Source organism: Engystomops pustulosus, chromosome 11 (assembly GCF_040894005.1).
Source record: "Engystomops pustulosus chromosome 11, aEngPut4.maternal, whole genome shotgun sequence".
NCBI lineage: Eukaryota > Metazoa > Chordata > Amphibia > Anura > Leptodactylidae > Engystomops > Engystomops pustulosus.
In genome coordinates this window covers 81,616,468-81,688,556 of record NC_092421.1, presented here as the reverse complement: position 1 = coordinate 81,688,556, position 72,089 = coordinate 81,616,468, and the positions used below count along the sequence as shown (strand labels likewise).

At 47.4% G+C, this 72,089-nt stretch overlaps 1 protein-coding gene across 2 annotated transcripts; it reads left to right on the top strand.

The window, feature by feature from the left end:
* The first annotated feature begins 19,253 nt into the window (after positions 1 to 19,253).
* Positions 19,254 to 47,475, top strand: GLRX3 (glutaredoxin 3). 2 transcript variants are annotated; one of them, XM_072129988.1, is made up of 12 exons: positions 19,254 to 19,438; positions 21,875 to 21,983; positions 24,473 to 24,547; positions 27,517 to 27,718; positions 31,054 to 31,226; positions 31,300 to 31,361; positions 32,544 to 32,601; positions 32,689 to 32,741; positions 33,197 to 33,236; positions 46,492 to 46,584; positions 47,319 to 47,399; positions 47,466 to 47,475. In XM_072129988.1, exons 1-11 carry the CDS (start codon positions 19,374 to 19,376, stop codon positions 47,367 to 47,369), a joined length of 981 nt encoding a protein of 326 aa, XP_071986089.1. In that variant the 5' UTR covers positions 19,254 to 19,373; the 3' UTR covers positions 47,370 to 47,399; positions 47,466 to 47,475. The 2 variants fall into 2 exon arrangements, with proteins under 2 accessions (XP_071986089.1, XP_071986088.1); XM_072129987.1 differs by lacking the exon at positions 47,466 to 47,475 and having other exon boundaries at positions 19,255 to 19,438; positions 47,319 to 47,459.
* The last annotated feature ends 24,614 nt before the right edge of the window (positions 47,476 to 72,089 follow it).

The window sequence follows — 72,089 nt, the reverse complement described above, 5'->3', positions numbered from 1 at the left end:
ATTTGAGGGGAATTATGAGGATTTTGTGGGGGCTAAAAAAAAAATAAATATATATTATTATGTACTAAAAATACAGACAGAAGATCTTCAAAACGTTACAAATAGCTACTTTACCATAGAGAGCGGCTGGAGTCCTCCATTCACCGGCTGTATTACCCTGGACGCCAGCGCCGCCTGCCAGTACACCACGTCATAGTCATTGCCACTCGCAAAACTATCCAAACCTTGACATGAACGTTTCTGGGAAAACGAGCAAAAAATTTTTTTTTTTTTTTTTTTTTTTTACAATTTTAAGTTCTAGTACACACATTTTGCCCACTAGCTTCAGCATTTAGACCTGGGAGACAGTTTACAAATTTTATATAAAATGTAGAAATTTTATTCTTTGGAAATTTGTTAAGGAGAACATTCAGCCCTCCATAGTCAGACCTGATCTACAAAGTGGGTCCAGTCCAGGAGCCGATGATCCCTGTAACCTCACTGCCGGAGGTGGACCTGGAGAACCTGTACTCGTAGAATCGGGTCTTCATCTTTACAAAAACGTAAACATTTTGTAACACGCGTAGAAGATGGAAAATCTATGGATTAAGGCAAACACCCACAGTCCCTGGAGCGAGGGGGGATAATCAAATCCACAATATATTGTATAATGCAGAGATGATCCGGATGGGTCCTGGAGAAGGGTAGACCCATGATGATCCGGATGGATCCTGGAGAAGGGCCGACCCATAACCCAAGGAAGACCGACCCCCCAAAAAAATTGTGTTCTGCCTCAGAAGGTGGATGAGAGGAAATGACAACTGGATCACTCTCCAAAAGGAGAAGGTCTGTATAGAAATATATTATACACACATTTATAAGAAACTTTCTGAAATGGATTGTGTGACAGGTTTCTGTTATGGCGGACGCTCAGCTTAAGGTTTGTTTTAGTTAATAGAAGTTTAATTTTTTTTTAATGCTAAACAAATCAAAACAAAACAAACGTTTACATTCTGGTTATTCTCTTGTTGAAGATTCTTCTCACTCCGGTGTTTGGAGGGAAAGTCCTTTCCCCTGGTTAATAACGGAAGAGAACAGAGGATACATTGAATCCTATGGGAAGCGGAATCTCATCCCTTCACCTTCCATTTTTAGTTTCTATTAGACTCTTTTTTTTTTTACTTTTCTTATATAATGCAAATGTTTGTTCCCTTGTAGGGGGTGTCCAGCTTTCTTCTAGAAACACACAGGCCGGTTCTGGTAATCCACTTACTGGAGCAGAGTTGTAATGGCACATATGACCCATCTTCAGCCACGCAGAAGGCTTGAAGTTATAAGGGCTACAGAACCAGGTATATGGGGGAAGCTAAGGACATAAATGAGAACTGGATCTTTATCTATAGCTCACATTCCAACTATGTCTACCTGTCTATCTCCAGTTCTGTAGCTCACAGCCCACAATCCTGCCAAGTGATCTGACAGAGGAGATTCTTATCTTTAATATTACACCAGCATGTTTCTAGGTGCTACAGAACCAAAGATAGGGCCATCAGAAGTGTCTCCCCCCCTTCCCCCTGCAGCCTCTAAACTTGACTCATCTTAGGCAAAATCTGACACACCTCTACTCATTTCCACATGACATTGGAGATCAGTAATGGGTGAGATTTCACTTAAATGAGGGAATTGTAGAAAGGATACTTCATAACCTACCTGGGGGGCTGGTAGTTTAATGGGGTATAATTTGTTATAAGCCAGTAAAGGTGTAATTTTAGAGGCTGAGGGCCCAAACTGTGGCCAAGAACTCACTTATATATGGAAATAGTGATGACACTTTAATCAGAAACGTATTGTTCCCTGCTCTGCCAATTGTATCAGCGGCTCGTGGCCATCAATACTATACGGTTGAAAGGAGGATGGGAAATTTAGATCATTGGGGCGTCCTCCAGAGTCTCCTGAACAGGAGGTATCACAGGGCAGAAGCTCCAATGATAATCCACCAGTCCGCACCTCAGCCAGGAAGTGTTGCCATAAAATAGCGCTTAGCGCAGCACATCCGGGGCTACACACCGACCTGAACACTGTGCTGGGGTGATGGCCGGTGCCCACACAGATGTGCCACGTGTCCCCCGGCGTCTGTATCCATAGGACCATATTGTAGGGGCCTCAATAATGAGGGGCAGTTTTTAGAATATTTCAGATTGCTCTGACAGGACAATATTGTAGCAGGTCTTCTTCACAGCTTGTCGCTTTGTGGCGGGCGGCCTCCTATGGATGATGATGGAGCGGCTCTCACGCATCAGTCAAGGTGAACGGGAGGCGACTCCTCCATATATTTATCACATGCGGCCGACCAGACAGAACTAATGTGAGACACATGAATTATACGGGATGCGCTCAGAGGATTAGCCTTCTCTTTTTGGACAGGTGACCCTTCTGCGTGGGATTAGATGTGAATCATTTAATCCACCGGTGGTTTCCAGCTCCCGCGGCTCCCACTAATGGACTTTACATTTGCACTTAGCAATGGAAAAGGGTTTGAGATACCAACGACATTATTTCTGGTCTAGTAAACTGCTGCCACCATCCGAGAGACGTTTCCCGGCTTCCACCACCGGAAAAACATTAAATCCGAGGATTAGGAGACAAAGTCCTGGATCCTCTACACAAGGAAGTTTGAGTGGATTAAAGGGGGATGTACATTGTTTACTTACAAACATCCGACCATCTTCTCTACACTTGTCCCTGGATTATAAGGGATGGTCTCTCCGGGGATGTCTGATTGGGGGGTGTCTGATACCTCCCCTCCATAATGATTAACTGTTTGGGCTGTGATAAACACGGGGCACAGAATAGGAACCCAATGCCTCAGTGTCTCAAGGAGCGTCTACAACCTTAGATCCCACTCACTTCTCTGGTAATCGAGGATGTACTTACAGCCTCCGGCCACTACAGGGACATGGAGCCAGGGGCACTTTCCGCTTATAAAACGCCTGAACATCCGATTCATGTGGCGGCCAAGTGTTCAATGTAGATAAACGAGATTATCGGGTAAAGTAACAAAAAAAATCACGTGAGAGTCTCTACAGGAACCACTAAAATAATGACCGATTATTTACAGCTGCTGCTTTACCATTGCCACCGGGTCCCATTATTACCTCCTAAGCGTCACCCGATATAACACTGGGAGAGGCCGTTCAGCCAATCATTGGTTGGATCAGCCACCTGCCCTAGCGATGCTGAGAGGTCTCTCCTAGTGTTTCCCCTAGGGTAGTGGTGGCAACCCCATCACAAGGATTCCAGAGGTAACGCTCCCCCCCCCCCCAGACTCCCAAGCTTTCATCACTACAAGCTCAGCAGGACGTAAGGCCTCGTCCTGCAGTGCCAGGACATGCCACACTAAGCCGCACATCATAAAAGCGCAAGGTCTAAACTTTTGAGTTCGGCCTCGTTCTGAGCTGGACACCATAGATATTAACTGCTCTAGAAAGCTTCAGCCGGTGGAAATACGGTTTTAGGAGAAGGGAAGGACTTGGCGATGGAAGGTTTGTTTTACATAAAAGCGCAAGGTCTAAACTTTTGTGCCCCCCCCCTTTTGTGCCCCCCCCCATGTCAAAGCAAACTTTCCCTCCCTCAATGATATATTTTAGTAGAAATACCAGTTTTACACAATGTAAAGGACTTGCCACTTTACATTTCAGGCAGTTGTTATATGTGAGAAGACGCATTGTTATGCAGATCAGATCCGCAGCCAAGTAAACCGCAGCTCAGCAGGTCTGTATGTGCGTCACAAAGGCTTCACACCAGCAGCTGTAGATCTATCTCCATCTAACATCAGATCATGAGGATCAAGGTCCCGCACATCATCGGGCACCGAGCAGGAAGCAAGCGGCTCCATAACATTTGTAGTGGCCAAACACGGTTACTGCAGGGTCTTGAAGCGATGGTGAGCGTCGGCCCTCACTGATGAGACACACGGCTCACCCTGACCTCCCCCATGTGTTGCTGTGATAACAGGGCAATGTATAGAGCTGCCATGATAAGCAAATGTCTAACTTTTGTGTCTGTTGCAGTAAAGGAAATCCATCCTGATAAACTAGGGACATTACTCATAGATCCAGGCACCGGGACTGTGGGATCTGCTTATATTTGTTATCCATGACCTCCTGCCTTCTCAAATCAACTTATTATCAAATTATGCTAATGAGCCAGAACCGCTCTGGGGACCAGTGCCCCTTTGTACTGTAGCTTCACAGGCTGTTACACTGTACAGGGGCATTTCTCCCTCCCCACTGTGTGGGATCACAGCAGACAGGGAGGGGGAGACAGTGTAACAGCCTGTGATGCTACATAATAGGACAGCTCTGGTAACAGCCCACAGTAGCCTTCTGGCTCATTAGCATAATTTTAAAAGAAAGGAGGCCATGGATAACAAATATAAGAAGATGCCACAGTCCCGGTGCCTGAATAGATGTCTCTGGTTTATCATGATGGATTATTTCCTTTAAACTGCTGGAAAGTGACAATTAAAGGAATTGGCCCAAATTGTAAAGTTAGCACCTATCCACAGGACAGAGGGGGTTCAGCCTACACTCCCCAAACTATACAGGGCGTCCAGTTCCTCCATCTGAATAGAGCGTCGGTTCCAGTATCTGCGAGTAGTCTATCTCCTGCAGGTGCTTCACTACTGCTCCATTCATCTAGGGAAGAGGGACCCCCATTCTAGCAATTGGTAGAGGTCTCGATGGTCACCCCCAAACCCCCTATTCCGTGGTCAAGAAATAACTTTACTACTTGGGCCAACTTTCTCCTCCCTGGACTCCTGGGATAATGGTCTAAAGTGATGCACAGACCAAGACCAGATTTCCGTATCCTCGGTTATATGGTTTTTTATTAAGGTAAGAAACATGTAAACGGTAAGTGATACAGAAGAAAAGCAGAATGTGAACAAGCAGTAAAGTCCACAAGCAAGACCTTTCCCAGGTCACTCAGAACTTAGTGTCCAAACCGAGATCTATCCAGTCCCCATTCTCCAAAAACAAAAAAAAATTTGCTCCATTTCTTCTCATAACTACATAGCAAGTTCTCACCTTAAATGCTTTGCGTTACTTTAACATTTTCACACCGAGCTGCAGCGTGTGTGAATGTGCTAAGGCATCTCAAGTAAGATGAACTCTGAGCCCGACAACTAAGCAACAGGAATTTCTTATCGGCCGCTATAAAAGTGAAAAAAAAAAATCTCAGGAGTTTAGAAAACGAACACTTCACAGCTTGTTGCTAGGGAGGGGGACACTGACGGGTCTGACGGAAAACTAAAAGATGGGAGAAAGTGTTTGGTAATAAACACATGTCCGGAGCCTCGGAAGTGCAGGCACCTCTCATCAACACGTCCTGCTTTATGTTAGGGAATTGTAAAGGCAACACGTTCCCAATACAACGACCCCTAGATGTTTTATCTTAAAAAATTAAGATAAAAACAAACTACTATTTCCAGTGAGATCCTATCAGAAGCAGCAGCATGGAGGACATTATACAGCAGGAATAAGTTTTTTTTTCCAGTTTTGGGATTATGGAGGTGAACACTTGTACTTTCTTCTGTCCTCTCATTTCTGGTGAAATATAGAATGGATTTTAACTAGACAGAATTGTGTAGTCTTAGCACAGACGCACTCATTTTCACATGAAAGCTGTAGAGAAAAACAGCAACATAAAAAAAACGCTACTTCATTTTGTCCCCTGCTCATTTCATTGTCCTACAATTACCCAAAATGTTACCAAACGTGAAAGATTCGAAACTTAATTTTGATAACCACACAAGGCAATCCATCTATAGCTGCAGTGTTAGTTACACAGCCCTCCAGGGTCAATACCTATATAATTGTTTGTTAGTAGCAGCAGGACTGTGAAAATACGTTTATATTCCTGGATTGCAGCTAGACTTGGTGCACAGCGTGAGTCTTGATACTACTGTGCTCTTTGACCTCTACGTTCAAACTGCTCCCCAGACCTCTTCTCTGCTGTAATATCTAACCAGAAGCCTGCTACAGCAGATCGGAAGGGGTTGTGCGATTGTACACGAGTGCTCAGTAGTCCAGCTACAATTATGGAACAGAAATCTATTTTACACGGTCCTGATGCTTCTGACAACACACACAATAATATGATTTCTCAGAACTCCAGGGCTCCCATTGTAGACTACATGCACCTGACTGTGTGCAATACGTGGGTTGCAAAAATGGGCTGTGCGCCGTTGTATGTGGCCCATGTGACACGGGAAGGGAGAACTCAGCTCAACGGCCAAAGTGCATTCAAAGTGCCGGTGAGACAATGTACTCAGCACAACCAAGCAGAATAGAAGTAAGTTGGGGCAATTTGTGCGGTTAATGCACAGCCCAAAATGGTCTGCAGATTTATATGGCCAATACTGCCGGTGGATGCCCTTTAATCATACTGTCGTGTATGTTGCTAGTAGCAGCAGAACTGTGAAAAATGGATTTATATTTCAAGGACTGTAGCATTACTCTGGGGAGTGGGTTCTCACACTGCTGTGCTCTTAGCTCTCTGAACTGCTCCAAAGACCCTCCCCTCTTCTACAAATAAAAGCTGTAGCAGTCCCTACAATACTTACACAGCATAGAAGCCGTGTAGCTCAGGACACCAGTGCGAGGCCTGAACCCTGGAAGATAAATCATATTTCACAGTCCTGCTGCTACTAACATGACACAGAAATGTATCATTTATCAGGTCTTCAGGGCTGATATGTTCACTGTATACAGGAGCAAAATGGCAGACAGACTTCCCCTTTATAAGAGAAAAGGACATAAAAACCATCAGAAAACATACATTAAGCGGATGGTCCACCGCACCCTCCATACACGGCCGCTTCCTCATCACATTCATATCGACAACCATGTCCTCACACAGCTCCATATTTATGGCCCTAGGAGGAAAACACAGCACAGAAATAATCATCAGAATTATTATAATGTACAATAATCTATTATAATGAGCGATAACAGCGTCCCATTACATAGAGGCGCCACAGCTCAGCACCAACACGAGTTCAGCTCCAGAGCAGCTGTGCAAAGGCTTCAGCAACCTGCGGAGGTCATATAATCCGACTGTCAGAGGAACATGAGTTATAGGGGGTCATCTGCCGTCCCAAAATGGAACTGAGGTGTAAAACCGTCATAGAGACCCGGAGTAATCAGCTCTTACACATCACACCCTCGCCCTGGTGATCGGTGCACTTTGTATCACAACTTACCTTTATCTCACTTTTACGGATAAGCTTTTCATGTACTTCTGAGATTAGAGACACTTTCTTATTTTTCCTGGAAAACTTTCCTACAAGATTTTTTTGCTGACTTGAAAAGATCCCTTGGAGCAGGGGCAGAGTCTGCACTAAGTGTCTGGAAAGTGCCCATGATTGCTGTATATGAATGGAGCACATGCATCACCACAGCTCTATTCTCTTGTATAGGAGATATGATGTCCTGGATATCTTAAAGGGGTTTGCCCATTAAAGAAAGTTCTCTCTGATCTGGTCTTGTAATGCAGGGGGGGGGGCACTACAGTGTGCAGACAGGAGAAGCTATTCATGAGAAGAATCAGACCATAGACAGAAGATTTAGGGTCAGATCCAGGGGCAACCAAATCCAGGATTGATAGAGACAGGTTGGAATTATATGTGTGATGCTGGATTGTTGTTAATAACAGTGAATTAGAGAATGTGTTATTTTGTTATCCTGCATATATTTAAGAATCTCGTCTTCATGGGAAAACCCCTTTAAAGAAAATCTACCATAAATATCAAGCATGATAAACCAGGGGCACATATATACAGAGTAAGGCTATATTCACACTGCCGTATGGGGGACATATATATATGTCCGACGTATATACCGCCTATATATGTCCCCCGTAGATGGCAATGTGCGCAGGGCGCACTATGGGAGCGGCACCCAGTGAAAAGATACATGTCCTATCTTTTCTCGGCATACATCGCCGTGCGCCATATTCCTCCCCGGAGCCGCCCTGCTATGGTACAGCGTACAAAGGAAGTGTGAATGCACCCTAAGAAGGACCTCTGAGATACAGTGAAACATGTAAGCAGGGGTGCAGCAGCCATGAGGCGAGTTGAGCCTCTTGCCCCAGGCAATCACCTGCAACAAAACAAAACTTCACAATAATCTCTCAACACCCAATGTCAGCATGTGAGCTAGACACTGACTGGATGGGGTGTAGGAAGCATTCTATAGCTCGCAGCAAGCAGCAAAAAGTTGAGGGGATCCCTGCATGTAAGGAGGGGGGGGGGTGGGGGGGTGAACAGTCTAATAAACACTAGGTCCATCACCCTCATCCCAATCCATAAATCTCTAATAATGAGGTTCTCAGCTCTGCTTCTCCTGCCCTGCAGGGGGCATCCTGTGCTGAGCACTGCCTAGGGGGCAGCTGTGGCTTTTGGACAAGAGTGAAACTAAACTTTAGTCACAGTAAATCTAGTCCAGGACTGTGAGGGGCGCTATACACATTGCACTGCGGACCCCGCATCCCCCCCGACCTCTCCGCAGGAGCCCGCATCCCCCCGACCTCTCCGCAGGAGCCCGCATCCCCACGACCTCTCCGCAGGAGCCCGCATCCCCCCGACCTCTCCGCAGGAGCCCGCATCCCCCCGACCTCTCCGCAGGAGCCCGCATCCCCCCGACCTCTCCGCAGGAGCCCGCATCCCCCCGACCTCTCCGCAGGAGCCCGCATCCCCCCGACCTCTCCGCAGGAGCCCGCATCCCCCCGACCTCTCCGCAGGACCCTGCATCACCCCGACCTCTCTAGAGGACCCTGCATCACCCCGACCTCTCTAGAGGACCCTGCATCACCCTGACCTCTCTAGAGGACCCTGCATCACCCTGACCTCTCTAGAGGACCCTGCATCACCCTGACCTCTCTAGAGGACCCTGCATCACCCTGACCTCTCTAGAGGACCCTACATCATCCTCTACAGGACCCTGCATCCCACTGACCTCTCTACAGGACCCTACATCATCCTCTACAGGACCCTGCATTCCCCTGACCTCTCTACAGGACCCTGCATCACCCTGACCTCTCTACAGGACCCGATATCATCCTCTGCAGGACCCTACATCATCCAGACCTCTCTATATCATTTGCCGTATCCCTTTAAGCCGCAGGTATGTACCTTTTAGGGATCTAGCAGGAATGGGCAGTACATGAGGGCCACTTACCTCCGCGCTGCTTCCTTCCCTCTCACACGATGTGCCCGCAGTGAGGAGACTCCGGGGCAGCCCCGCCCATCCACCACACACACAGAACGCGGATAGTGTTACAATGTATCCTACGGCCTTCCGTCCAGCCAATCAGTGCGCGGGGGCATTCGAATGCGGTGACGTCACGAACTTCTGCCTGATCCAAACAGGGAAGCCCGGAGATTAACCCCTGGTCTCCCGCACAGAGAAGAAAAGGGGCCGCACACCCCAAATGTCCGCACCTGCGCCTCACCTGTACCGTGTGCCCCCGACTTACAACATCATCTACAATAGGCAACTTTACCAAGAGTTTTGATTAAATAAGTATAAAGTTACGTCTTTCCATTATAGAAGGACATCACAGAGCGCTGAGTTATAGCCCTGCAGAGGGCGCTGTGTCCAGTCCTAGTCCACTCTATCAGGGCCAGTTCCCATCTGTGTTTTGGTTTCTGTTTGGTACTTCCAGTTTCTCCCATGGCCTTGCAGTGTTGTTACTTAGTATCGTTCGTTACATCTTCTGTTAGACCTTCCGTTATTTGAGCGAAGGTAGGAATAAAAAAAACGGATGTCAATAAAATAATGAAAACCAGAAACTATCTGACTCTAACACAGAACAATGTATATATTTTTTAAAACCGATGTTGAACGGTTTAGTTTTTAAATTTTTTTTAGATGAATAAATAGACATATAGAGATACAGACAGACAGAAATAGTTAATATATAGATAGAAAAGTAGATGATGGATAGATTATAGATAAATAGAGGCGTAACTACAGCAGTAGCAGCCATAGCAGCCGGTATGGGGCCCCCTGACATCATCTGATAAGCTCAGTGGGGAATCCTAAGGGGCCAGTAAACTACACCCCGTTGTAGTTTATTGGCCCCTTAGGGTGAAGACACACGTGGCGGTTTTTGGGCCGTTTTTAGTTACTGCGTTTTCACATCGTTAAAAACGCATGCGTTTTTTGAAAACAAATGCGTTTTTGACCAGTTTGAATTAAGATAATTGGTCAAACCTGTCAAAAACGCATGCGTTTTTTACGATCCAAAAACGCACTAACTAAAAACGGCCTAAAAACGCCACGTGTGTCTTCACCCTAAGGGTGAAGACACACGTGGCGTTTTTGGGCCGTTTTTACTAATTGCGTTTTCAGATCGTTAAAAACGCATGCGTTAAAAAACGCATCCGTTTTTTGAAAACGCATGCGTTTTTGTCCGGTTTTCCGAAATTGTGCAATGAAAAACGGACAAAAACGCATACGTTTTCAAAAACGCATGCGTTTTTTAACGATCTGAAAACGCACTTAGTAAAAACGGCCCAAAAACGGCCCAAAAACGCCATGTGTGTCTTCACCCTGAGGGCGCGTTCACACGTTGCGTTTTGACCTGCGTTTTCATTGCGTTTGAAACGCATATACAACAGCTGAGGAGAGGTGATTTGCCTAATTTCATCACTGTTAACGCATGCGTTAACAAAACACATCGTAAACGCGATGTTAACGCATGCGTTAACAAAGCGTTAACGCATGCGTTTTGTAAACGCATGCGTTAACATTGCGTTTACAAACGTAAACGGTAATGTAATTAGGCAAATTACCTCACATCAGCTGTTGTATATGCGTTCCAAACGCAATGAAAACGCAACCAAAACGCAACGTGTGAACGCGCCCTTAGGATTCCCCACTGAGCCTATCATCATGCTGGGATTCACTAAGGTCTTGCGCCCGATGTCCACTAGGTGTCGCTGCTGGCTGAAGTCCGCCGGAGTTCGTTGGAATTCACCTCCTTCGTTCCGGTGTATGTGAGTGCTATTTTTGCGCCACAATTTTTTTTTTAAATTCTGCGATTTTTCCAAATCCATCGATTTCTGTTGCATGAAAGCCGTTGCCGATGTGTCACAATCCGATCGCGTGCGCCAAAATCCTGGGGCAATTCGGCGCAAAACGGAAATATTCATATATATATATACACTCACTGGCCACTTTATTAGGTACACCTGTCCAACTGCTCGTTAACACTTAATTTCTAATCAGCCAATCACATGGCGGCAACTCAGTGCATTTAGGCATGTAGACATGGTCAAGACAATCTCCTGCAGTTCTCCCGAGCATCAGTATGGGGAAGAAAGGTGATTTGTGGCCTGTGAACGTGGCATGGTTGTTGGTGCCAGAAGGGCTGGTCTGAGTATTTCAGAAACTGCTGATCTACTGGGATTTTCACACACAACCATCTCTAGGGTTTACAGAGAATGGTCCGAAAAAGAAAAAACATCCAGTGAGCGGCAGTTCTGTGGGCGGAAATGCCTTGTTGATGCCAGAGGTCAGAGGAGAATGGGCAGACTGGTTCGAGCTGATAGAAAGGCAACAGTGACTCAAATCGCCACCCGTTACAACCAAGGTAGGCAGAAGAGCATCTCTGAACGCACAGTACGTCCAACTCTGAGGCAGATGGGCTACAGCAGCAGAAGACCACACCGGGTGCCACTCCTTTCAGCTAAGAACAGGAAACTGAGGCTACAATTTGCACAAGCTCATCGAAATTGGACAGTAGAAGATTGGAAAAACGTTGCCTGGTCTGATGAGTCTCGATTTCTGCTGTGACATTCGGATGGTAGGGTCAGAATTTGGTACAACAACATGAAAGCATGGATCCATCCTGCCTTGTATCACCGGGTCAGGCTGGTGGTGGTGGTGTCATGGTGTCTTTGGGCCCCTTGGTACAACGCCACAGCCTACCTGAGTATTGTTGCTGAGCATGTCCATCCCTTTATGAGCACAATGTACCCTGTAACATCTGATGGCTACTTTCAGCAGGATAATGCGCCATGTCATAAAGCTGGAATCATCTCAGACTGGTTTCTTGAACATGACAATGAGGTCACTGGACACAAATGGCCTCCACAGTCACCAGATCTCAATCCAATAGAGCATCTTTGGGATGTGGTGGAACGGGAGATTCGCATCATGGATGTGCAGCCGACAAATCTGCGGCAACTGTGTGATGCCATCATGTCAATATGGAGCAAAATCTCTGAGGAGCTTCCAGCACCTTGTTGTATCTATGCCACGAAGAATTGAGGCAGTTCTGAAGGCAAAAGGGGTCCAACCCGTTACTAGCATGGTGTACCTAATAAAGTGGCCGGTGAGTGTATATATATATATGTTTATATACTGTATATACGTGTGTATCTGTGATGTGTATATACTGTATGTGTGTATATGCTGTATGTCTGTATAGGACACTGCATGTGTGTGTATGTGATGTGTGCATGCTCTATATGTGTGTGATTATATAAATGTGTGTATGAGTGGATGTTTATGTATGTAGTTATATAATTGTGTGTATATATGAGTGTAGTTTGTATATTTTAAGTGGGAAGGAGGCCCCATTCAGGAGTTTGTTTTGGGGCCCAGCCTCTCATAGTTACGTTCCTGTAGATAAATGTGATGTACGGAGAGAAAGATAGGCAGATAGAAATGAGAGATCGATAAATTCAAGAAAACGGGCAGCAATCCAATTCAGGTGAAAAAATAGTAGAAATTACTTTATTCCATGGTGAGTAACAATAACAGCGACGTTTCGGCTCTGTAAGAGTCTATTTTCTACTATTTTTTCACCTGAACGGAGTTCCGCACGGAGTTCGGGCGGGGGGGCGTTGCACGGAGTTGGGGAGGGGGGCGCACGGAGTTGGGGAGAGGGGCGCATGGAGTTTGAGTGGGCTCGGGAGGGGGGCTGCATACGGAGTGCGGGCGGGCTGGCGGCCGGAGTTTAGGCGAGTGGGCCGGCCGGAGTTGGGGTGGATGGGAGTTGTTCGGCGGGCAAATCAGAATTTAAGTGGTTGGGTGGGCTGGAGTCTGGCTGGGGGGGGGGGGGGGGGGCGGCCGGGGTGAGTGGTGGTGGGGGAGAGGCAGGCGGAGGGCAGATCAACGAGGCTCCGATACAGAATTGCCGTGGCATCATTTAATAGTACTACGGCAGCCAATGCACTGCCTAGGGTGTTTGAAACCAAGCAGGTCTGCTCATGCGACATACAGCAAATCTATAGTATTGCTGTTTATTTTCATTTTGCTGCCTCCCTATTTTTACACCATGTCTCTGATATGCTCCCAACTGCTAAAGCAACTGATCGTGCCCCCCCACCCAACAAGGTCCAATGGGAGGGATCAGGGCCAAGATGTGGTGTATATATAGGTTTGACCATGGCAATTAACAGGTTACCAGCAGTGATTGATGCCAGTAATTAATGAAGATTGAGAGACATTTCTGACTGTAAATATCTTACTAAAGAGAAGATAGTAATTTTTCACAAATTATGGTAAAAATTGTTTTGGATAAGAAAAACAGACTTGTTTACCACCAAAGCAGGAAGCATGACAGGAGCTGTCTGGAAAGTTGTTTACCACTTTAAAAACTTTCTGCCACAAAATATTATGTGGACTCAATGTAAGTCTATAGGACAAGGCTTTGTTATTTTTTGTGCTGAAATAGAAGGTATAAAGGAGAACAGTCCCAGTCCTCAGTGTCCTGCAGTTAGGGGACAGAGCTAGGAGGAGAAAACTTCCATTCTACCTGAGCAACCAGAAGAAGCTGAGATGGGGATCCTCTGCCATGGACCCTGTGACTAGGTACCAGCCTAAGGAGAGAGGGAGAGCTAGCCCAGGCCTTTCCTCAGCATTAACCCTTCTTCTGCCAGGGAAGAGATTGGAGCCTTATGATTTGCTTGTTTTGCTTTAGAAGAAGGAAACTATTTCCTGCAGATCTGACCCTCTGGAATTTCCCATTGGGGTGCTCCGCGCCTCACCATCCCTTCCGAAGAACAACAACACATGGTGACACCTCAATGGTATCTGGTAGACCCCGCATAGCGCTGGGGCTAGCCCTAACCCAGGCAACACACACAACCCTCAGGTATCATACGGATCTTCACTGCCGCTCTGTATGGTCAAATCTGCTATCCAGGAGTCTCTGACTATTAGGCTGGATTAGACATGAGGTTATGGGCTTCCAAGTTAAAGATAAGTCTAGATGACTTGTACAAATGTTAATAACTGTCAGTGTATCAGCGCATCAATGTCCAATCTCTATGTAACCAAACACCACTATCCCAAATAGCAATATTCCAGGCGTCTAAACTCGGAGACATTTCCATCTTGTGTCAGAAATGAAGTGAGATGAGGATTAATATTATTTATCCCCAGATATTTTATAGACAATGTTAATTTGTTTGCACTTTCCCTTGTGGGGCGAGAGATTTCTATAGGTATATTAGACTTGTCATAATTGACTTTAATCCCTCAGAGGCTTCTGAACCCTTCAATTTCCTGTAATAAATTAGGTAATGAGATGAGGGATTGTGAAAATATCAAAATGACACAGTCTGCATAAAAAATGACCCTGCTGACTGGATGCTGCGCCCGCGTTGGAGGGATGACCAGATGTGCTTCCCCCTGCTGCATCGTATATCGTATCAATCTGCGCTGCAAATCTTCATGGGGAGACAGGGAGAGGCCCCGCATCGGGTTATAAAGTAAGAAGTGACTTGGAGAATGTCACTCAGTGAGACATGCCCGGAACCAGAACCCCTCATAATTGTTCATTATAATTGGAGATCTTCATTATACATAGGAATCTACAAGGAGACAGTACTATCTGTGCCTAGAAAGGAGAGACCAGGAAGTAGTCACACGTGTCTTCCCAGTGCATCTTCTTAAAGGGCATGTACCTGCACATTACTGGTGCTAGACTGTCCACACAGTGATATGCTCCTTACCTTAGGGGGTTGCTGTCAGTCTTTTTTCCTCCTTTCAGGGGTTTGAAATATGCTGAAAAATAACTTTATTAAAATATGTAAATGAGCCTGAGGCGATCAGGCTGACGGCACCTGAGGCTTGTTATTCACCCCGCTCTGTGCAGAAAGCCGGTGACGTCAGCCGGCTGCCTGTAAGTCTTGCGCATGCACGGGCACCATTCCTTGTGCAACTGCAGTCAAGTGCGTTGTGCAAGGAATGGTGTTCTCCGCCATGCAGACATGACTTGCAGACAGCCGGATGATGTCACCGATTAGCGGCTGTCTCATTTACATAATTTTATAAATAAATTTTTTTTTGCCGTATTCCGGACCCCTGAAAATAGACTGCCATCAACTCCCTAAGGTAACAAGCATGATTGTGTGGATGGTCTAGCTGGTCTATCTGGTGGTAGATGTCCTCTAAGTGCAGCTATTTAAGTGCACAGAATTATACCAGAATGTAGCATTATAGAATATGCCCATCATCATCATCTTCAATGTCATCACTTTCACCCGGTCTCACCATCACTCATTTCTCTCATCCACAGGTACGTCCGCTTAATTTGGCAGTATTGTTTTGTCCTTTGCACCTTTTATGTTTATGTGTGGATGCAAATCTAATACCTGCTGCTTTCTGGAGGCTGAGCACAGGATCTCCCGGTGTGACGTGCACAGGAGCGCCAAAGGGCTAAATTACATAATTTAAAAAATTATTTTTGGCCGAAGTCATAAGGTTTTATGGCTAATCGTGACAGGTTTTCTTGGTTTAAATAATGGTTTTCAAAGTGGTAGATTTTCTTCAAAGGACATCTACCACCAGGATGAAAGATTGTAAACCCAGCACACTGAAATACTGGTGTGCGCCTCCTCTGACAGGATCCGCTCTTCTTTTAACTTTATGTGTCCAGCTTTTTAAGAAAAAAGGCCTTACAAATTATGCAAATTAGGACTTCATTAAAAACTATGATTACAAAGCATCGCCCTTATCCCTAAATGGTTCCTTTCTATGGCTGCAATGTTACAAAAATCAGTTTACACAACTCACCTGATGAGAATCCAATGATATTAACGGAGTCCTGGATTTTACTTGCATTGCTCCGCCTCCTTGTTCCTCATGGATAGGTCTAAGTGCTATGATATTCTTCTTTGTGAAACATTGAGAGACAGCTCTGTTACATCACTAGGAAATTAAACTCATGTGACCAGTATGACATCATCTAAGGTCTTGTTACATTTGTAACGTCTACCCCATTTATGTATCTGATCACATGAAATCACACCAGCCTCCAGACTATGACTTATAGTCATATTCATGTGATCACATACCTACATGGGGTAGACGATGCAAATGTAAGAGGACCATGGATGACATCACCTTGGTCACATGATATGAAGTGTCCAATAATGCAACAGAGCTCTCTCAATGTTCCATACAACAGAATATTATATAACTTGGAACTGTCAATCACAAATAAGGAGGCGGGGCAATGCAAGTAACATTTAATATGCAGGACTCCATTGATATCATTGGACTCACATCAGGTGAGTTGTATATAAGTTTACTAACTGTTTATTTGTAACTTTGCAGCAATGGAAAGGAGACATTTAGGGATAAGGGCGGTGCTTTGTGATCATAGTTTTTCATGATATAATTATTTTGGGTGGGTTTATATGCATGATGGGTTTTCTTTAAAGGGCACCTACCACCACAAATCTACCTATAAAGGTAGATCGGGTGGTAGGTGGATCAATGGGACGTGAGGATAGCCCTTTAAGAGCTAATCCTCACGTCCCCGCAATTTTTTGGTAACTTTTATGAAACGTTTATGCTAATTTTATTATGCGGCTACTGGGGCGTGGAGTAGCCGCATCTGAGGTTACACGAGGCGGCTACTCCACGCCCCGGTAGCCACTTTACCCCTCCTACTCACCATCTTCGGCATGCAGCTGCGCGTAGCTGCGCGCCCTTGTCCGACGATCCGGCAGTCTGCGCATGCGCAGAACAGTAGGCGGTCACTGCTCCGAAGCCGGGGCTGCACAGGCGCGGGCCTGCTGTTCTGCGCATGCGCAGACTGCAGGATCGTCGGACGAGGGCGCGCAGCTACGAGCAGCTGCGCGCCGAAGATGGTAAGTAGGAGGAGAAAAGAGGCTACCGGGGCGTGGAGTAGCCGCCTCGTGTAACCTCAGATGCAGCTACTCCACGCCCCAGTAGCCGCATAATAAAATTAGCATAAACGTTTCATAAAAGTTAGCAAAAAATTGCGGGGACGTGAGGATTAGCCCTTAAAAGGACTATCCTCACGTCCCATTGATCCACCTACCACCCGATCTACCTTTATAGGTAGATTTGTGGTGGTAGGTTCCCTTTAAGCCTAAAACACAAATACTTGGAAAGACAAGACTACAATGCTACCTGTGCCAACATAAGCCAAGCAGGTAGGTAGTGCTATATGCATGTGTATAGTGCAGTACCACCCTAGGGTCACTTTCCCACTGGCATGAGTGGAGGTCCAATACTGAAGATGGTGGTGCGCTGGGGCCTCTAAGTTCTATATCTGAAAGGAGAAGTATATGGAGAGGGTCAGAGCTGTTGGTGCCTACAATCTCAGGGGTGGAGGCCATTCGTTTCACAGGTAGAGCCTGGGAGGTAGTACTATCTGTTATTACTGCATTAGCAGGACAGTCTTGAATGCATTATTGGCAGAGCCTACATCATGGGGAATAAGGAAGTTAGTAATATCTGAGCCTACACCATTAATAATGGAGGCGAGGTCGTCTGTGCCTATCGTGCTGGTCAACTGAAGGTCAACACAAGCCGCTGTGGAGATTCACTTGGTGGCCATGTCACTCACCTGGAGACTCCTAAGCCGGTTCCACATTTGCGAGTGTGATGCGATGAACTAACATCACACTCGCAACGCATGCTGCTCGGATCGCACGGCCTGAACTGACATGCTGAGTTCACTCCCGGTGTGCAGCGTTCAGGCCGTGCAATCCAAGCAGCATGCGTTGCGAGTGTGATGTGAGTTCATCGCATCACACTCGCAAATGTGGAACCGGCCTTATATTTGTCATCATCGGCCTCCTACCTTCTAACATCAACTTTTAAACATATGCTAATGAGTCAGAAGGCCTCTGGGGGGTGTTACCAGGGCCCCTCCGTGCTGTAGCTTCACAGGTTGTTACAATACAACTTGAAACAAGAATGACAGCTCACCCAAAACCTTGTGTAATCTCAGTTGCACGGATCCATCTAAAGCTTGGCACAAACAGTACATGTAAAACAATCCCTCTGGCACTCGTGGGCTGCGGTAAAAAACTTTTTATTTCAATAAATTAAAACACCATCCACAGTAATACGTAAGAACGCAGGCACAGATCAGACCTATGCCTTTCCACAATGGTCTTAAACTCAGTCAGAGGCTGTTACACTGTCTCCCCCAGCACTTCCCCCTCCACCTGCCTGATGTAATCTCACAGCAGCAGAGTAAATTTCATCTTCACAGTGTGACAGGCTTTAAAGCCACAGCACGTGGGAGCTCTGGTAACTCCTCCCAGAGCACTTCTGGCTAATTAGCATAATGATAAAGTTGATTTTAGAAGGAAGAAGTCCATGGATAACACATATAAGAAGATCCCACAGTCCCGGAGCCTGGATCTGTGAGTAATGTCTCTGGTTTATCAGGATGGATTGTGATGGTAAATTTCCTTAAAGTCCACTTTCAGATAACTGTAAATAACCAATCGTGCATTGTCCCATTTCACAGACTGAGACTCCTCTCCTGACACGTCCCTTTAAAAGTGTTTTACAGGTTTGAAAAATAAAAACCCCAGTGAATTATTGATGACACGTTTTCCACAACCAAAAGCCAAATTGTGGAAATGGGATAATTACAATAATTTCCATTAAAAATAGGAAAAACCCTTGACAATGACAATTCTGACCCCAAGAGAACTGACTCCTGTCCTTCCCTACACCCTGACAGATACAATGGTGACAGGAGGAATAACAGAGGGACAAGGCAGAGATCCTATTTTCTAGGACATATAATAACTATTCGAGTGTATAATATTGGGGTTTCATGTTTCCCTTCGTTATTCACATCCCTGAGGCGGCAGCTCCCTCCCCCCTCCATCCTATCAGCAGCCGCTCCCTCCCCCCTCCATCCTATCAGCAGCCGCTCCCTCCCCCCTCCATGTTATCAGCAGCCGCTCCCTCCCTCCCATCAGCAGATCTGCGCTCGGCTGATCACGTCTGCCTGTCATACAGGCGGCAGCTGCAGCACAGACGCGTCTAGCGGCAGATCGATAGCTCGGCGCTCCTCAGCCCGCACTTCCCGGCATCATGGCGGCGGTGCTGGACGCCGGTTCTGCGGGTCACTTCCAGGAGCTGCTACAGAAGAGTGAGAAGTACGTGTGCGGCTACAGGGGGCGCTAGTGAGGAGGGGGCGAAGTCCTGTCCGCTCTGTGCAATGCAGCGGTCACTGACACCGGGGCTGCAGCCTACAGAGGCCTGGGGGTGATATGGGGGCACCCACCTTTATATGACCCGAGATGTGTTCTGTGACCCCATATATGACCCTAGTAGTGCACGGCCATCCCGTATATATGACCCTAGGTGTGCGCCGCCAACCCGTATATATGACCCGAGGTGTGCGCCGCCAACCCGTATATATGACCCGAGGTGTGCGCCGCCAACCCGTATATATGACCCGAGGTGTGCGCCGCCACCCTGTATATACGACCCTAGGTGTGCTTCGCGACCCCGTATATATGACCCGAGGTGTGCCCCGCCACCCCGTATATACGACCCTAGGTGTGCTCCGCGACCCCGTATATACGACCCTAGGTGTGCTCCGCGACCCCGTATATACGACCCTCGGTGTGCTCCGCGGCCCCGTATATACGACCCTAGGTGTGCGCCGCAACCCCGTATATATGACCCTAGGTGTGCGGCGACCCCGTATATATGACCCTAGGTGTGCGCCGCGACCCCGTATATATGACCCTAGGTGTGCGCCGCCACCCCGTATATATGACCCGAGGTGTGCGCCGCGACCCCGTATATATGACCCTAGGTGTGCGCCGTGCCCCCTTATATATGACCCTAGTAGTGCACGGCCACCCCGTATATATGACCCTAGGTGTGCACGGCCACCCCCTATATATGACCCTAGGTGTGCGCCGCGACCCCCTATATATGACCCTAGGTGTGCGCCGCCACCCCGTATATATGACCCTAGGTGTGCGCCGCCACCCCGTATATATGACCCTAGGTGTGCTCCGCGACCCCGTATATACGACCCTAGGTGTGCTCCGCGACCCCGTATATACGACCCTCGGTGTGCTCCGCGGCCCCGTATATACGACCCTAGGTGTGCGCCGCAACCCCGTATATATGACCCTAGGTGTGCGGCGACCCCGTATATATGACCCTAGGTGTGCGCCGCGACCCCGTATATATGACCCTAGGTGTGCGCCGCCACCCCGTATATATGACCCGAGGTGTGCGCCGCGACCCCGTATATATGACCCTAGGTGTGCGCCGTGCCCCCTTATATATGACCCTAGTAGTGCACGGCCACCCCGTATATATGACCCTAGGTGTGCACGGCCACCCCCTATATATGACCCTAGGTGTGCGCCGCGACCCCCTATATATGACCCTAGGTGTGCGCCGCCACCCCGTATATATGACCCTAGGTGTGCGCCGCCACCCCGTATATATGACCCTAGGTGTGCGCCGCCACCCCGTATATATGACCCTAGGTGTGCGCCGCCACCCCGTATATATGACCCTAGGTGTGCGCCGCGACCCCGTATATATGACCCTAGGTGTGCGCCGTGCCCCCTTATATATGACCCTAGGTGTGCACGGCCACCCCGTATATATGACCCTAGGTGTGCACGGCCACCCCGTATATATGACCCTAGGTGTGCACGGCCACCCCGTATATATGACCCTAGGTGTGCGCCGTGCCCCCGTATATATGACCCTAGGTGTGCGCCGCGACCCCGTATATATGACCCTAGGTGTGCGCCGTGCCCCCTTATATATGACCCTAGTAGTGCACGGCCACCCCGTATATATGACCCTAGGTGTGCACGGCCACCCCGTATATATGACCCTAGGTGTGCGCGGCCACCACGTATATATGACCCTAGGTGTGCGCCGCAACCCCGTATATATGACCCTAGGTGTGCGCCGCAACCCCGTATATATGACCCTAGGTGTGCACGGCCACCCCGTTTATGCGCCCCGAGGTGTGCGCCGTGACCCCGTATATGCGCCCCGAGGTGTGCGCCGCCACCCCGTATATATGACCCTAGGTGTGCGCCGCGACCCCGTATATACGACCCGAGGTGTGCGCCGTGACCCCGTATATATGACCCCAGGTGTGCACTGTGTAGCTTCACTTTCAGGCAGTGATGAGCTGGAATTGTGGCGGTTCTGTAAGATGTATATGACATACACAGCTCTGCTACACTGCACATCCTGCTGCCCGCTGTGTCATGTGCCCTTGGAGCTTGCTGTATACGGCTTGTGACTTGGTCAGGTGACCACGTTGTTGTCTCATCACGTGTCGGTGCTGGTCAGGGCTCGGGTAAGGGTGCATGTGCAATAAGCAGATGTCAAAGGGTGACCCCTAATCTCTGCTGCCACCAATGAAGAATATAGGATTATCCCTTTAAAGTTTATTAAAACATAACAAAACCTACAAAAATCCCTTACCCCAAAATAAAGGAAATGTGAATTTGAAGCCTAGTGAAGGAATTTCGATGCATTTTTATTCCCTTGTAAGTTGTAGGAGGATTTGTATTTCTCACCACCATCTCTGTCTTCAGGTCTTTACTCGTGGTTCATTTTTGGGCACCATGGGCCCCGCAGTGCGCTCAGATGAACGAGGTTATGGCCGAACTTGCCAAGGTCCAGCCTGAAGTCACATTCGTAAAGGTAGGTTTATTCTGGTGTGTGGACACTGGGGTCTGCTCGGTAATATAGAAGTGTAGTATATAGATCACACCTATGAGATGGACCTCTCCTCCCCACCCTCCATGGAGGCTGCTGTTATTTCATGTGATCAGATACATACATGGGGTAGATATTGCAGATGTAAGAGGAGCTTAGATGACATCACCTGGTCACATGACGTGAAAGGCACTACACTATGGAAGCCAGGAGCAGCTTACAACAAAGAGACTATAGAAGCCAGGAAGGAAGGGCCTACATGGGAAGGAGCAGATGGGAGGGGCTGACTGAGGCCACGCCCCCTCTGATGCCTGGTAATGTAACATAAAGTTGATTTAAGAGGGAAACAATTTTCAGTTAAAAGAAGACTGTCTAATCAGGGCTCTATGGGAACCTGTCACTAGCTGTATTTTTGCAAATGTGGTGACAGGTTCCCTTTAAAGTTGCCCCATCCCCAGGAACTCGCCACGTGCTGCTGGCAGGGAGCCAGATGATGTGAAATAAGGTTTTATAAAGTACTGAAATGATTCAGAATGGCAGACATTTTTAAAATGAGCAGAGCAGAGGCTATTGCAACCTGTCAACAGCTAAAAATGATATTCCTTGTGACAGGTTCCCTTTAAGCATGGTTCTAGTTGCTATAAGGCATAAGATTTAAAAACATATGAGTGACAGAAGTAATGCTGAAATAATATTTAATAACCCCCCCCTGCTGCCTCAGCACTTCCTGCACAGTGTAACAGCCTGGGAGCCTACAACATGGATTGGCTCTGGTAACACCCATCAGGTCATCTCTTAGAATAATTATAAAAGTTGATTTTAGAAATGACACGTCTCGGCAGACTGGACAATCCCCGTTTTGGACACCACAAAAGGTGTAAGGACCCACAAGTAAATGCTTATTCCGTCTGTATTCAAACTAGAAAAAGGGGCCGCCAAAAAACTACGATTCATGTTCCCCATTCAGTGGCTTCCACGGAAGTCACTTCCTCCACAGTCCATGATCCGGGGAGGCCACTCATTGGCCGGTGTGTCCCACCAGAACTTCCTATCGGGCGCAGGTGCCAAAGCATGGATAAGGGGATCAGAAGCCAAAGCAGTTATTCGTTTGACCCTGTGCAGATTTCTTCAATTCCTGAAGAACCCCTTTAAATGTGCGCTGATAGATTTACCCCTTTAACCCCTTCCCAACGCGCGCCGTAATAGTATGTCACACGTCAGCTGCGGGTGCTTGGAGAGGGCTCATGGGCTGAGCCCTCTCCGTAGCCGGTAATTATTTGCTGCATATTGCAGCAAACACTTACCGATAACTCTAGCGATCGGTGCTAGCATCTCTCGGGTTTTCTGAAGACTGTCTGGATTTAACCTAATGAGGAGGAAAATACTGTAGTATGGCAGTATATGGTAGGATCAATCAGACAACCTAGGGTAAAAGTACCCTAGGGGGTCTGAAAAATAGTACAAAAAAAAATTTATAAAATTATATAAAAAAAACCCCTAAAATTCAAATCACCCCCCTTTTCCCTAGAAGTCATATAAATATAGATAAACTGTAAAAATCCTAAACGCATTCAGTATCGCCGCGTCCAAAAATCTATCAAAATATAATAATGGTTTTTCACGGCGTTTAACTCCGTAACGGAAAATAGCGCCCAAAGTCGAAAATGGCACTTTTTTTTTTTGCCATTTTTAAAAATATATAAAAGATTCAATAAAAAGTGATCAAACGGTCGCGCAGTCCTAAAAACGGAAGCATTGAAAACGTCGGTGAGTGAAAAATGGAAATGCAAAAACAAAAAAGGGCTAGGTCGTTAAGGGGTTAATAAACCATTAAAAAATAAACCCCGCCCCCCCTTATGTCTCTTCCTGGCTGCTCCCGCCACATGTCTTTAAGTCGCTCGACCTGTGGCGCGAAGGGTTAATCATAAAATTTACTCCACATCGATACGTAAGCGCAGAAATTCTCCTGTCCCCGCTCTCTTCCTTTCCCTTCATAATCTGCGGAGCTGCAGATGTCAGCCGTGATGTACGGCCGCGCCAAATTAGTCAATAGAGCAAACGGCACGAATTGCTTTGGGCAGAAAATAAGCGTCGTAATCAGGACGTAACCGGGGTCAGTGATTTATGGATTTCAATATAGTCGTCGCTGCATGTGATTGAGAATTTACTAGGTCACCAGTGCACCAAAAAATGTTATGTGCCGCCTCGGGGCATCTCCAGAAAATGTGCAACAAAATCCGACCCCTGAACCCGTTCTGTCACCGCGAAGCTGAGAGGGCGACGGGGGCGGCCGCCGAGGCTCATCTATATGCAAATGACTCGCAAAGTTTTACATTTCGTCTAAACATCCCAAGTGTCCCTGCGAGGGCTCTCTAAGCCTGCCGGAGAAGGGGGGCAGGAAAAAAACCAAATAACATTGAGTGTTTTATTTGTTTTTTAATAATTTCATTTGCTTCTTTTTTTGGATTTCATAGCTCGAAGCCGAAGCCGTTCCTGAAGTGTCGGAGAAGTACGAGATCTCCTCCGTGCCGACCTTCCTGTTTTTTAAGGTAAGAAACGAGATGGAAATGTCACTTGTGTTGTGTATATATGTGTATCTTTCTGTGTGAGTATTTATTTTTGTGTGTATCTATCTATCTGTATTTTTGTGCAGCTTCACTTTTATATATTTAACACTTTCATGCCTGAATGTCCAGGTCGTCTTTTTGCAGTCCAGTTCTGCTCCTCTAAAAATGACAATAACTTTGGAACAGCTTAACATATCCTACGGATGAAGATATATCTACTGGCCGCCCTTTGTTACTAGACATGGCAGTGATTTCCCGCGGTAGTAGTAAGGGGCATCCGTTTGCCAACATAGCGACACAATCGGGTCACACGGCCAAACTAAAGTGACACATCCGCTGATCTCTACATCATTTTTTTTTTTTTTTTTTGAGAACCTAATGTCAATACTTTATCAAATTATTTTTTTTTTAGTTGCATGTATTTTTTTCTTTATAGAATTGACAGACACATGACTAAAAATCTCTACAAAAAAATTCATTAACTGGTTCATGACCGCCCGCCGTGTATTCACGGGCTGAGCGCTCTCCATAGCCGGTAAGTCTTTGCTGCATATTGCCAGCACCGATCGCGGGTGTTATTACAGCAAAGCTGTCGGCAGCCTCAAAAAGATGGCGGTGCATGGGCGCCGCCATCTTGCCTAGGATCGTCGCTGCCCGTGACGTCATCGGGGAGCGGCGATCCGTCTCCATGGTAGGCTATTTCGTTTTAACCGCTTCATTACAATGTACTGATAGCACATTGTAATGAATGAGCAGGAAAATCCCCATATACTGTAGTATGGCAGTACAGGCGGTCCCCTACTTAAGGACACCCGACTTACAGACAACCCATAGTTACAGACGGACCCCTCTGCCCCCTGTGACCCCTGGTGACCTCTCTGGATGTTACTATGGTCCCAGACTGCAGTGATCAGCTGTAATATGTCTGTAATGAAGCTTTATGGATAATCCTTGGTCCAATTACATAGGCTCGATCAGACAACCTAGGGTCAAAGTACCCTAGGGCAGTGATGGCAAACCTATTAGATGCCGAGTGCCCAAACTACGACCGAAACCCAAATATCTTTTGCAAAGTGCCGATTCGACAATTTAAACAGTAACTTATTACTCCCTGCTCTGTTACATGTTTAAATTGTATAGGCACCTGGGGACACCAATACAGTAGAAATAAGGAGAAGAAGTTTGGTTATCATTGTAGCTTCCTTCTAGGGTTCTGGGCTGCCTGGGACTGCAGAAGGCCTTGAGTCCTGTCTGGCGAACTCTGCGCTGGGGTGATGGCGCGGGTGCCCATAGAGAGGGCTCTGAGTGCCACCTCTGGCACCTGTGCCATAGGTTCGCCATCACTGCCCTAGGGAGTCTGAAAAAGAGTAAAAAAAAAAAAATAAATAAAAAAACCCTAAAAATTCAAATCACCCCCCTTTCCCTAGAACTGACATAAATATAAATAAACAGTAAAAATCATAAACACATTAGGTATCGACACGTCCGAAAATGCCCGATCTATCAAAATATATTAACGTTTTTTCAATGCGCTTAACCCCGTAACGGAAAATAGCGCCCAAAGTCGATGATATCATTGTAAATATTATCAAATGTTGCAAAAAATGACACCACCCACAGCTCCGTACAACAAAGTATAAAAAAAGTTCTTTGCGCCAGAAGATGGCAAAATAAAAAAAAAAAAATTTTGTACAGGAGGTTTTAATTTTTGTAAATGTATGAAAACATTATAAAACCGATACAAATTTGGTATCCACGTGATCGCTCCGACCCAAAGAATAAAGTAGACATGTCATTTGGGGCGCTCAGTGAAAGCCGTAATATCCAAGCCCACAAGAAAATGGCGCAGATGCGTTTTTTTCACCATTTTCACTGCATTTGGAATTTTTTTTCCCGCTTCCCAGTACATGGCATGGGATATTAAATACCGCCACTACGAAGTGCAATTTGTTACGCAGAACAAAGTATCAAAGTATATGCAAAGTGTCAAACCCTTCCCCAGGTTCAGAGGATGCGTGTACTTCTCCAGATTGCCCCCCCCCCCCTCTGCCTTCAGATGTGACTTCTCACACACTGTTCTGGTGTCATATTAAAAGGAAAATCTCCCCATTTAATATGACATCAGGATTGTGTTTCTAGGTGCCACAGAACTGGAGATCTCCGTTGTTTGTTATAGCCTGGACTGGAAAGCTGTAGAGGAATCACTTTCTTTATGGCAACTTTGGATTTCTTGGGTTTTGTGGCACAGAGAAACACAGAAAGATGGTGATGCTGCGATTCAGTGCTAACCCCAAGATTGGGAAACTGCCCCCGGACTCATTCGGTCTGTCATTTCTGGACTGGTGGTATTTTCTGGTGCTGCGTGACACCAGACCTGGGTCCATACACACAGTCCAGTCCTAGGGTCTGTTCTCCCACCTTCCTGTTTGCTGGATGTAGATCGCCCTCTGTTGGCCGTGACTGTCTCTGACTTCTTCCTGTGTGTCTGGGAATCGTCTATGGGAAGCGCTGGACACTGTGGGAGGCCATTATAGGATATAGGGAGCTAATCCCTACTCCCTGCTCACATGTAGCCCAAGTCCAAATCACCAAGTTTACCTCTAGGGTGAAAGGGTTAAGATATTGACGAGTTTATTATTTAGAAAGTGACTTGAGTTATACTAGAGGGAACCTGTCGGCTCCTTGTGCTAGTATCGCCCTGTGTTAGGTCTGATCGGGCCTGATACCAGAGCTCTACTTCCCCAGTACCGCCGATCACTGGGAATGGTTCTGTGTACATTGATAATTCTGCCTCTGATCCGGAGTGTTTCCATTGGGTCGATAGACGCAGATTTGGTTTGTGCTCATGTTCTCTGGATTATAGGACGATGCTCATGTGTTTGGGTCAGTACTCGGGGAGTAAATTTGCCGGTTCTGTGTAAGTGACCAGGTATCTCCTCTCTCTGTCTCAGAGCTCTCAGAAGATTGACAGATTAGATGGGGCCCACGCACCGGAGCTTACCAAGCGGGTCCAACGCCACGCGTCCAGCGCCTCCTTCCCGGCTCCCTCCAGCAGCGCTCCCAAGGAAGACCTCAACGTGCGGCTGAAGAGGCTAATCAACGCGGCCCCCTGCATGCTCTTCATGAAGGGCTCCCCCCAGGAGCCCCGATGTGGTAGGTACATGCTGCACATTGATGGCGCAGGGATTGGATCTTATTCAATGACATGGGGGCTGTTGTGGTTCTGCTGCAGTCGCCTCCATCCGGTGCCATGTAGAGTGCAGGGGTTTTTGTCCCATCGGACCCCAATAATCACAGGGATACTGTCTCATAAATCCTTCTGTACTGAGTGGTGGTGCGTGCTGGGCCGTTACACTGAGCACTTCTGTGGGACTGATTCTCCTATCTGTGTCTATAACCACCTGGATGCCTTGACCACAACATCTAAGGGGTCAAACGGCTGCAGCTTTGTATTAGACCCGATGTCCTCCACCGATGATGAGGGCACAGCTTCCCTCCCCATACACTGGATGTCCCCGTGTGGCGCTGACTCTGCAGATGAAACCTATAGTTACACCCATCTACAGAGGAGAACGCCTTTAAGGATACTTAACGACAGCTGTTAAACTACTAAGCCCCATCAGGTGGGGGATGAACTGTTCTCTCTTAAATTCCCTCTTTTATCTGACATCTCACCAATTTACGTACGTCATGTGAAAAAGCGAGTCATATTTGTGATGAGATGAGTCAATTTAGAGGCTCTTCAGATTCCTCTATCTGCTGTGTTTTTTTTTTTTTTTTTTTTAATCAAATTTTATTTTATTGAACATATTTTCTCATTACAGGTACAGACAAAGTCCCTTTACCGCCCCCAACCCTCGCTTATACATACAACCCACCCCCCAAACATACCGGAATTGCAGCAAATGTACAGCAAATAAAACCAATATTCCATTTGACAATACCCATTCGGTGTTAACACAATAACAGACAGCAGGAGATTACAAAGTCTTCGATAAGGGACTACGAGGAACATGAGGGAAGTGCTGCAGTGTCCAGACATAGTCCCCATATTCATCTTCTGTTCTGTAGTTCCTGGACTCATCCTGCTGGTGCCATATTACAGAGAACAATTTCGTCTTTCAGATCACATGAGCTTCTGTGACCTACAGAACTGGAGATACAGGCAGTTAAAGACATAGATGGAAATGTGAGCTGCAGATAATGATCCAGTTCCTGAAACCTCCTCGATCTCTGATCTCTGTGATCTCCGGGATCTATCTTCTGTAGATCACAGAACCACAAGCCTGGTGTGATCTAAAAGATAAGATTCTTATCTTTAATGTGACCGCAAAAGCTTGTTTGTAGATAGAATCGAAGATCCCCTGCAGCGTCTGACACGTCTCATGAAATATGACTCTTCTCTGCTAAATGTCACATGAATTTGGAGGAGATTTTTTTTCTATAGGTAAAAGGGGCTTAAGTTTAAATAAAAGGAGGGATTTTAGAAAGTAGAATTGATTGGGGTAAAAGCTGGTGATTCGCTGTAAGAGGGAGCTAATCCTCAGATGCGCAGCGTCGGAGCGCGAGACCCAAGGAGATGATGTTGTTTTTTCTGCTGTGCTGTGTAACGAGTCGTTATTCATCTTCCTTCGTTTCAATGCAAAAATGAAAGTGCTCGGCGGTTCTGTCCCGGGGCAGAACATTCTCACGGTGCCGCATTAACCCTTCATTTTGTAACCTGGGCCATGAGTCTTCCCAAGCTCCACGCCGCCATCACGAGCCCGCACTAAGCTTTGCGGTGGGCGCCCGGACAGTAGAAAGGATTTAATGTATCGAAAACTGAATAACCAAAAACATCCGCCCCTCAGCTGTTTACTAATGAGCCCCCCAGTGATGGACACATCCCGCTCCCGGCTCTACACGCGAGGATCAGATACATAACGCAGAACATATTGCTCACCGCTGCCAGGGGTAACCGGAGTCCTATATCTGTATGAAGATTCTGCTCCAGTCACATGAAGAGCTGCATCAACATTATCTCAAATGTTGTAAATTTCATGTGTAACACGGCAGACGCAGATCTGCACAGAGAAACCATCAATGTGACGGAAGACCCGATTCAGAGGGAATCTATTACCTGACAAGAAAATCCAGCGCATTTTCCACTGATCTGCCCCTTGAAGGGATTGTCCACTTTTATTTATTGTTGGAGTAGTTAGGCAATTTTCCTATAGGATGTCACACAGGTGCATGGCTCGTTATATCCCTGGTTATGTGATGTCACACAGGTGCACGGCTTGTTATATCCCTGGTCATGTGATGTCACACAGGTGCACGGCTCGTTATATCCGTGGTCATGTGATGTCACACAGGTGCACGGCTCGTTATATCCCTGGTCATGTGATGTCACACAGGTGCATGGCTCGTTATATCCCTGGTTATGTGATGTCACACAGGTGCACGGCTTGTTATATCCCTGGTCATGTGATGTCACACAGGTGCACGGCTTGTTATATCCCTGGTCATGTGATGTCACACAGGTGCACGGCTCGTTATATCCCTGGTCATGTGATGTCACACAGGTGCACGGCTCGTTATATCCCTGGTCATGTGATGTCACACAGGTGAACGGCTCGTTATATCCCTGGTCATGTGATGTCACACAGGTGCACGGCTCGTTATATCCCTGGTCATGTGATGTCACACAGGTGCACGGCTTGCTATATCCCTGGTCATGTGATGTCACACAGGTGCACGGCTCGTTATATCCCTGGTCATGTGATGTCACACGGGTGCGCGGCTCATTATATATCCCTGGTCATGTGATGTCACACGGGTGCGCGGCTCGTAATATATCCCTGGTCATGTGATGTCACACAGGTGCACGGCTCGTAATATATCCCTGGTCATGTGATGTCACACAGGTGCACAGCTCGTAATATATCCCTGGTCATGTGATGTCACACAGGTGCACAGCTCGTAATATATCCCTGGTCATGTGATGTCACACAGGTGCGCGGCTCGTTATATCCCTGGTCATGTGATGTCACACAGGTGCGCGGCTCGTTATATCCCTGGTCATGTGATGTCACACAGGTGCGCGGCTCATTATATATCCCTGGTCATGTGATGTCACACAGGTGCGCGGCTCATTATATATCCCTGGTCATGTGATGTCACACAGGTGCGCGGCTTGTTATATCCCTGGGTTTGCTTTTGGTTATCAGAAATCTGCCCGTCCACAGATCCTGTGACTACATCCTGTCTATACTTTCTGTGGTTGATGTTCCTTCAAGTAAAAGCCTGATTTTATCTTCCTAAAGAAACAAGGTTTACAAAAATGTGTAGAATTGGGGCAAATATAGAAAAATCAATACAAGACGCCTTCATGAGCATTTAGTTCCAGCACTGCAGCTCTGGTCCTCCCCATCAGAGTCCAGAGAGCTGTGGTGCTGGAACTGAGGCTTCCTTATTATTATATAACACCCCTGCGTCTTGTCTTCCAGGGTTCAGCAGGCAGATAGTGGATATCCTCCACAAGCATAAGATCCAGTTCAGCAGCTTTGATATTCTCTCGGATGAAGAGGTTCGGCAGGGGCTGAAAACCTTCTCCAACTGGCCCACCTACCCCCAGTTTTACGTCAAAGGGGAGCTGATGGGAGGACTGGACGTTATTAAGGTGAGCTGCGGGATGGGCATCTGGTGTCATAGCGCTACAGGGATATAAGACTAACCAGAGATCTCCCCACTAGGAACTGGAAGCATCGGGGGAGCTGGATACCATGTGTCCCAAGGCCCAGAGCTTGGAGGACAGGTAGGTGGGCAGCTTATCTCTTACACATACCTGCTCGTAATGTGAGAATGGGGAGACCTGCTGGTGGCGCCATGAGAAGAGGAATCGCATTGGAGGTCCTCAGGTCTCCGGAGGTGGGGCCGCAGCTATCCGGGATATCCATCTTGTGGAATGTCAGAAATAACCTGGATTATTTGTAATAACAAACCCCTTTGACTGACCTGCTACCTGGACTCTATCAGTGCCATGTGAAAGCAGCTGTAACAACTTCCCTGCCCCGGAGATGAAACCTACCCCGAAAATAAGCCCTGGATGCAAACAGCTATATCTTCTGGACTGTGGCGTCTAGAGCATAGTTCTGGTGCCACGAATTGCCCCTATATTATCATAGGATTCATATCATAAGCCCCTCTTGTCCTTGGAGCTGCTTGTAGCACATTGTATCTGTTTGTTTCCTCCTCCTCCTTCTGACAGGCTGGTCCCAACAGTTCTGGTGTCATTTTAAAGAGCCCCTGTACTGTTACAGGATTTATATCATAAGCCCCTCTTGTCCTTGTAGCTGCTTGTAGCACATTGTATCTGTCAGTTCCCTCCTCCTTTTTATGCTGACAAGCTGGTGGGGGGGGGGGAGGGGAGACTTTAATAGTTATGGAATTATTTTAACAAGGAGAATCTCCCATTTTATTTTGCATAAGGATTGTGTTTGTAGGTGCCACAGACATGGATATGTCCACTGTTGGGAATGGAAGCGATGTATGAAAATTACTAGATGCGGATATTTCCGTATTTATGGCACCTTGAAACACAATCCTTATGCAATGATAAAAAAGGAGATTCTCCTCTTTAAAATGACACCAGAACCCTTAAAGTCTGCTCCCCACCAGCCTGTCGGCATGGACAGAGCGGACGAGGGAGCCATCGGATACATCGTGCTACAAGCAGCTACATGGACAGAGGGGCCCATGTAAGGAAAGGTCCATTGCTAGACATGAGAAATTGGCGATTATGGAGTCACAAGACATTCACATTGGAATTCGGGGTTTGGGGAGTCATTATAACAAAGATGAAGGTGCGACTATAATTGTATAGATGTTGATAAGTCTTACTTTTGGAGAATCTCTGTAGTGTTTGATTGTATCTGCCCCCTGGGAGCGCGGATACGATGGCGCCAGGCAGAGGTAATGCCGTGTCTTTGTGTTGCAGACTGAAGGCTCTCATTAATAAAGCCCCGGTCATCCTGTTCATGAAGGGGAACAAGCAGGTAGGACGCAAATATTGTGTACGGGGGTGTGGGGGGGGGGGGGGTCGCGCTCTCGTGTTAGGTTGTAATTTGCCTTTTATTTTCCAGATGGCGAAGTGCGGATTTAGCCGACAGATCCTGGAGATCCTGAACAACGCCGGGTGGGTAGTGCACACCGACCATGGGGAAAGCTTCACGGGAATACTACAAGTAACTCACAGATAATAATCAGCCGACCTGGACCTCGCGGCTTCAGGTCCCCAAACGCAACCCCGCACCGGGGCGCCTCCACCCCGCACCGGGGCACCTCCACCCCGCACCCCGCGTCTTACAGATTGGGTTCCAAGTTTGCTACAAAGACTTGAACAGGATTTTAAAACTTTTTGCACACAAATTTTAAGGGGTCCACTCATCAGTACCCAAAAAACTTTGTGATATCTCATCATAGAAACCTGCTTCTTATTGTAGTTATCGCCCCCCCCCCCCCCAATTCTGCTCTGAAAGGCACGCCCCGTATTCAGAGGTTGTTGAAATGTTGGGAGAAGCGAGTCTCTTATTTGCAGGACATTGATGTTATAATATTCTAATTTTAGCTTTTCCTTCCGTTGGTTTCTAGGGTGGATTATGACACCTTTGACATATTGGAGGATGAAGAGGTGAGTAATGAATGTCGTGTGTTGTGTTTTCATATAAAAAATCTTTAATTCTCTGCAATCACGCAAGTTTAAAGAAAACATGAAAGAGGACAACACCAACAGTAACATTACATGACTTGTACTCCAGAGCTGCACTCACTATTCTGCTGCTGGTGCAGTCACTGTGTACATACATGACATTACTTATCCTGTACTGATCCTGAGTTACATCCTGTATTATACTCCAGAGCTGCACTCACTATTCTGCTGCTGGTGCAGTCACTATGTACATACATGACATTACTTATCCTGTACTGATCCTGAGTTACATCCTGTATTATACTCCAGAGCTGCACTCACTATTCTGCTGCTGGTGCAGTCACTGTGTACATACATGACATTACTTATCCTGTACTGATCCTGAGTTACATCCTGTATTATACCCCAGAGCTGCACTCACTATTCTGCTGCTGGTGCAGTCACTGTACATACATGACATTACTTATCCTGTACTGATCCTGAGTTACATCCTGTATTATACCCCAGAGCTGCACTCACTATTCTGCTGCTGGTGCAGTCACTGTGTACATACATGACATTACTTATCCTGTACTGATCCTGAGTTACATCCTGTATTATACCCCAGAGCTGCACTCACTATTCTGCTGCTGGTGCAGTCACTATGTACATACATGACATTACTTATCCTGTACTGATCCTGAGTTACATCCTGTATTATATCCCAGAGCTGCACTCACTATTCTGCTGCTGGTGCAGTCACTATGTACATACATGACATTACTTATCCTGTACTGATCCTGAGTTACATCCTGTATTATACACCAGAGCTGCACACACTATTCTGCTGCTGGTGCAGTCACTGTGTACATACATGACATTACTTATCCTGTACTGATCCTGAGTTACATCCTGTATTATACCCCCGAGCTGCACTCACTATTCTGCTGCTGGTGCAGTCACTGTGTACATACATGACATTACTTATCCTGTACTGATCCTGAGTTACATCCTGTATTATACCCCAGAGCTGCACTCACTATTCTGCTGCTGGTGCAGTCTCTGTACATACATGACATTACTTATCCTGTACTGATCCTGAGTTACATCCTGTATTATACTCCAGAGCTGCACTCACTATTCTGCTGCTGGTGCAGTCACTGTACATACATGACATTACTTATCCTGTACTGATCCTGAGTTACATCCTGTATTATACTCCAGAGCTGCACTCACTATTCTGCTGCTGGTGCAGTCACTGTACATACATGACATTACTTATCCTGTACTGATCCTGAGTTACATCCTGTATTATACCCCAGAGCTGCACTCACTATTTTGCTGCTGGTGCAGTCACTGTGTACATACATGACATTACTTATACTGTACTGATCCTGAGTTACATCCTGTATTATACTCCATAGCTGCACTCACTATTCTGCTGCTGGTGCAGTCACTGTACATACATGACATTACTTATCCTGTACTGATCCTGAGTTACATCCTGTATTATACTCCAGAGCTGCACTCACTATTCTGCTGCTGGTGCAGTCACTCTGTACATACATGACATTACTTATCCTGTACTGATCCTGAGTTACATCCTGTATTATACTCCAGAGCTGCACTCACTATTCTGCTGCTGGTGCAGTCACTGTACATACATGACATTACTTATCCTGTACTGATCCTGAGTTACATCCTGTATTATACTCCAGAGCTGCACTCACTATTCTGCTGCTGGTGCAGTCACTGTGTACATACATGACATTACTTATCCTGTACTGATCCTGAGTTACATCCTGTATTATACCCCAGAGCTGCACTCACTATTCTGCTGCTGGTGCAGTCACTGTGTACATACATGACATTACTTATCCTGTACTGATCCTGAGTTATATCCTGTATTATACCCCAGAGCTGCACTCACTATTCTGCTGCTGGTGCAGTCACTGTGTACATACATGACATTACTTATCCTGTACTGATCCTGAGTTACATCCTGTATTATACCCCATAGCTGCACTCACTATTCTGCTGCTGGTGCAGTCACTGTGTACATACATGACATTACTTATCCTGTACTGATCCTGAGTTACATCCTGTAGATCTTTTATTTTATATAAAAGTAAAAAACATAACAATACAAACAAAACATAACATACAATATATACAATCTCTTACCTGCTGGTCCAGCCACATTCACACCTAGTAAAAACAATAACTTAAAATACACCGTAATGAACACCAATTACCACAACCCCCACCCAACCGATTATCACAACCTAAACCAAACCAATAAACAATAAGAAAAGCCACACCCACAAATAAAACATAAATGACTATAAAATATACATAAACCCACCCCACACCCTCTAATAACAAACCACCCCACACAGATCACATCCCACACCCTTTTTTTTTTTTTTTTTTTTTTTCCAATATATAATAACAAATACACACAACACTACACTAAACTAAATCCCTCGCCCGCACCCTCCCCTTCCCCCCAGACACTGGTCTAACGTCCAAAGTTTGCGTTAAGTAGTCCAGACCAGTGCCCAGGGTCATAGAGTCCAAGGTCACTTGTTCGTAAATCCCACCACCATCACCCCCCTCCCAACCTAACACTAATCCCAAACCCCACTATATACAATATATACAATATATACAGTATTAACAACATAACATAAAGAAAAACAGAATACAAATAAAATCTCAACATCATCAATCCAAACCACATAAAGCCCAGGTTCGGCGCCTGCAAGCCCAACATCACTATAACCTCAGATACAAAACAAAAATCTACAGTGCAGCATCAGCCCAACACCAGGAGAGGAGATGACAGACTAAGGGACACTAAAGGAGAACCCCCTCCAAAGGAGAGAGGCCCTCCCCGTGCCCAGCCTCTCATACTCCAGAGAGCGCACCTTCACCAGGTCACCCAGAATGTTCCTAACCACCTCATCCACCGGGAGGATTTTACGCTGCGTCGATACTAAACACCGTGCGTTCCACGTGTGGTACCTGACCACTAGACTGACTAGGAATAACGTGCAGCGGTCCCGGCCACCCAGGCCTCTGAATGCTCCATAGGCCCACTCCGCATAGGAGAGACCGGCCAACCCGGGCCAATGGATGGAAGCGCCCACCCGGTTGTACACCTCTGTGTTAAAGGGGCACTGAAGCAGGAAGTGGTCCATGCTCTCCAGCAGACCACCGCACTCCTCCCGGGGACAACCCCTTTCCTCAGAGCTCCTACACTTCAGATTGTCCCTCACACACAGCTTTCCATGGAAGCAGCGCCAAGTCACGTCCCAAAACTTCAAGGGGATCCTGATGGAATTCAATAAACTCAAACCCACCCCAAGATCCCGACTTGGGCAATCCCTGAGGGCCAGAGGCTTCTGGAAATGGGTCAACAGAACCCTCTTGTCAAGGACTTTCCTCGACATGGTCCTGATCTCCCACATTCCCAGACCCCACCGGCGAATCACCTTCAGAACCGGGGTAGCGTAAGCCGGAAGATGCCCATGCGGTGTACGAAGATCCTTCACTTGCCCTCCTGTCTCCCATTCCTGGAAGAAAGGCCTAAACCATCCCCTGCAGGAGTATACCCACGGAGGAGCCCTCTCTTTCCAGAGGTTTGCAACATTGATCTTAAGAAAGGTATTCACTAGGAACACCACAGGGTTGACCATACACAACCCTCCTTGTCTCCTCGTGCGGTAAGTAACCTCCCTCTTGATAAGGTTCAGCCTATTCCCCCATAACAGCTGGAAGAACAGACTGTAGACCCGAGTCCAGAGGGGTTCTGGCAACATGCACACACTGCCCAGATAAATCATCAACGGGAGCAGGTAGGTTTTGATCAGATTAACCCTTTCTCTGAGGGTCAAAGACCAACCCTTCCACTGGTCCACCCTCTGAGCGGCGATCTTAAGCCTGCCGTCCCAGTTTTGCATGGGGTAATCCCCCTGGCCAAATTCGATGCCGAGAACTTTGGCAGAGTCCTGGGGCCCTGGAAGAGTGTCCGGGAGATCAAAACCTGGACCTCCCTCTCCCAGCCAGAGACTCTCACACTTATCCCGGTTGATCTTGGACCCAGAAGCCTCTGAGTAGCGGTCAACCTCTGACATCACCCATTGCGCCTCCCCTCCCGAGGACACGAAAACGGTGACATCATCGGCATACGCTACCACTCTAAGAGTGGCTTCCGGTGCTGCCCGATCCATCCCGACTCCCACCAACGGCCCACGATCAACCCTCCTAAGGAATGGGTCAATCGCGAACACGTATAAAAGTGGGCTCAGAGGACAACCCTGGCGAACACCAGACCCGACCTCAAAAGAGCGGCCAATCCAACCGTTCACAAGCGGGAAACTCTCTGCCCCTGCGTACAAAACCTTAAGCCAATTGACAAACCCACCCGGCAGGCCATACCTCAGAAGGACAGACCAGAGGTACTCGTGGTTAACCCGATCAAACGCTTTTGCCTGATCCAAGGACAGCAAGTACCCCTTCCAGTTACCAGCCCTGCCCTGCTCCACTGCCTCCCGGACACAGAGCACAGCACTAAATGTACTGCGGCCTGGAACAGAGCAGTGCTGGGTCCCCGAAAGGAGCCGGGGCGCAAACTGCACCAGCCGATTAAACAGCACCTTTGCCAAAACCTTTCTGTCCGTATTGAGAAGCGCTATGGGACGCCAGTTCTCAATACGAGATCGGTCCTTACCCTTTGACAGAATGATCAGGGCTGACCTCCTCATTGACTTCGGCAGAGCGCCCGAGGAAAGACACTCATTGAATACCTCAGTCAAGAGGGGAACCAAGGCGTCCTTAAAGGTCTTATAAAACTCGGATGTTAAGCCATCCGGACCTGGCGATTTCTTGAGGGCGAGCCCTTCAATCGCCAGGCTGACTTCCTCTTCCCTGATCACTTCGGTCAAAACATCAAGAGAGGGGTCTACTCCTGGCTCAGGGACAGTTTCAGCCAGGAAAGCCGACATCACATCCCGATCTAGATCCTTCCTACCCAAGAGGTGCGAGTAGAAGGATCTGACGACCTCCAGAATCCCTGATCTGGACCTTTTCAGGGATCCCGTACTGTCAACCAGTCCCGTGACAACTTTACCATTCACTGACATCTTGCAGTTTCTGTAAGGGTCGGGCGAGCGGTATTTCCCGTAATCCCTCTCAAAAACCAAAGATGCGTGTCTATCGTACTGACACCTCTTCAGCAAGGATTTCACTCTGGAGATGTCCTCACGACTACCTCCAGTCGAGACGAGATGCTCGAGTTTCCTCCTCAGGCCCTGATACAGGCGGTACCTGTCCAGGCTCCTGAGGCTCGAAAGCTGGCGGAAGAATCTCGCCACCCTTTTCTTGAGCATCTCCCACCACTCTGACTTACTGCTACAAAGGCCCAGCAATGGTACCTGGCTCTGAAGAAAGTCCTCAAAGGATTGTCTGATCTCCGCTTCTTCCAGGAGAGACGAATTGAGCTTCCAATAGCCTCTTCCCATCCGGGGGGTCTCTGTAACATTCAGAGAAAACAAAATTAGACAGTGATCGGAGAATTCCACCTCAACAACGGACACTGCTGAAGAAATGGCTTCCTCCTTTAAATAAAACCTGTCTATTCTAGACCTGCAGCTACCCCTATAATAGGTGAACCCCGCGTGGCCTGGGGTGTGCCGGATGTGGACATCCACCAGGCGAGCCTCACTAGCTATGCTATTAAGAGCGACGCTATCATAAGTCAGCTTGTCTCTGGAACCTCCCCTATCCTGGGACCTCGTGACAGCATTGAAGTCCCCTCCAAAGACCACCTGCCGACTTGTAAAAAGGTAGGGCTTGATCCTCATAAAGAGACACTTCCTGTCCCACTTGGACTGGGGACCATAGATGTTAATTAGGCGAAGTTCTTGTCCCTTCATGAGGACATCCAGGATCAGGCACCTCCCCATTTCTAACTCAATAACTCGTCGGCATTCTACCGGTGCGGTAAAAAGTACCGCCACTCCGCTATACGGCTCGGCCGCAAGAGACCAATAGGAAGGCCCGTGTCTCCATTCCCTCTTAGCTTTAAACACGGCCGCCAAATCTGGCAGCCTGGTCTCCTGCAAAAATAAAATGTCGGCTTCAATGCGGCCGAGAAAATCAAAGGCCGCAAATCTAGCCGCATCAGACTTAATGCTGGCGACATTAATGGACGCCAGCGTCAACGGAGTGGGTGCCGCCATCATGAGTGATTGAGTTAGACGGCTTTCTTTTTCCCACCGCCCTTCTCTTCAGTTTCAGAAGAGGACCCTTTCCCTCTCTTTTTTGAAACTGTAGTGTCCATATCAGCTCTTTCATCCTCGTCTCCGGACTCCAGGTCAGTCTCCCATTCTGAGGACGAAGCATCCTCAGCGGGAGACTCAGCATCTCCTGAAAGCCCTCCCGCCCTCTCCGGAACCTCACCCTCAACCTCTGAGGCAGAGACGTTGTCAAGGGCTTGGAACCGGTTGGAAAGACCAACCAGAGGGGAATCAGCTTTACCTTCCTTTGGCTTCTGAGTCAGGGTGAGAGAAGATTGTAAATCTCCCTTCTTTTTCTTTTTCCTTTTGCCCTGCTTGCGCTTTTCCTGTAGCCACGCCCTACTATCCTCATCCATACTCTCATAATGGGAGGATTCTGAGAGCGTGGCCGCTTCCTCCCTCTGGATCCTCCTGACCTCCTCATCCAACTCATCATTCCTCGGGGCCTCAGCAACAAGATTGGGCTGTAGGACAGGGCCGGGGGCAGTGACCCGCGACTCCCCCACCTCCCTGTCCCTTTGGCGCCTCTCCTGACGCCTCTGTCGTGATGGCGTCACTTTCTTATCTTTCTTCCCTGGCCCCTCAGTTCCTCCGCCTCTGCTAGTCCCCTCCCCAGCAGATTCGGCCTCATGGCCTTCACCCACCGGAGCCAGAACCGCATTAGCAAAAGAACGAGGACAACGGCTGAATGGGTGACCTAAGTCACCACACAGGTGACACCGAATCTGCTTACAGGATGCAGCGAGATGGCCGACACCCCCACACAACGCGCACTTCTGCACGGTGCAGTTTGCGCTGAAATGTGTGGGGTCACCGCACCTGTGGCACAGCTTAGGCTGACCCTGGTAGAAGATCTGGATGCGATCCCTCCCCAGGAAGGCTGATGAAGGGATGTGGGCAACCGAGTTACCTGAAACCTTTAACTTCATCATAAAGGTCCAGGCCCCTGACCAGATACCAAACTCGTCCCGATTTTTCCTTGGCGTCTCCAATACTTCACCATATCGCCCAAGCCAAGTCATGATGTCATAGCAAGAAAGTGATTCATTACGGGTTAAAACGGTCACTTTCTTGACCTGGTTTTGGCGAGACACTGCCTGAACAGCAAAGTCTCGCCAACCGGGCATGTTCTTTTTCAGCTCATAATTCCCCCAGAAGAGCTCAAGTCCCTCTGGGCGAACAAAACTGACATCGAACTCAGATGTGCCATAAGGATGAATCAAGGCAAAGATGTCTATCGCCTTGAAGCCCATCTCTAGGAGGAGCTCAACCACCTTAGTTCTAGGTGGACACGCATCACTGCCCCGCCACCTAAGACGGACCACATTCCTACGGGCGCCACCTGGCCCGGCTGTCGGGAGGGACCATGCAGTTTCCCCCCCTCTATTTTCTCGGAAGGCTCCAAGGCCGTGCCTCTCTATCCAGAAGGACAGATCAACCTCTCCACCCTCTACAGTGATTGATCTTTCCCCTTTTCTCAGAGCTTCCAGAAGACGCTGCTGCAAAATATTGCCCCTAGGGCCCGAAGACGAGGAGGATGCGAAATCTCCCCCAGCAGTGACACTGGCATAACTTCTGCCACCGCTGGGGGTTGCCACCGCTGGGGGCACAACAGGACCAGACCCCACCATACCCCCACCCATAACAGCCCTCTTATTACGTGCAAAACATCCCACAACACCATCACCTCCCACCATAGCATCACCACAAGTCCCAGCAACACCTCCAGCCACACCAGTATCTCTACTCACAGGAACCTCCCCAGTTACAGCAACACCTCCCGCCATAGCAGCACCACTAGTCCCAGCAATAACTCTCTCCATACCACCATCTCCACTCACAGCAGCCCCGCCACTCACAACAGCCCCCTCATCCACAGCAACACTTCCACTCATAGTAACAACATCACCTCCCACCATAGCAGCACCACTAGTCCCAGCAATACCTCTCTCCATACCACCATCTCCACTCACAGCACCACCATCACCTGCATTTTCTACCCCTGATAACGACCCTTCAGCCACAGCACCATTCACACTCGCTGGACCAGCAGTAACGACGGACGGCAGGACAGCCTCAGCATCTCTGGCCATAGGGGCAGAGGCCACCTCCACAGAACCAATTCCCCCGGCCTGCATGATCTGTCCAGAGGTGACCCCAACCCCAGATTGGCTTTTGCCCTCTGCTTCTTCGGCGTCAGATGTCAGTTTGCGTTTGCTCGCCGTCCGTCTTTCGCCAGTCTCTACAGGATGTCTATTTTCAGAATTACCAGTTCCAATACAAAACAGGACTTTTTTTCCCATGGAGAAATCGCCACCGCTGGGAGGACTGGGACTGGGACCCGTAACCGACGCCGACACCAGGCTGCCCCCCCCTCCCCCTGGGGAGCAGGCCACAGTGCCAGTGCTAGATGGAGCGCCCCCCGCGGGGCGACACTCAGTGTCCGGCCTTTCAGCCGATGCTTTCCCTGCTCCATTTCCACTACTACAAGCAGAGATGGAGCCTTGCACCTCGCCACCTGGCTTTGTAATCTCCCTGCACCTTTGCACCGGGTCCACAGCAGAACTCGGGGGGGTTTGGGTAGCAGGGCTTGCACAGTGAGCTGACCCTGCGCTTTGCCCGGGGGGGTGTACAGGGAGGGGGGTAAAGATGAAACGTACCTCTTCTTGCTGCTTTGGCCTGGTCTTCTTACTCTTCCTCCGGCTGCTCCCCCCAGCGGCTTCCTCTGGGAGTTCGTCACCAAAAGAAAAGTTCTCCATGCGCACTGGGGACTCGAGCAGCCGGATCTCTGCCATGAGCGCCCCTCCCTGGCTGCCGGTGTCACTGTCCTCCCCCGAGCGAGGTGTTACTGCTGGCTGTCCTGCAGGGGGCCCACTGCACGAGGCCTGCTGATCTTCCTGCAGGCCGCCAGGTGGGAACTGCTGCTCGTTATCATCATCATCATCCTCCTCCTCCACCTGGCTCGCAGGCTGCAACCCCTTCAGCCTCTGCTCTCTGTTATCAGCCATGTCTGCAAATCTGTCATCATTCAACAATTTTTCCTTGAATGGACCGCCGTTCTCGCTAATAAAAGTCTTTCTTATAAGAAGCTTCTCAATGTCTGATTTTAGTCTTTTAATTTCACTGGTAATCTCTGACCTCTGCTTCCCCATTGCTGTATTCACCCTGGCACGGGCACAACGCAGCTCCTCCCGGAGCCTCCTGATGGTCTTAGTTGCCTCTTCGTACTCACAGAGGTGGCTCTGGACCCGGGAGGCATAGGTGGACAAAGACTCCCGGGGCCCCTGCACCGCCCAGCCTCCCCCCGCATGGTCAGCCTTACCTCTGTGAGCACTCCGCTTCATGGCTCCAGCCCCGGAAGGACCGCTCTCACCCGCACCGACTTGGGCATTCAGCTTCTGGGTTCTCCGCTTCTCAGGGGGAGCAGGAGCCGTATTGCTACGACTCCGGGTGGAACGTCTCACCCCTGAGTCCTCCATAGCGCTGGCCGGTTGCTGTCCTTTCCTGCCTCCCGCCGGCCTAGACCGGGAAGCAGGAGCCTGGGACTTGGCTCCCTCACTCATCCCCAGGAACCTAACTCCCTCCCTGGGAGAGGAGAGAGCAGGCCCTGGGCGGGCAGATCTTCCTCCAGGAGCTCAGGAGCACAAACACACAGCAGCTCCACACACAGCCACACCCTCTGCTAATGAGATAACGATCTCCAGAGATGCACGCACTATTCTGCTGCTGGTGCAGTCACTGTGTACATACATGACATTACTTATCCTGTACTGATCCTGAGTTACATCCTGTATTATACTCCAGAGCTGCACTCACTATTCTGCTGGTGGTGCAGTCACTGTGTACATACATGACATTACTTATCCTGTGCTGATCCTGAGTTACATCCTGTATTATACCCCCGAGCTGCACTCACTATTCTGCTGGTGCAGTCACTGTGTACATACATGACATTACTTATCCTGTACTGATCCTGAGTTACATCCTGTATTATACCCCCGAGCTGCACTCACTATTCTGCTGTTGTTGCAGTCACTGTGTACATACATGAGTTTACTTATCCTGTACTGATCCTGAGTTACATCCTGTATTATACTCCAGAGCTGCACCCACTATTCTGCTGCTGGCGCAGTCACTGTGTACATACATGACATTACTTATCCTGTACTGATCCTGAGTTACATCCTGTATTATACTCCAGAGCTGCACCCACTATTCTGCTGCTGGTGCAGTCACTGTGTACATACATGACATTACTTATCCTGTACTGATCCTGAGTTACATCGTGTATTATACCCTAGAGCTGCACTCACTATTCTGCTGCTGGTGCAGTCACTGTGTACATACATGACATTACTTATCCTGTACTGATCCTGAGTTACATCCTGTATTATACCCCCGAGCTGCACTCACTATTCTGCTGCTGGTGCAGTCACTGTGTACATACATGAGTTTACTTATCCTGTACTGATCCTGAGTTACATCCTGTATTATACTCCAGAGCTGCACCCACTATTCTGCTGGTGGTGCAGTCACTGTGTACATACATGACATTACTTATCCTGTACTGATCCTGAGTTACATCCTGTATTATACCCCCGAGCTGCACTCACTATTCTGCTGCTGTTACATCCTGTATTATACCCCAGAGCTGCACTCACTATTCTCCTGGTGGTGCAGTCACTGTGTACATACATGACATTACTTATCCTGTACTGATCCTGAGTTACATCCTGTATTATACCCCCGAGCTGCACTCACTATTCTGCTGCTGGTGCAGTCACTGTGTACATACATGACATTACTTATCCTGTACTGATCCTGAGTTACATCCTGTATTATACTCCAGAGCTGCACTCACTATTCTGCTGCTGGTGCAGTCACTGTGTACATACATGACATTACTTATCCTGTACTGATCCTGAGTTACATCCTGTATTATACCCCATAGCTGCACTCACTATTCTGCTGCTGGTGCAGTCACTGTGTACATACATGACATTACTTATCCTGTACTGATCCTGAGTTACATCCTGTATTATACTCCAGAGCTGCACTCACTATTCTGCTGCTGGTGCAGTCACTGTGTACATACATGACATTACTTATCCTGTACTGATCCTTAGTTACATCCTGTATTATACTCCAGAGCTGCACTCACTATTCTGCTGGTGGTGCAGTCACTGTGTACATACATGACATTACTTATCCTGTGCTGATCCTGAGTTACATCCTGTATTATACTCCATAGCTGCACTCACTATTCTGCTGCTGGTGCAGTCACTGTGTACATACATGACATTACTTATCCTGTACTGATCCTGTGTTACATCCTGTATTATACCCCAGAGCTGCACTCACTATTCTGCTGGTGCAGTCACTGTGTACATACATGACATTACTTATCCTGTACTGATCCTGAGTTACATCCTGTATTATACCCCCGAGCTGCACTCACTATTCTGCTGTTGTTGCAGTCACTGTGTACATACATGAGTTTACTTATCCTGTACTGATCCTGAGTTACATCCTGTATTATACTCCAGAGCTGCACCCACTATTCTGCTGCTGGCGCAGTCACTGTGTACATACATGACATTACTTATCCGGTACTGATCCTGAGTTACATCCTGTATTATACTCCAGAGCTGCACCCACTGTTCTGCTGCTGGTGCAGTCACTGTGTACATACATGACATTACTTATCCTGTACTGATCCTGAGTTACATCGTGTATTATACCCTAGAGCTGCACTCACTATTCTGCTGCTGGTGCAGTCACTGTGTACATACATGACATTACTTATCCTGTACTGATCCTGAGTTACATCGTGTATTATACCCTAGAGCTGCACTCACTATTCTGCTGCTGGTGCAGTCACTGTGTACATACATGACATTACTTATCCTGTACTGATCCTGAGTTACATCGTGTATTATACCCTAGAGCTGCACTCACTATTCTGCTGCTGGTGCAGTCACTGTGTACATACATGAGTTTACTTATCCTGTACTGATCCTGAGTTACATCCTGTATTATACTCCAGAGCTGCACTCCCTATTCTGCTGCTGGTGCAGTCACTGTGTACATACATGACATTACTTATCCTGTACTGATCCTGAGTTACATCCTGTATTATACTCCAGAGCTGCACCCACTATTCTGCTGGTGGTGCAGTCACTGTGTACATACATGACATTACTTATCCTGTACTGATCCTGAGTTACATCCTGTATTATACCCCCGAGCTGCACTCACTATTCTGCTGCTGTTACATCCTGTATTATACCCCAGAGCTGCACTCACTATTCTCCTGGTGGTTCAGTCACTGTGTACATACATGACATTACTTATCCTGTACTGATCCTGAGTTACATCCTGTATTATACCCCAGAGCTGCACTCACTATTCTGCTGCTGGTGCAGTCACTGTGTACATACATGAGTTTACTTATCCTGTACTGATCCTGAGTTACATCCTGTATTATACTCCAGAGCTGCACTCCCTATTCTGCTGCTGGTGCAGTCACTGTGTACATATATGACATTACTTATCCTGTACTGATCCTGAGTTACATCCTGTATTATACTCCAGAGCTGCACCCACTATTCTGCTGCTGGTGCAGTCACTGTGTACATACATGACATTACTTATCCTGTACTGATCCTGAGTTACATCCTGTATTATACCCCCGAGCTGCACTCACTATTCTGCTGCTGTTACATCCTGTATTATACCCCAGAGCTGCACTCACTATTCTGCTGCTGGTGCAGTCACTGTGTGGTGACCATTGTGTTGGTTGGTCATTTATGTGGCTTCTCCAGCCAATCACTGGCCTTCCTGGTCTCTTATCTTTAGTATATGACATAGAGACTGATTTTCATGTATTCTGTGCATGTGTTATATTCTTTCAGTCTCTCATTAGCTGTGTTTTATCTGTTTCTCTCCAATTTAAGGTTCGGCAAGGGTTAAAAACATTCTCCAATTGGCCGACGTACCCGCAGCTGTATGTCAGAGGGGAGCTCATCGGAGGGCTGGACATTGTCAAGGTGATCAGTGACTGCATGAGGGACCTGCTGACTTGCCGTTAAGATTTTCTTTTCCCGATGGGGCTCTGGGGGGGGGTCCTTTCCCTCAATTCGTTGAATCCAGGGGTCGGGCTTCCCTGGGGACTTCTGTAGAATTGCCTTTAATTAAAATCTTCCTCGAGCCTTAAAGGAGTTTTTCAATGGTTAAAAGGCACGACTGGTGTCTGCATCAACAGCTTCCCACCTGAGCATGGTCTGTGCCGGTATTGCCACTCTGCTGTCTAGAAATGGGTGGAGCTGTAATACCACGCACTGCCCATGGTCAGGGGAGGAGCCATGTGCGGAGGAAAGCTGCCCTGGTTTCCAACCTCTGGACAACCCCTTTAAAGGGAACCTGTCAGCAGGGACCTCATTTTTACTAAAGACAGGTTACAGAAGCCCATCACACCTGCAGTGCAGGAATTGTGTGTTATAACTTACCTTGCACCCTGACAGAATCCTCTGTGTAGTCCCAGGGGTTGGGTTTAGGTTTGGATGCATTTAAAAAAAAAAAACATGTGACTTGTCTGTGCTGCAGACTCCTCAGCTCTCAGCCCCCACCTTTGTGCTCCTGTACAGCTCCTCCCTCCCCCGCTGATGTCAGCTCACCAGGCAGTGAGCAGAAGGGAGGAGCTGTACAGGAGCACAAAGGTATAGCCGCAATGTTTTGGGCTGTGAGGTCCGGTCTCTGATGTTTCTCTGTCTCTCTCTTACAGGAGATGAAAGAAAGTGGTGACCTGGTGTCTGTGCTGCAGGGGGGACATTAATGCAGGGGGCGATGGTGACGTCCTGCGCTGCTGAGGAGGGGGCGATGGTGACGTCCTGCGCTGCTGAGGAGGGGGTGATGGTGACGTGCTGCGCTGATGAGGGGCGGCCGCGTCCCTGCACTTCCCTAAAGACCAGCTCAAATGTTTTATGGTAATAAACCTTGTTACAAGCTTTTGAGTCTCCTGGTTACTAGAGGGGCTGCATCTGAGACCCCCCTATGGCGTCCAGTGTCTTCCATAGGGTAAGGGGCGACATGTTGGCACATTCCTTGGTGAAATGCGATTTCATTTGGGGATTCCATTGAAATTCCTTGATATTTACAGCCAATTTCATGTGGATGGACAAATTCAGGAGCTGCTGGTAAGTGTCCAGCTCTCAGCAGGTGAGTAGTGATGGCACTTACCTGCTCCACATACAGGTCTAGACCCTGGATATCTGCAACCACCTAATGGAAATCTCCCGTCACAATCCACCACGATAAACCAGCAGGCAGAGTGGAAGTGCTCCTGCACAGTGTAATAGCCTGTGAAGATTACCACAGTCCCGGTGCGTGGATCTATGAGTAATGTCCCAGGTTTATCAGGATGGATTCTGATGGAAGATTTTCCTTTAAAATTATTGATCGACAACCTGATTTAATTGTCGACCTCTCAGTCTCACGTTGCAGTGTAAACCAGAATCCCCACGATCCAGCCCTGACTACATGCGCCCCTCTCATTGAGGATGAATTGAGCGGCCGATTCATCAGTGAGGAGGGGGAGTAGGACCTGTTCTGTTCTCCTGATCAGTGGTTGGACACAGAACCCCCAGAATTTTTTCCCTTTTAACAGTAAACCACCCTTTATAGGAAATTTACCATTGTGAAGTAAACATACCCTGAGAATGCTGTAGCTACACTGATTCAGAAACATATCTTGTTTAATCTCTGTGCTGGGGGATGCTGCAGCGATTGATTACTTCTGTCTGGCAGGCACAGCACAGTGATGACGTATTATCGGCTTATGCTGGGCAGGACAAGGCTGGAGCATAATTAGGGGGAGGAGAAGCGCCGGAGCAGCCAGAGGAGTGACAGAGCCTCATTATCATAATTTTATAATTGTTCAGGGATTCAACAAGATATGTTTCTGCATCAGTGTAGTTACAACATTCTCAAGGTATGTTTTTTTTTTTTAACTAACCAGTTCTTACGCATATATTATAGTTGCACACCCTTACCTCACCGTCCTGGGCTGGATACTTTCTTTTCCTTCACTTGTCACTTCACAGCTCACTGCTGCAGCTGCATCACTCCAAGATGGCTGCCCCCATTCTGCTAAAAGACTACATCTCCCACAATCCCCCTGGTCAGCACAGCTTCTTCATACAGAGGAACGTGCAGCCGCACCCCCACAGCAGGCAACAAGGAGCTGACTGCACATGTCAGACCGGAGAGCAGGGACAGCATACAGGTCGTTTCTATGGAGACTGTAAGTGTAGCAGGAGCTGCCAGGGCACAGGAATGACTTTGATTTCATGAAAAGAGGGCAGAAGATTTAATGACAGTGAATTAGTAAAGTGATAAGTGTGGGGAGATTAGGTATAGTGAGGTCAATCTTTGTCACCGGAGAACCCCTTTAAGCTCCTAAATGGAGTCTGTCAGCAGGGTGACCCTTCATGTGGCATAAAAAGTCAACAAACTATAAAATCCAGGTGACCCCCCAAGTGGAGTTTGAATCTGCTTAGATTGTGATTGCAGGTGTCCTCTGGGCGGGGCCTCTGGAGTCTCCCGGACCAATCTGATTCTGAGTTACTGCCTCCAGCACCCGACCCTGGAGCTGGCACGGAGGAGTGGAGGGGGTTGGGAGAATTCAGTACAGAATCCAGGACACCTCCCAGCAGTGGGGGCACCCAGGGGACACCTCGCAGCAGTGGGGGCACCCAGGGGACACCTCGCAGCAGTGGGGGCACCCAGGGGACACCTCGCAGCAGTGGGGGCACCCAGGGGACACCTCGCAGCAATGGGGGCACCCAGGGGACACCTCGCAGCAATGGGGGCACCCAGGGGACACCTCGCAGCAATGGGGGCACCCAGGGGACACCTCGCAGCAATGGGGGCACCCAGGGGACACCTCGCAGCAATGGGGGCACCCAGGGGACACCTCGCAGCAATGGGGGCACCCAGGGGACGCTGTGATCCCCAGTCATCCTGTGTTGGGTCAGTCTGCACTGACTGTTCTGCGGAGCTCTCCATCTCCCAGCATGCTCAGCTGCAGGCAGGTATTAAAGGGATGATTCAGGAAACCGTCCATGAGACCACCTGAGGATTGACTGAACTTGGTCCTAGGTCTTCAGCATGGCAGAGAGCGTCACAGACATCACCCGCACAATCTACGTGATGCCATCTCTGTGATAGAGAGTCATTGGGGACTGGATGCTCCATGCTGTAGAAAGGCGAGTACAACTTTTTATTTTAACAAATGTAACGGAGAAAAGCAGGAAAATACCTAATAAACAGATCACATTGGAGGTGTCCTTCTTTATAGACTTTATGAAAGGTTTAAAAAAAAATTCCAGCTTATAAAATATGAAAATAAATACATTTATTGCAAAATAACATTCAAAATTTGAGTTCTTTTTAGCTTCCTGCAGTTTCATAATGTTCCACAAGATGGCGGCAGTGAATCAGCTGGGAAGTCTGTGCCTGTCATTCCTCTTCTGGACACTAGAGGGCAGGGTAACACTACAAATAAATGTATCGTCTTGTAGAATAGATGATTCTGTGATCTCATCCACTGCAGCAGCTTCCTCTATGATACTTTGTATTGTGACAACCAGTGTCGTATGACCCAAAGAGCTTGCAATCGACTGGATAACGCAAGCAGTGGTGGGCACTGTCATCGGAGGGCTCCTTCTATATGTGAGGTGTTCACTATGTACCCCAAATGTAGGAGAGGATCCCCAAAACTTCTGATTACACCTTTTATACAATGAGGAGGAAACCTCCCTGGTGGGCTGAGGTAGTGCAGGAGATAGGACTGTAATTACTCTGTAATGTCCCCTATGATTTGTAAAGCGCTATGGAATATGATGGCGCTATATAAAGATTATTATAACAGTGCGCCACATTCTACAATAGACAAGGTTGTTACCCCCCATTGTGACATCACGCTGCCCCAGCGCTGCCTTATTATGACATCACAATCCCAGCCTGTGGCTCATTATGCCCTAATAATGTGGAACGTGTTAAAGGGAACCTGTCACCAGGTTTTACTCCACTAAACTTCTAGGTGGGGGATGAAATGTCCCTTCTAGAATTCCCTCTTTTATGTGAAATCTCACCCATTTACCTATATAAAAGCAGACAAATATGACTCTTCTCTTCTAGTTTTCACATGAGATGAGTCAAGTTTAGTGGTTGCAGGGGAAGTGACTATTCAGAAGCCCGATCTTCTGTTCTGTAGTAACAAGAAACTTGCTGCTGGTGTCATATTAAAGATAAGAATCTAATGAGCTTATGGTTCTGTGAGCTACAGGACTGGACATGCAGGTAGCTAAATCTTTACTTGCAGCTTCCATTTCTATCCATGTATCTAGCTGCTTGTATCTCTGGTTCTGTCACAAGCCCGATGTGTTCTGAAAGATGAGATCCTTATCTTTAATATGACACACATAGCATGTTCTAGGTGCTATAGATCCAAAGATGGGACTTCTGAATTGACGCTCCACCTGTAACCATTAAACTTCACTTGTGTGATAATGAGGTGAGAAGAGTCATATTTGCCCGACTTTGAGGCAGATTTCTACAACAGACATTTCATACCCAGTAGTTTAGTGGGGTAAGACCTGCTGACAGGTTCTCTTACGGACAATTCCTTCTTATGCCGTGTTGTAACTATTGGGATATGATGATGCCCTTTTAGTGCCCCAGGGTGATATTACAGCACCCTGTGACATAATATCAGAATTAGGACATTACCCCATTGTGAGGCGCCATGCCTCGTTATATATCACATGGTGAGGCGCCATGCCTCGTTATATATCACATGGTGAGAGCGCAGCGCCTCGTTATATATCACATGGTGAGAGCGCGGCGCCTTGTTATATATCACATGGTGAGGCGCCATGCCTCGTTATATATCACATGGTGAGAGCGCGGCGCCTCGTTATATATATCACATGGTGAGAGCGCAGCGCCTCGTTATATATCACATGGTGAGGCGCAGCGCCTTGTTATATATCACATGGTGAGGCGCCATGCCTCGTTATATATCACATGGTGAGAGCGTGGCGCCTCGTTATATATCACATGGTGAGAGCGTGGCGCCTTGTTATATATCACATGGTGAGAGCACGGCGCCTCGTTATATATCACATGGTGAGAGCACGGCGCCTCGTTATACGTCACATGGTGAGAGCGCGGCGCCTCATTATACGTCACATGGTGAGAGCGTGGCGCCTTGTTATATATCACATAGTGAGAGCACGGCGCCTCGTTATATATCACATGGTGAGAGCGCGGCGCCTCGTTATACGTTACATGGTGAGAGCGCGGCGCCTCGTTATATATCACATGGTGAGGCACCATGCCTCGTTATATGTCACATGGTGAGAGCGCGGCGCCTCGTTATACGTCACATGGTGAGAGCGCGGCGCCTCGTTATACGTCACATGGTGAGAGCGCGGCGCCTCGTTCTATATCACATGGTGAGGCGCCATGCTTCGTTATATATCACATGGTGAGAGCGCGGCGCCTCGTTATATATGACATGGTGAGGCGCCATGCTTCGCTATATATCACATGGTGAGAGCGCGGCGCCTCATTATATATCACATGGTGAGGCACCATGCCTCGTTATACGTCACATGGTGAGAGCGCGGCGCCTCATTATACGTCACATGGTGAGAGCGCGGCGCCTCGTTATATATCACATGGTGAGAGCGCAGCGCCTCGTTATATATCACATGGTGAGGCGCAGCGCCTTGTTATATATCACATGGTGAGGCGCCATGCCTCGTTATATATCACATGGTGAGAGCGTGGCGCCTCGTTATATATCACATGGTGAGAGCGTGGCGCCTTGTTATATATCACATGGTGAGAGCACGGCGCCTCGTTATATATCACATGGTGAGAGCACGGCGCCTCGTTATACATCACATGGTGAGAGCACGGCGCCTCGTTATACGTCACATGGTGAGAGCGCGGCGCCTCATTATACGTCACATGGTGAGAGCGTGGCGCCTTGTTATATATCACATAGTGAGAGCACGGCGCCTCGTTATATATCACATGGTGAGAGCGCGGCGCCTCGTTATACGTTACATGGTGAGAGCGCGGCGCCTCATTATATATCACATGGTGAGGCACCATGCCTCGTTATATGTCACATGGTGAGAGCGCGGCGCCTCGTTATACGTCACATGGTGAGAGCGCGGCGCCTCGTTCTATATCACATGGTGAGGCGCCATGCTTCGTTATATATCACATGGTGAGAGCGCGGCGCCTCGTTATATATGACATGGTGAGGCGCCATGCTTCGCTATATATCACATGGTGAGAGCGCGGCGCCTCATTATATATCACATGGTGAGGCGCCATGCTTCGCTATATATCACATGGTGAGAGCGCGGCGCCTCATTATATATCACATGGTGAGGCACCATGCCTCGTTATACGTCACATGGTGAGAGCGCGGCGCCTCATTATACGTCACATGGTGAGAGCGCGGCGCCTCGTTATACGTCACATGGTTAAAGAGTTTTTCAGACATATATGAAATGTAGGTGGCGCTGGTGATGCCGATATACACACCCCATCACCCGCTCACATGTATGAACCAGGATGTAACCTTTGTACATTGGGGTCAGTTTTGGGTCGTTATTTGCATAAATCAAGTCATTGGAGCAATTCCAGAATAAAACAATCTATTAAATCCGTAAAGCTCTAATATTTCTCTCTGACACAGATTCATTCCTGCAATTATTATTTCCGTGTTTCCTCTTTAGTAACTTCGTCGGGTCCTTCCTAAACTTCTTGATTTCTTCTGCCAATATTTGGCCACATTCTATGCAAAACTTTTTGGCCTTTTATGACATTTTGTATGTTTTTGTTTTTCTTTATAGCAAATTGAAACTTAAGATGAACCTGTCAGCAGGAAGGTCATTTTAAGCTGCTGACAGTTTCCATTAGCCAGCCCTGGGGAGGGGCAGCTGCAGGTCTCCTCTCCTTCACACTCATCCAGCTCCCTCCCCACCTCCTGTCATGTGCTTGGAGCAGGGAGGGAGAATGCACAAGGAGATACAGGCTGCTGCAGCTGCCCCCCACCCCCTGGGGCTCATCCCTCACTGCTGGCAGGGAACCAGGTAATGTGAAATAAAGTTTTATAAAGTAGTGCCATTATGCAGAATACTGACAAAGGCATTTTTAAAATCAGCATGGGCTACTGGAACCTGTCACCAGCTAAAACTTACATTCCTGCTGACAGTTTCTCTTTAAGAATAACTTCTTGTATTCTACGTCATATACTGTGGGGAAACACAGGATGGAAAGCCATGACAAGCTGCGTCTTTCCTTCCTTCTGCCTCTTGCTGAGCGTCTAAGCTCAGCGGAGGCCATTATTGCCTCCCTCGGCCTCCACCGAGCGTAAGCTCAGGTAGGTCTCTCCCGATGAAAGTCTCCATATAAGGACCCAATCACTGCAGCTGCCAATATTCTCGCCTCCTGCTCCTCCCACTTGCAGGAAGGAAGGGACAGGGCGACGTCTCCCTCTGTATACAGTAGGAGACGTCCTAACTAGAGATGAGCGAACATGCTCGTCCGAGCTTGATGCTCGGTCGAGCATTAGGGTACTCGAAACTGCTCGTTGCTCGGACGAATACTTCGCCCGCTCGAGAAAATGGCAGCTCCCGCCGTTTTGCTTTTTGGCGGCCAGAAACAGAGCCAATCACAAGCCAGGAGACTCTGCACTCCACCCAGCATGACGTGGTACCCTTACACGTCGATAGCAGTGGTTGGCTGGCCAGATCAGGTGACCCTGGGATAGACTAGCCGCTGCCCGCGCTGCTCGGATCATTCTGTGTCTGGATGCCGCTAGGGAGAGAGCTGCTGCTGGTCAGGGAAAGCGTTAGGGTGTTCTATTAGCTTACTGTTAGGCAGGAGTGATTCTCAAAGAACCCAACAGCCCTTCTTAGGGCTACAATAACGTTCTACTTTTTTTATTTTATTTGCATCTAGTACCATTTTGTGAGGAATTAGCAGGGGGACTTGCTACCGTTGTGTTTAGCTCTTAGTGGCACACATATCCATAGCAAAGACCGAAGTGGCAAAATTCAGTAGGGGTTGGATTTCTATTAGGCAATAACTCAGTGTCATCTCATCTGGCATAGTAGTGTGCTTTGATACTTGGCTAGAAAATAGCCATAGGAGAATACAAACAGCTTACTTACGCATACAGTAGCGTTCTATATATTTGATTTCTGGTTGATCTGCTGGTGGCTGTAGTTTCTGCAGTGCATGTACTTGCCAATTCTGAGCAATTTGTAGTGAGACTTGCGACCGCTGTGTTCTGCGCTTAGTGGCGCACATATCCATAGCAAAGACCGAAGTGGCAAAATTCAGTAGGGGTTGGATTTCTATTAGGCAATAACTCAGTGTCATCTCATCTGGCATAGTAGTGTGCTTTGATACTTGGCTAGAAAATAGCCATAGGAGAATACAAACAGCTTACTTACGCATACAGTAGCGTTCTATATATTTGATTTCTGGTTGATCTGCTGGTGGCTGTAGTTTCTGCAGTGCATGTACTTGCCAATTCTGAGCAATTTGTAGTGAGACTTGCGACCGCTGTGTTCTGCGCTTAGTGACGCACATATCCATTGCAAAGACCGAAGTGGGAAAATTTAGTAGGGGTTGGATTTCAATTAGGCACTAACTCAGTGTCATCTCATCTTGCATAGTAGTGTGCTTTGATACTTGGCTAGAAAATAGCCATAGCAATAGGATAGCATTGTTTGGTTTTAAAAACTAAAAAAAAAACAAAAAACACAAAAAAAAACAAAAAACACAAAAAAAAACAAAAAAAAGTTAAAAAAAAAATAAAGTTATAACTCTCATTTTAAAAATGTTTAACCCGAGGGCTAGGGGTAGAGGACGAGGGCGGGGACGTGGGCGTCCAACTACTGCAGGGGTCAGAGGCCGTGGTCCTGGGCGGGGTGAGACACCACCTGCTGATGAGGGAGCAGGGGAACGCCGCAGAGCTACACTCCCTAGGTTCATGTCTGAAGTTACTGGGACTCGTGGTAGAGCACTGTTGAGGCCAGAACAGTGCGAACAGGTGATGTCGTGGATTGCTGACAATGCTTCGAGCAATTTGTCCACCACCAGTCAGTCTTCCACGCAGTCCACCCATGTCACCGAAATCGCCACTCCTCCAGCTCCTGCACCTCAGCCTCCTCCCCCCCAGTCTGCCCCCTCCCAGGAAAATTTGGCATTTGAACCGGCATACTCTGAGGAACTGTTTTCTGGACCCTTCCCACAGTCACAAACCACTTGTCCGGTTGCTGCTGAGCAATTTTCCGATGCCCAGGTTTTCCACCAGTCACAGTCTGTGGGTGATGATGACCTTCTTGACGTAGTGGAAGTGTGTAAAGAGGTGTCCGACGATGAGGAGACACGGTTGTCAGACAGTGGGGAAGTTGTTGTCAGGGCAGGAAGTCCGAGGGGGGAGCAGACTGAGGGATCGGAGGATGATGAGGTGACAGACCCAAGCTGGGTTGAGAGGCCGGGTGAACACAGTGCTTCTGAGACGGAGGAGAGTCCTCGACCAGAACAGGTTGGAAGAGGCAGTGGTGGGGCCAGACGGAGAGGCAGGGCCAGAGCTGGTGCATCAGCGCCAAATGTGTCAACTAGTGAAGCTCCCGTGGCGAGGGCTCTTGCGGCGAGGGCTAGATCTTCAGAAGTCTGGAGGTTCTTTAAGGAAACACCGGATGACCGACGGACTGTGGTGTGCAACATTTGCCAAACCAGGCTCAGCAGGGGTTCCACCACTACTAGCTTAACTACCACCAGTATGCGCAGGCATATGAATGCTAAACACCCCACTCAGTGGCAACAAGCCCGTTCACCTCCGGCCGTGCACACCACTGCTCCTTCCCCTGTGTCAGCTGATAGTCAGCCCCCTGCCCAGGACCCTGCCACAAAAACCCCATCGTCGCCTCCACGATCCTCCACAGCATCCACCAGCGTTCAGCTCTCCATACCCCAGACGCTGGAGCGGAAACGCAAATATAGTGCAACCCACCCGCACGCCCAAGCCCTTAATGTGCACATCTCCAGATTGCTTAGCCTGGAGATGCTGCCCTATAGGCTAGTAGAGACCGAGGCCTTTCGCAACCTCATGGCGGCGGCCGCCCCTCGGTATTCGGTCCCCAGCCGCCACTACTTTTCCCGATGTGCCGTCCCAGCCCTGCACCAGCACGTGTCAGACAACATCATCCGTGCCCTGACCAACGCCGTTTCTGACAAGGTCCACCTGACCACGGACACGTGGACGAGTGCTGCCGGGCAGGGCCACTATATATCGCTGACGGCACATTGGGTTAACTTGGTGGAGGCTGGGACCGAGTCTGACCCTGGGGCTGGTCATATACTGCCGACGCCGAGGATTGCGGGGCCTACCTCGGTCCAGGTGTTTCAGGCCTACTATGCCTCCTCCTCCTCCCACCCCTCCTCCACCTCCTCCTCCGAACTACCATCCGTGGGCACGGCGCCATCAGTCGGTAGCTCTAGGCACAGCAGCAGTGCCGTCGCTAAGCGACAGCAGGCGGTGCTCAAACTGCTGAGCCTAGGCGACAAAAGGCACACCGCCCAAGAGCTATTACAGGGCATCACGGCGCAGACTGATCTGTGGCTGGCATCGCTGAACCTCAAGCCGGGAATGGTTGTGTGTGACAACGGCCGTAACCTGGTGGCGGCTCTGCAACTCGGCAGACTGACACATGTGCCATGCCTGGCCCATGTGTTAAATCTGATAGTTCAGCGTTTCCTCAAGACATACCCCAATCTGTCTGATTTGCTCACGAAGGTGCGCCGCATCTGTGCGCATTTCAGGAAGTCCAGCCCAGATGCTGCCACTCTCAGGGCAGCGCAGCGCCGCCTCCAACTGCCCGCTCACCGACTGTTGTGCGACGTGCCCACGAGGTGGAATTCAACACTGACCATGTTATCCAGAGTTTACCAGCAGCGCAGAGCGATTGTAGACTGCCAGATGTCAACTTCCACCAGAACTGGTAGTCAGGTCAGTCAGCTTCCTCAAGTCTACAATGAGGAGTGGACGTGGATGTCTGATATCTGTCAGGTGCTGAGTAACTTTGAGGAGTCAACACAGATGGTCAGTGGCGATGCCGCCATCATCAGCCTCACCATCCCGCTGCTTGGCCTGTTGAAAAACTCTCTGGTCAGCATGAAGTCGGAAGCTTTGCGCTCGTCACAAGAGACAGGGGAAGAATATTCCCTTGTTGATAGCCAAAGCACCCTCAGGTCTGTTTCTCAGCGCATATCGGAGGAGGTGGAGGAGGATGAGAAGGAAGAGGAGGAGAATGTTGGCGAGACACAAGAGGGGACCATTGTTGAGTCCTTCACTGTTCAGCGTGTATGGGCAGAAGAAGAGGAGTTGGAGGAGTTGGAGGAGGAGGAAATGGACAGTCAGGCCAGTGAGGGGAGTGAATTCTTACGCGTTGGTACTCTGGCGCATATGGCAGATTTCATGCTAGGCTGCCTATCCCGTGACCCTCGCGTTCAAAGAATTTATTCCAGCACCGATTACTGGGTGTTCACTCTCCTGGACCCACGGTACAAGCAAAATCTTCCCACTCTCATCCCTGCAGAGGAAAGGAGTGTGAGAATGCATGAATACCAGCAGGCCCTGGTGCACAAGCTGAAACAGTATTTCCCTTCTGACAGCGCTAGCGGCAGAGTGCGTTGTTCTGCGGGACAAGTAGCGAGGGAGAGTAGGCGAGCAGGCAGCTTGTCCAGCACTGGCAAGGGTACGCTTTACAAGGCTTTTGCCAGCTTTATGTCACCCCAGCAAGACACTGTCACCTGTCCCCAGTCTCGGCAGAGTAGGGCTGATCTTTACAGAAAGATGGTGAGGGAGTACGTAGCTGACCATACCATCGTCCTAAATGATCACACAGCTCCCTACAACTACTGGGTTTCAAAGCTGGACATGTGGCACGAACTGGCGCTGTACGCCTTGGAGGTTCTTGCCTGCCCTGCCGCTAGCGTCTTGTCCGAGCGGGTTTTCAGTGCAGCTGGTGGCATCATCACCGATAAGCGTACACGCCTGTCGACTGACAGCGCTGACAGGCTGACGCTTATCAAGATGAATAAAGCCTGGATTTCTCATAATTTCCAATCTCCACCAGGTGAAGGAAGCTCAACCTGAATAATTGATCCACTCCTCCTCCTCCTCATTTTCCTCCTTCTCCTCCTCTTTGTACAGTAAAGCAGAGGAAACTGGCTATTTTTTGACAGGGCCCACTGGCTCTTGCTATAGTACTTCATGCATTTAATTTTTCTGGAGGGCCACCTACCCGGTCCTCTGTTTGAAACAATTTTTGTGAGTGCCACATACAGGCACTCAATCTATTCCATTTTACTGGAGGGCCACCTACCTGCTCCTCTGGTTTGAAAAATTTTTGGGACTGCCACATACAGGCACTCAATCTATTCCATTTTACTGGAGGGCCACCTACCTGCTCCTCTGGTTTGAAAAATGTTTGGGACTGCCACATACAGGCACTATCCAAATTAAATTGTCTCCATAGCAGCCTCCACACGTTGTCTCCATTGCTACCTCCAAAAGTCGTCCATATAGCTGCCTCCATACATCGTCCCTTTATCAAACGAGGTGTGTCAGGCAGAAATTTGGGTTGTTTTCATGGATTCCACATCAAAGTTGTTAACTTTGTCGCCACCCTGCTGTGTAATCCACAAAATATACTTGCAAACTTTTACCATTTAGGGATATTATTTCAGCGCTTCTTGCGCATCTGTTTACATTCCCCTCACCCGCCATATCCTAAACTTATAAGAACGCTACTACACTTGATCTTATACAAAAGGTTCTTAGAAGTGCTGTTTGGGGAGTAGCCTAGAGACAGGGGCTTGGATTGGCGAAAGCTCGCCTGGCAGCGGAGCGCCAGCTCCATCCCAAGATCCAACTAACATAGTTGCAGCACCTTTAATCTACTACTAGTTCACTGCCTCCATAATAATAATAATAATAATCTTTATTTATATAGCGTCATCATATTCCATAGCGCTTTACAAATCATAGGAAACAAATACAAATGTAATGTAACAGAGCACAACATTTGTATGGAACAACAGGAGTGAGGTCCCTGCTCGCCAGAGCTTACGGTTTATGAAGATGATGGGGTAACACGAGGTAAAAGAATATTTAATGGTCAAGCCATTCTTCTTAGGTAATAGAACAAAATATAATAAATGGAATTGCTGTCGCTTGAACCACTCAGCCATCATCTTATATACCAGGTCCAGGGTGAATGGGACTGCAGAGAAGTCTGGTGCCTGTTGGTTGCTGGATAACAGATGGGAGGACGACACAGGACGGGTTAGTAGAAGAGTTAAAACTTCATGCAGTTAATGAGTGTTATAGGCTTGCCTAAAGAAATGGGTTTTAAGAGCACGTTTGAAACTTTGGAGGTTAGGTATTAGTCTGATATTCCAGGGCAGAGCATTCCATAGAATTGGTGCAGCTCTAGAGAAGTCTTGGAGACGCGAGTGGGAGGTCCGCACTAGGGTAGAGGTTAATCTAAGATCACTGGCGGATCTAAGAGCACGGGTTGGGCGATAGACTGAGATAAGAGAGGAGAGGTAGGGGGGTGCAGCATTATACAGAGCTTTATGGATGAGGGTTATTATTATTTTAAACTGTATTCGAAAGGAGACTGGCAGCCAGTGCAGCGACTGGCATGAACTGTAGGCATACATGGTCCCCTTATCAAACGAGCTGTGTCAGGCAGAATTTTGGGTTGTTTTCATGGCTTCCATGTTAACTTTGTCGCCACCCTGCTGTGTAATCCACAAAATATACTGGCAAACTTTTATCATGTACCGATATTATTTGAGCGCTTCTTGCTCACCTCCTTTGGTTCCTCTCTGACACCCATTGGTTTGAAGCCTGAGTCCAATTAGGGTATGTCGCCATGCCACTCTCTAGCCTGCTGCCGCTGCCTCTGCATGCCGTCCCCTATAGTGTCAGGGTCAATTATTGGATGTTTTAGATGCTATCTAGCTTCATTCTGTCACTCTGTCATGGCCATGCTGTTGCCCATAATTTTGGCATAATGGTGCGATTAAGCAGCCTCAGAGGCATCCATGCATGCTGCCCCTGCTGTTTCCTGTCCATTTCCGTGGCGTTTCCATCCTTTTCTGAGGTTCCCAGGTGTTTGGCCAAGCTTCCCTGTGCAGAGCCTTGGTCCCCTTGAAAAATGCTCGAGTCTCCCATTGACTTCAATGGGGTTCGTTATTCGAGACGAGCACTCGAGCATCGGGAAAAGTTCGTCTCGAATAACGAGTACCCGAGCATTTTAGTGTTCGCTCATCTCTAGTCCTAACCCATTGTTGTAAAGGTCAAGAATCTGCCCAATGTATCTCTACAATGGAGACAGAAAACATGATGTTCACCTCGCCTCAAACACTTCGGGTAACATAGAAAACTTATAAAAAGCTGCTGCAGTCCTTTTTGTCCTTCATTTTGCTACAGTCCTTACCCTCTCCCTCCTCTATTGTACTTTATAGGCTCATCTTACACCCCCTGGTGGCCATAGCTGGTGGGTTATGTATTGTCACCGCCTCCTCTTATGTTGTCCCCAACCTATGACCAGACTTTGCAAGATCTACCCTGTACCTGACCCGGCCACCGCCTGACCCTGATGCCCTTTCATCTGCCTCTTGGTGCTTCTCACTAGTGCCTGTTGAACATCACCTGTCCTGGGATCACATCAGGAGGTAGCTACTTGGTTACTATCTGCAACAAAGTCCAGATCTTTGTATAATGGTTAAAGAGTAAGAACCAGAAAGCTCCCCCTGATCTGGCCCCGAGTCAAACTGTTCTACATACAAATGCCAGTAACAGTCTTGGAGACCATGATGGATTCAGCAGAGTGGTTCAGCCATGAGGAAGTTATCGATGGTTTAGTCATCTTCTTTTATATCACCTGTTTTATAAAGTAAATCTACCATGTAAATCCATCCTGATAAACCAGGGACATTACTCATAGATCCAGGCACCGGGACTGTGGTATCTTCTTATATGTGTTATCCACGGCCTCCTTCCTTCTAACATCAACTTCTTTAATTATGCTAATGAGCCTCAGGGGCTCTGGGGGGTTACCAGAGCCCATTGGTCTGTAGCTTCACAGGCTGTTACACTGCTCACCCTCTCCCTCCCTCTATCTATCTATCTATCTATCTATCTATCTATCTATCTCCTATCTGTCTATCTATCTCCTATCTATCTATCTATCTATCTATCTATCTATCTATCTATCTCATATCTATCTATCTCCTATCTATCTATCTCCTATCTATCTATCTCCTATCTATCTCCTATCTATCTATCTCCTATCTATCTATCTCCTATCTATCTCCTATCTATCTCCTATCTATCTATCTCCTATCTATCTATCTCCTATCTATCTATCTCCTATCTATCTATCTCCTATCTATCTATCTCCTATCTATCTATCTATCTATCTATCTATCTATCTATCTATCTATCTATCTATCTATCTATCTATCTATCTCCTATCTATCTCCTATCTATCTCCTATCTATCTATCTATCTATCTATCTATCTATCTATCTATCTATCTATCTATCTATCTCCTATCTATCTATCTATCTATCTATCTATCTCCTATCTATCTATCTCCTATCTATCTATCTATCTCCTATCTATCTATCTCCTATCTATCTATCTCCTATCTATCTATCTCCTATCTATCTATCTATCTATCTATCTATCTATCTATCTATCTATCTATCTATCTATCTCCTATCTATCTCCTATCTATCTCCTATCTATCTATCTATCTATCTATCTATCTATCTATCTATCTATCTATCTATCTATCTATCTATCTATCTATCTATCTCATATCTATCTATCTATCTATCTATCTATCTCTCTATCTCCTATCTATCTATCTCCTATCTATTTATCTCCTATCTATCTATCTCCTATCTATCTATCTATCTCCTACCTATCTATCTATCTCTCTATCTCTCTATCTATCTCTCTATCTATCTCTCTATCTTTTATCTATATTGATTACATCTCAGTTATGTTGAAGTGGATGGAGCTACACTGCAGTACCGCACCTGACCTGTGCGCCGGTGGGGCGCTATATATAAACGTCACGCGGCTCCTCAGAGGTTTTGGATGAGTATTTGGTGGAAATCTTTTCCTTTTATCCTATAATAAACCATAAGCCTCTTGTTATGAGGATTTATAGAAATCTGCAGACATCCTGTCGGTGCTGACATTGATATAGAACGACTTGGGACGGATCTCTATGAGGACACAATTCCAGGCTGCCGAAGTTTATAACCAATATAAATCGAGAAGCCAAATCCTCTCTCTGCACCAAATCTCCAGGAACGAGCTGTTCCCTGGAGCCAAAGTTTATGTCTCTGTGTAAACCCATCTGCGTCTGCCCGGAGGAGCCTGCAGGGGGCGCTCACACTATACGCTTTCAGTTTCTCATCGAAAATCGGTCGTAATCGGTAATAATTTTTTTTTATAGACGGGAAAACAACTGCTGGAAGATTTCCCACATAATCTGATATAACAATTTAGCTCGATGAATAATTCATCAAGAATCTATTGCTACAGGTAACATCGGGGAGACGGGCAAGTACCGGGGGGCAGAGCTGGGGCAAGTGTGAGGTCAAAAACAGCAAAAATAGACGGAGTGTGTGGTCGGGGTTAATATCAATGTGATCGGCACCTGGTTTCAGATGTGAAGTGTCTATGATTTCTTCTATCCTGATGTTTTGTGTTTTATTCTCCAGTCACATCCAAAGCTGCTGCAACAGTTACTTCTACTTCTGAAATACATTTGCTTACAGATTTACTAAGCGACTCGTCTCCCTGATGAAGAATGGACTGGTCATTGTTATGTCTTCTGTGAATAGGGAACCCATTAAACTGCAGACTGTAGAGTCGGTGAGACAAACCTCCGACTCCTCTGACTTCTCCATTTCCCTAACTCCGGCTCCAGCTCCATCATAATGGTCACAGAATCCGCCACCTCCCTCCTTATTCCTGGTCCCTCTGGCAGAGCTGAGATAAATGCAGAAAATTCTTCCCAGTGTCTTATTCCTCTAATCTATAGAAGAGGAGCTTCACTACTGAGCATGTACAGAAAGTGCAGTCACATTCATCTAAAAGGGGGAGCAGACAGGTCACTTACCTTTCCTGGCTACAAGTATTGATGTTGATTCATAGTAAGACACAGAGCGATAGGGAGGAGAGAAAAAGCTACAGGGTGGTGCAGGGAGGAGTCGGGAAAGGAGAACGTTTATTTAGTTTTATGCTCTGGGGTCTCCAGTATTTGTAGTTCTATGCTCTGGGGTCTCCAGTATTTGTAGTTCTATGCTCTGGGGTCTCTGGTATTTTTAGTTTTATGCTCTGAGGTCTCCGGTATTTGTAGTTTTATGCTCTGGGGTCTCCGTTATTTATAGTGTTATGCTCTGGGGTCTCCAGTATTTGTAGTTCTATGCTCTGGGGTCTCCGGTATTTGTAGTTCTATGCTCTGGGGTCTTTGGTATTTGTAGTTTTATGCTCTGGGGTCTTTGGTATTTGTAGTTTTATGCTCTGGGGTCTTTGGTATTTGTAGTTTTATGCTCTGGGGTCTCCGGTATTTGTAGTTCTATGCTCTGGGGTCTTTGGTATTTGTAGTTCTATGCTCTGGGGTCTTTGGTATTTGTAGTTTTATGCTCTGGGGTCTCCGGTATTTGTAGTTCTATGCTCTGGGGTCTTTGGTATTTGTAGTTCTATGCTCTGGGGTCTCCGGTATTTGTAGTTTTATGCTCTGGGGTCTCCGGTATTTGTAGTTTTATGCAATGGGGTCTCCAGTCATATTTGTCTTCTCTGGGGTCTCCAGTACTATTATTATTTGCTTTGGGGTCTGCACTATTATTGTCTGCTGTCAATGTTGTTGCTGGGGGGGGGGGGGGGGTATTTATAATTTCGGGACCAATAAATGCTGTTCTCCTAAATCCGTAGGAATAGAACAGACATTGAAAAGGAAATTTCATAATTTTTATAATTTATTACATATTTGTGGAGTTAGGAGTTGGTGCATTTTATCACGAGTCAGACTCCACCAAAATGGTCACCAAGTCCAACTCCACACAACTCCACACTTTCTAGAGTTTCCTCTTATATGTGAAATCTCGCCCTTTTACCTTTTAAAAAAAGTCATATTTGGAGATTTTTGAGTCAAGTTTAGAGGCTGCAGGAAGCGACACTTCAGAGAACTCGAACCTTGGGGTCTATTTTCACATAAAAGTTTGAAATCTAGAAAGGACATTTTATACCCTGCCAGAGGGCGCTAGTGGTGGGGTCATTTCTGGTGACAGGTTCCCTATAAGATTCATATCTGACCCCTACAATATCTGACCCCACAGATCTTGTAGTCCTGGATACACATAGTTCTGCATGGACGCTGCAGGCACAAACGGCCACAATACATGAAATACAGTCGGACAGAAATTGCTGTACAATATGAGAAAACAATGAAGACATCACTGCAGGATCAGACTACACAGGGTTTGCTTGTAGTCTGTTACCATGGATACACATAGGGTTGAATAGGTAAGGGTAAGCCTGTAGGTGAGATAAGCAGATGGCAGCACCCAGGATGCACCAGGAAAGTAATTTGCATAAAGATTAAAATAGATTTTGCTACCAAATGGAGCATCCATAGGGAGGGATTTATCAATGTGTCGCAGGTTCCGCCAGTTTTCTGCGCCAGATTTATCCCTGTGTTAATGAATCTGGGGCAGGATAAGACTGTCGGTTTCCAGTTTAGACCTACTTTAAAGGGGTCTAAACTCTGCGACACAATTTTTGGCGCGCGGAACATTAAAATAGGCCACGCCCCCTCTTAGACCAAGCCATGCCCCTTTCCCGAAGGTCACGCCCCCTCATTCAGACAAGTCGGAAAATGGCTAAAATCAGGTCTCAAAATGCTTGATAAATGTGGTGTAAGGCTTTTCACAATGTGTTTTTGGCGCAAAACCACCAGAATTGTGGCGCAAATGCGTTAATACACCCCCCACATTGGGTACTACAAGTTACGTGTGGAGCTGTGTGGGGCTGGAGAAGTGGTAGAAGAGATATTCCTGTGATGGAGACTCCCTCTTGGGCTGGACACAACTGATAGCCGCTCGTTACATATGTAACCGTCATAACCAGTGTTTTCCTGCAGAAGAATTTATTCCCGGCAGTAGAAAAAAACCTTCTGTTCCCTTGTAGATCATTTATTTTTAATTGCCGCCATTAATTATGAGCGAGTCCATGTGAGGAATGATCCATCAGCAGCGGCAGCTCCAAGCTTTCCATCCAGACACAATGTTTCCTGCTGGTCGGGAAGGTTTTACCTTCTCCTGGTTGGAATAGAATCCAGGTTTTTCCTGGACAGAGAAGAGATAAAGGTTCGGGAGATAAAGTACAGGAGCGATTAGCAGATGACAGGGGCCGGCAGGACACGGCACTACCTCATATAACGTTCTAGTGCCTGAGCTCCCAGAGGGAACGTTCTCTCTCTTGACCAGTTGAGACAAATTGAATTCAATTCCCTCTTCGTCCTCTGCTCTATGAACTGTGACTGTAGTGCAGAGATACAAGATATTACCATGAATGATACAGAACACAATGCACGATAAAACGGGGCGGTCATGGGGGATGTGTCCTGCCATCACCACCAGCAGACAGGGGCAGGTAGAGGAGGTCTACAGAAGACCCTAGACTCTGGAGACAAGGGCAGTCCATAGGATGAGAGGGGAAGAACAAGCTTCTCTTCATGGGATTGTATCAACAGTCCTTCAGATTTCCTGAAGTTCAGGGTTTTATTTTTAAGGTTTTCGAGGTGGGGAGAGTCGGATGTACCAAGCTTCAGAGCTTGAGGGACGCATCGAAGAAAGCTTGAGAAGATGATGGGAGTGGAAGACAAGAGGAGAGCAAAGAAGGAGAAAGAAGAGAGAAAAGGAGATGATGAAGATAAGGGATCTAATTAGAGAATAATATGAGGAGGTGGAGTGTCGGTGCTGCATGAGGAGATCCAGGAGAAGAGAAAGTACTCAATGCCAAGGCAAGGAGAAAAGCAGCGTAGGTCTGGACCACAAAGCGTCCTCCTGTCCAGTCTCTGTAAATTGAACCTTAGAGGTGAAGAGAGCCCACGAGAAGAGAGCCCACGAGAAGAGAGCCCAGGGGAAGAGAGCCCAGTTTGGAGGATACTAACGTCTATGTCCAAAGAGATGATGGAGGATTGGTCTCCTGAATAATTTTATCAAGTGGGATCCTCAGTCTGAAACTAGAGAGTTTTTGTAGAGGGAGAGGATGACAGAGCCAGATTGTAGATAGCCGAAGGATATGTTGGATTAGAGATAATAGGTTCAAACTGAACTTAAAGGGAACCTGTCATCAGAAATTGGCCTACTAAACTATTACCAGTAAGTTGCCAACCAGCGGAATAGCTTCTTGGTCACACTTCTTTCATGGTCCAGCTTGGTGGCATCATCAAGAAAATCAACTTTGAAGTCAGGTGTTGTATAAAGTCAAGGAGGCGGAGAGTTTAATATTGAAGTCAAGCTCTCCCTGTCTCTGAACACCTCCAACCCTGTGATTGTTGTCATGCGCTGGACATCAGGAGATCTGGTCAATGATGTTTCTGGACGCAGGACCATCAATTTTAGTGAAGGGAGCATTCTGAGGCAGGGAGAGCTTGACTTTAGTGTTGAACTCTCCGCCTCCTTCACTTCATAAAACCAATTTACACCTCACTTCAAAATAGATTTTCTGGATGAGGCCACCACACTGGGGCATGAAAAAAACATGATGTAGGAGTTGCCCAGCTGCTTGATAACATACTGCTAGTGGTTTATTTGGCCAATTTCTGATGACGGATTCGCTTTAAGCTGTTAGGCCCCTTCCACACTTGCGTTGCAGTTCACGTCAGGGTGCAATACGTGAAAAACTGATGTTTTTGTGCTGCGTTTTTGGTCCTTGTTTCCTTGGAGTCATTAGCGCTTTCGCGTTTTTCATGCGCGTGTTGTTTGCGTTTTGGAACGTTTTTTAAATCACATCCTTCTTAAATTGGTACTTCATGACTTTGTTTCACATCACCTAGCAACCCATCCGTTTAAAACACATTGATGCATCTCCATAGACCTCAATGAGGCGTGATAAACGCGGATGAAACGCAAAAGTAGAGCATGCTGCGATTTTGACGCGCGTCAAAACAAACGCATGCAGGCACGTGAAAAAAAGCCGCAAATAAGGACAAGGCCATTGGAAACAATGGGACAGAGTGCAATGCAAGTTCTGTGCATCAAAAGCACGCGCAGAACTCGTGCGTGAAAAACGCTAGTGTGGAAGGGGCCTTAATGTCCAAACGTACATCTAAACAGGGTTGTGGTTGGGTAGGGCCCCCTGGGTTCCTGGTCTTCCATGCTTGAATATTAAAGATCGCAGCATATGCACAAGGAGACTGAGCTCAGTTCGTTATTGTGTCCATGTAGAAGGATGTCACTATGATACATTGCTGTCCTGGATAACAGGTTGCTGAACGCTTGGAGGCCTAAATCCTCGTGACAGGTCTCCTTTAAGTTATGAATCGGCTCAGAATTTTGGACCTTCTTAATGTGAAAGAGTTTGGACAAACTTAAGTCCTTCCATCTCCTTGAAGGAAATGTGTTATGAGGATTTAACAACTGTTAAGGTATCTGCTCAAGTAGATCATTTATGTGAAACCTGATTTTTTAGTGGTGATTTACTGTTATTTGTAGAATTCTATAGATGCCAGAGATCTGTATATGGAACTTCACCAATAGCTTATACTGTCAACCTCTGCTCCTTCCACCTTCATCAGCCTCTGCTCAGGTCGTGGAGCCTCCCTACAGGACTCTCCGATGGAAGTCATTTCTTATGAGTTGCTTACAAACATTCATCTAGATTGATGAATGGTGCTGGGAATTCCTGCTGTGAGAGGGGAACAGAGAGCTGACTCACTCTTTCTTTGTAGTCTTATGGACGGTTCATTAATATATAGTGTAATTTTACTTCCTGTCATGGTGTGCACATTTGTTTTTATCGAGAAATTGGCAATCGCATTATATGCAGAGTTGTGTATGACGCCTGAAGACCAATCTCAGTGTCTGTTTCATAGCGACGTGACAGATTTCCAAGAAGTTTGTCAAAAATGTCCCTGCTGCCTCCCACTAAGATAATTGAAGCCGCTTCCCCTGACTGGCATCTTCCGGATATTCACTACTTCACAAACGCAGATAATCGCTGTTATCGCCGCCTGATACAGACAATCGTTTTTAATATATTTTCCGCTTTACGTTTCCAGTCATCAATCTGAATAAATGTCTTCTTGGAAATGGAGGATTTCAGAATCCACTACAGCTCTAAGCTCACAGACGTGGCGTCGGCAGTGGTCGCACCGGCGCCTGAAGCCACGGAAAGCGGACAATACACCACTGTATCTATAGGAAGCACAAACACTGCAGGGAGACAAACCTTATGTATTCTGCGTCTTAAAGGGGACACATTACTGTAAGGACCGATTAGAGGTGCACCGGATTATAAGGCGCACCATCAATAAATGCCTGCTAAAACCTTTAGGTTCATCAGTATCGGGAAGAAAGGTGATTTGAGGCCTTTGAACGTGGCATGGTTGTTGGTGCCAGAAGGGCTGGTCTGAGTATTTCAGAAACTGCTGATCTACTGGGATTTTCACGCACAACCATCTCTAGGGTTTACAGAGAGCGGCAGTTCTGTGGGCGGAAATGCCTTGTTGATGCCAGAGGGCAGAGGAGAATGGGCAGACTGGTTCGAGCTGATAGAAAGGCAACAGTGACTCAAATCGCCACCCGTTACAACCAAGGTAGGCAGAAGAGCATCTCTGAACGCACAGTACGTCGAACTTTGAGGCAGATGGGCTACAGCAGCAGAAGACCACACAGGGTGCCACTCCTTTTAGCTAAGAACAGGAAACTGAGGCTACAATTTGCACAAGCTCATTGAAATTGGACAGTAGAAGATTGGAAAAACGTTGCCTGGTCTGATGAGTCTCGATTTCTGCTGCGACATTCGGATGGTAGGGTCAGAATTTGGCGTCAACAACATGAAAGCGTGGATCCATCCTGCCTTGTATCAGCGGGTCAGGCTGGTGGTGGTGGTGTCATGGTGTGGGGAATATTTTCTTGGCACTCTTTGGGCCCCTTGATACAACGCCACAGCCTACCTGAGTATTGTTGCTGACCATGTCCCTCCCTTTATGAGCACAATGTACCCTGTAACATCTGATGGCTACTTTCAGCAGGATAATGCGCCATGTCATAAAGCTGGAATCATCTCAGACTGGTTTCTTGAACATGACAATGAGGTCACTGGACACAAATGGCCTCCACAGTCACCAGATCTCTATCCAATAGAGCATCTTTGGGATGTGGTGGAACGGGAGATTCACATCATGGATGTGCAAATCTGTGGCAACTGTGTGATGCCATCATGTCACCTTGTTGAATTTATGCCACGAAGAATTGAGGCAGTTCTGAAGGCAAAAGGGGGTCCAACCCTTTACTAGCATGGTGTACCTAATAAAGTGGCCGGTGAGTGTATAGTGGTGCCATATTCACAGCAAAAATCCAGACCCTACAGACCTTCCAAAGTTCAGTACATTAGATGGATGTAGGACAAACCCACTGGTTTGACTTGGAGGAGTAGACATGGAGGAGTAGATATATAGGAATAGACATGGAGTAGACATGGTGGAGTAGACATGGTGGAGTAGACATGTAGGAGTAGACTTGGAGGCATAGACTTGGAGTAGTAGACTTGGAGGAGTAGACATGGAGGAGTAGACATGGAGGAGTAAACATGGAGGAGTAGACATCGAGGAGTATTTATGGTGAAGTAGATATAGAGGAGTAGATATGGAGGAGTAGAAATGGAGGAGTAGACATGGTGAAGTAGATATAGAGGAATAGATATGGAGGAGTAGACTTGGAGTAGTAGACTTGGAGGAGTAGACATGGAGGAGTAGACATGGAGGAGTAAACATGGAGGAGTAGACATCGAGGAGTATTTATGGTGAAGTAGATATAGAGGAGTAGATATGGAGGAGTAGAAATGGAGGAGTAGACATGGTGAAGTAGATATAGAGGAATAGATATGGAGGAGTAGATATGGACATGGATGAGTAGACATGGAGGCGTAGACATGGAGGAGTAGACATGGAGGAGTAGACATGGAGGAGTAGACCTGGAGGAGGAGACCTGGAGGAGTAGACCTGGAGGAGTAGACCTGGAGGAGTAGACATGGAGGAGTAGACATGGAGGAGTAGACATGGAGGAGTAGACATGGAGGAGTAAACATGGGGGAGAAGACAGGGAGGAGTAGACAGGGAGGAGTAGACAGGGAGGAGTAGACAGGAAGGAGTAGACATGGAGGAGTAGACATGGAGGAGTAGATATGGAGGAGTAGACATTGAGGAGTAGACATGGAGGAGTACTTATGGTGAAGTAGATATAGAGGAGTAGACATGGAGGAGTAGACATGGAGGAGTAGACATGGAGGAGAAAACATGGGGGAGAAGACAGGGAGGAGTAGACAGGGAGGAGTAGACAGGAAGGAGTAGACATGGAGGAGTAGACATGGAGGAGTAGACATGGAGGAGTAGACATGGAGGAGTAGATATGGAGGAGTAGACATTGAGGAGTAGACATTGAGGAGTAGACATTGAGGAGTAGACATTGAGGAGTAGACATTGAAGAGTAGACATGGAGGAGTACTTATGGTGAGGTAGATATAGAGGAGTAGACATGGAGGAGTAGTCATGGAGGAGTAGACATGGAGGAGTAGACTTGGAGGAGTAGATATGGAGGAGTAGATATGGAGGAGTAGAAATGGAGGAGTAGACATGGAGGAGTAGACATGGAGGAGTATTTATGGTGAAGTAGATATAGAGGAGTAGATATGGAGGAGTAGATATGGAGGAGTAGATTTGGAGGAGTATTTATGGTGAAGTAGACATGGAGGAGTAGACATGGAGGAGTAGATATGGAGCAGTAGATTTATAGGAGTAGATATAATGGAATAGACATGGAGGAGTAGATTTATAGGAGTAGATATAATGGAATAGACATGGAGGAGTAGATTTATAGGAGTAGATATGGAGGAGTAGATATAATGGAATAGACATGGAGGTGTAGACATGGAGGAGTAAATAATGGAGGAGTGAGTAGCTACAGAGATAGAGTGAGATAGGCACATGGGACGTTTTTTGGACAGCGCACAATACTGCAGTTCTGTTTGACGCTGCTGTAATTTTTTAGCTGCAAATATCCTTAAAGCAGAAAATCTTATTCCTGTGATATCTTAATACTATTTTCAGACTTAAGAAAAAATAATTAGGTT

What these genes read in the sequence shown, in the direction of transcription:
- GLRX3 (XM_072129988.1), top strand. Translation starts at nt 19,374, where the DNA reads ATGGCGGCGGTGCTGGACGCCGGTTCTGCGGGTCACTTCCAGGAGCTG. An exon ending in CCCCCAGGAGCCCCGATGTG is followed by an intron (nt 27,719 to 31,053) that starts GTAGGTACATGC and finishes CTTGTCTTCCAG; the next exon opens with GGTTCAGCAGGCAGATAGTG. An exon ending in TCATGAAGGGGAACAAGCAG is followed by an intron (nt 32,602 to 32,688) that starts GTAGGACGCAAA and finishes TTTATTTTCCAG; the next exon opens with ATGGCGAAGTGCGGATTTAG.